This window comes from Telmatherina bonti, assembly GCF_933228915.1.
Source record: "Telmatherina bonti genome assembly, chromosome: 14".
NCBI classification, from domain to species: Eukaryota; Metazoa; Chordata; class Actinopteri; order Atheriniformes; family Telmatherinidae; genus Telmatherina; species Telmatherina bonti.
In genome coordinates, this window is record NC_136612.1 from 34,600,293 (window position 1) to 34,661,725 (window position 61,433).

The 61,433-nt window shown below is 42.2% G+C and overlaps 3 protein-coding genes across 3 annotated transcripts; all 3 read left to right on the forward strand.

Annotated features, from left to right (window-relative positions):
• The first annotated feature begins 15,140 nt into the window (after positions 1-15,140).
• LOC306765076 (heat shock 70 kDa protein 1-like) lies at positions 15,141-17,585 on the forward strand. Its single transcript, XM_079252424.1, has 2 exons — positions 15,141-15,279; positions 15,503-17,585. The coding sequence occupies exon 2, from the start codon at positions 15,757-15,759 to the stop codon at positions 17,443-17,445; it is 1,689 nt and encodes a 562-aa protein (XP_079108550.1). The 5' UTR covers positions 15,141-15,279; positions 15,503-15,756; the 3' UTR covers positions 17,446-17,585.
• Positions 17,586-29,283: 11,698 nt separating this feature from the next.
• On the forward strand, positions 29,284-44,535 carry LOC306765662 (trypsin I-P1-like; the record flags this gene model as incomplete). Its single annotated transcript, XM_079253146.1, has 6 exons — positions 29,284-29,350; positions 33,881-33,901; positions 36,447-36,621; positions 36,696-36,964; positions 37,694-37,833; positions 44,236-44,535. 6 exons carry the CDS (start codon positions 29,284-29,286, stop codon positions 44,533-44,535), a joined length of 972 nt encoding a protein of 323 aa, XP_079109272.1.
• A 4,270-nt stretch (positions 44,536-48,805) lies between these two features.
• katnal2 (katanin p60 subunit A-like 2) lies at positions 48,806-60,603 on the forward strand (the record flags this gene model as incomplete). Its single annotated transcript, XM_079253147.1, has 15 exons — positions 48,806-48,859; positions 51,523-51,593; positions 51,694-51,860; positions 51,941-51,977; positions 52,064-52,145; positions 52,221-52,310; positions 54,174-54,251; positions 54,328-54,426; positions 55,473-55,536; positions 55,621-55,739; positions 55,813-55,904; positions 55,980-56,090; positions 59,799-59,961; positions 60,032-60,134; positions 60,464-60,603. 15 exons carry the CDS (start codon positions 48,806-48,808, stop codon positions 60,601-60,603), a joined length of 1,470 nt encoding a protein of 489 aa, XP_079109273.1.
• Between the last annotated feature and the right edge of the window lie 830 nt (positions 60,604-61,433).

The following is a 61,433-nucleotide window of genomic DNA, read 5'->3' on the forward strand; positions in this document are numbered from 1 at the left end:
AAACAAGACGAAGGAGGTCTGACAACAGAATACATGAGCAAACGGTATCAAGCATTAATGAGCAGGAGTGGTATTAGGCATGAGACTTCAGCCCCATATTCACCACACCAAAATGGTACAGCTGAACGCAACTGTAGAGCCCTGGTTGATATGGCCCGTTGCATGCTCATCGAGAGCGGGTTGCCAAAGATGTTGTGGACCTACGCTGCTGTCCAGACAGCTGTAGTAGTGAGGAATAGGTGCTTTAACAATCGTACCAAACAAACTCCTTTCTATATGTTAACAGGTAGAAAAGCCAACATTGCCAGCATGCAGAAGTTCGGACAAGTGTGTTATGCATACAAGCATCATAGAGGCAAACTGGACTCTAGATGTGAAAAAAGGCATTTTTGTTGGATACGACAAAAACAGTCCAGCCTAGCTGGTTTACTATCCTAGTAACAGATAAATCCAAAAACACAGACTTGTAAAGTTTGGATGGAGAATAAATGACATCACTGAAGACATGTTGGATGCTGAGGAGGATGATTTTGTTATCCAAAGTAAAAGACACTCAGTAAAAAGCCCACCAGTCATTGACCCACAAAAAGCAGAAAACCAAAAGGTGGTCACTGAACACAGTACAGTGGAGTGGGATTCAGACCAAATAAAAACTGAGGTAGAAGAAAGAAGACAAAGACAAATCTGAAGTTAGGAGCTATCCTGTAAGAGGACCAAGCCGGATTATTATGGGGACTATACTTGTTGTTTTGAAGATGACATGGCTAATGTTGACTCCTGTTCTAGACTTCTATGTGATCTACCACAGACATACAAAGAAGCGACCACTTCAGTTGATGCTGATAATGGGTTAATGCTATGAATGAGGAAATGCAGTCACTGAAAGACAATGCAACATTCACCCTGACCACTCTTCCTGAGGGCAGAGATGTAGTGGGGGGGAAATGCCATGAAAAAGAACGATGATGGGACTGACTAATACAAAGCGAGATGTTGCTAAAGGTTATCGTCAAAAGAGAGGCGTGAACTATGATGAAACTTTCTCTCCATGACCAGCATTAGAGTTGTTGCACAAAAAGCAGCACAGGAAAGTCTGATTGTTCACCAAATGGATGTAAAAACAGCATATTTACATGCACCAATGGAGTGTGAGATTTATGTGGAAAACCTGAAGGTTAAGAAGTCAAACGTGAAGGAAGTGGTAAACTTGTGTAGAAATGGAAGAAATCTCTGTCTGGCCTAAAACAGTCAGAGTGAAATTGGAACAAGTTGTTGCATGACTGCTTGTGTGAGACGCAGTTTGTACAAAACCCAGATGATCATTGTGTTTATAGAAAGTTACTGGAAAAGTTCACATCGTCATACGGGGAGACGACCTGATTATTGCTGCCAGTGATGAAGACGTTTTGAAAGATGTTAAAGAAATGTTGAAATTCAAGTTTAGAATGAAAGATCTTGGTAAATGAACATATTTTCTAGGCATTGATTTGAACAAAGTGATGGATGCCTGAAGATGTCACAATGTAAATACATCCAGAAAATACTGGAGAGATTCTTTATGTTACACTGCAAGCCGAGAGCGCCCCCATGTGAGCAGAAGCTTTACTACAGCGATGATGCTGAACAAATGAGTGATGTGAGAAAATATAGAGAAGCAGTAGGAAGTTGAATCTATCATGCAACCTGTACAAGGCCAGACTTAAGCTTTGTAGTGAGTAAACTGTCCCAGTACTTCACTGAACCAACGACTGAACAACGGACAACTGTTCAGCATGTTTTAAGGTATGTTAAAGGAACTCAAAACAAAGAACTCTGTTTTGGGAAAAGCAAAGACGAGAGCCTAAAATATGCTTCCAGTGATGCCAGTTGGGCTGCTGATGTAGATGATCAGAAAAGGACCACAGGGTATTGTGTTAGCTTAAACAACAATGGCCCACTGGTATCATGGAGAACTAAAGGACAACCTCCAGTGGCATCGTCAACCTGTCAGGCTGAATATATGGCATCGGCTGCAACTATCCAAGAGTGCCTTTACCTAAAACAGCTTTTACATGCTTTTGATGGTCAGGACTACACATGTGTTGTTTATGAAGACAATCAAGGTGCTGTAGCTTTAGCCAGGAGTCCTGGAAACAGACAACGTTGGAAACATGTGGATGTGAAATATCATTTTGTGAGGTCAGATTACCTTGGAATACTGTCCAACAAATGATGTGGTCGCAGACATATTGACAAAGCCTTCAACTAAAGTCAAGCTGATGAAGCTTCAGATGTTTGTGTTTGGAGTCTGAAATGTTTTATTTTGCAACTGGGCTACATGATGTGTATGTTTATATCATAGATTCTGTTTGTATGTGAACAAGTGGGGGTGTTGAGATGTGCTCCCATCCTAACTTGTCACAAACCTTTTTCTAAGCAATGTTTGTTTGTTTTTGTTTTGACACCATGATCACGTGTCACACCTGATGAGATGATGAATGTCAGGTGGACTAAATAAAAGTGCTGCGTTCCCACAAACATGTTTGGTTGACAGAAAGAAAGAGTACTTGTGTGCTGTGCTGATGTTCACGTTGAACGCTGTGTGGATGAATTCTGCTAACAATGGTGACCTGAAAACTGTATATATCTTCTTCTATGTGCCTTTTTAAGGGTTCCTTATCCCAACGCTTCTCTAGCACCCATCACACACAGCAGGTTCTGCACTTTTACAGCTCAGAGGGTTCTCACTTCACACACTTTGTCCTTCCAGAGACACCGTAGTGAAACTGTGACATAAATGCGGTGGCTGCCATGTATGTGGACCCACAGCTAGTAGATATAAACAGATCATTGTAGAAGAAGATAAACAACGGTTTAAATACCAACAGAAACAGTTTCTTTTCTCTCATTGATCTTCTGTTTTGTTACATGCTGCTAAATTTGAAGCATCATGTTTTCTGGTTTGCTTCTCTTTATTCCTCACTGACATGTTTCTCCAAACATTCATCATTTTGACCAGTGACCTGGGATTTCTGCTTCTATTCAGGTTTAAACCTGCACATTTTTACTTTTCTCTGTGAAGAGATACAGATTGAAACATGGGCTGATATCAGTGGGTCCATTTAACTCCAACATGTTATAAAATCTTGGATTTACACTTCATTTCAGCTCTAATGAATTTGCATGTTAATATATGTGACAAAATGTCTGATTCTAATCCTGCATGGTGTTCTTTGTCAGTGCTTTCAGTTTGGATCCTTCATTACGAGCATCTTCCAACCTGATGCAACGGTTTCACGGTGAAATGAGAGAACCGGGAAAATCACTAATAAGACATTTCATCATGTTGTGTCCTCTTTCATTCAGCTAGATAAAAAATGAAGTATTAACAGTTTTGTTAAACCCTCCCGTTTTTGTGCTCGACGCTCATTTATCCAAAACAAAGTGATGCATCGAGTGCATCCCTGCAAACCCAAATCCGTCACACATCAGTCCAATATGGTGGATGAAAGAAAACTGAAGCCACTTTGATTCATGTTTTGTCTCGGTGCTTGATTGGAGGAACATTGGAGGTGATTTTTCCTACATTTGGTCCAGTTTTGTGGGTTAAAATGGATCAGAACCGTTTGGTGTGGATGTTTGGAAGAGTTCCAGAAGGGTTGCAGCGACCAGCAGGGGCTTTAAAATCACAGCTTTTAACACGCAGCATGATTCTTTAGAGGAGAAAAGTGTGTTGGATGACTCACTAATGTTCTCTGATATGATTCAGTATGAATATACCATCCTCATTCATGGATACATCAGAAAAAATCTTGTTAATGTGTCCACTGCAGTGATACTTTACATGAAAGACTTCATGAAGATAAAATTATTCATTTGTTTTCTTTTAAATCATTTCATCTTGTCAGTTTTTCCCTGATTTCAAGCTTTATAATAATTATTGATCTGCAATAATAAGACAAGTTTCCAATAAATCAGTGGCTTCTGTTCAGACTGCAGCTCAGAGAAACGCTGCCCTCTGCTGGTCACAGGAGGAAACGCACCTTCCAGCTTCCACCTGCAGCTTTCCACATGATGCAGGACTTCAGAGACCTGGACGGGTTTTCTATGTCCACCTTCTGCTCCTGGGACTCAGACCGGATCTGACAGTCCAGCTCTGGAGTCTCAGACTGGTAGCGGGTCCTGCAGGTCTGCAGGGACCATGTCCAGTTCTGTCCAGATCAACGCTGCAGCTGACGGTAACGTCATCAAATATTACTAAATATTTAAACATAAATTATTTTTCATTTTATTTTGATCTTTTTATGTAAAATAAAGTGAAAAATGTTTCTTTCCAGACTGTTTAAGATTCAGCTTCATTTGTATCAAAACAGAATCTGGAATAAAATGAGAAAAAAATTAACCAGAGTTTCACCTGAAAAACTCACAAGCAGCAGATTGTTATAAACAAGACACTTTCTATGTTTCATTATGGATCTAAACTGCTGGATTCTTATCAAAAACACCATTTTTAATAAATTTATTTTAAAAAATCCAAAAGAAAAGGAAAAAATTGGAAAACTGCAGAAATATTCAGGTGTAAAATTATGAACATATTTAAACAAAAGTTTCAATATTTTTTAGAGGGTGGGACTTAATAAACAAAATAATCAAAATACAGACTGTAATTAATTCATTTTAAATAATCACATTTTAATGGCAGAAAAAAAAATGGCCTAAAAAGAAACTTTTTTTTTATGTAAATGGATTTTAAGAATTTTAACTTCAATCATTTAGTAAAAAACAAAAAACAAAAGATAATATTGGAAACAGGCTTTGTAATGAATGAATCTGGATGAACAGGACAGGACTGGAACATTGACAGGAACCACAGTGAGCGTGATGGAAGTCACAGCAGGACTGTGGAAAACTCTGGAATGTCAGAGAGTCCATGTCAGACTGACGTGGCTGAACAGTTTGTGAACTGTGACGATGGTGGAAAAGTTTTTAGAAGATCTAAAATGATGAGACAGAAGAATCCACACAGGTGAGACGGCGTTTCCCTGTAAAATCTCTGCTAAACGTTCCACAGAACAGAACATGTGGGCCCACAGCAGAAGCCAGAAGACATATTCATGCAGAATATGTGGTGAAGGTTTGGCTCAGCGTAGCAAAGTGACTTGTCCCAGCAGAGTCCATGCAGGTAAAAAGCCTTTTAGCTGCACTACCTGTGGAAAACGGCTTTCTTCTACAAGTCATCTGACTGTTGATATGAGAAGCCACACAGGTGAGAGGCCTTCTTCCTGTCACACCTGTGGAAAATGTCTCAGTGGGAAGCGTCCACATGCCAAGCCACAGCGGCCAGAAGCCGTATTCCTGGAAAATATGCGCTAAAAGTTTCAGCCAAAGTTCCAGAGAAACAGGCCACATGGCGGGACGCCTCTCCCCAATGATGTGCAGGGAAACGCTGCAAAAGCCCAACTCCACGTTCACATGAGAGCTGGTGGCCCATCAATGCTTTGTACACTAAAGTGATTCTTTTCAGATGCTCACTATGATTGTTTCTATCAGCTGGAGGAGACGAGCCTCTCAGAAGGCTTTCCAGTCTTTTCCTCTTGTGGATGTTTTTCTGCTGGAAATACAAAGAGACGTCAGCAGAGAGGAGGCTCCTCAGCTTGTAGCGTCTGTGTCAGTGATGCTAGAAATGTTGGCCTTTGTTTTGTCTTCTTGTCCACATTCAACTCTCAGCTGTGTCATGTTGTTGGGAATTCCTCCCACACTTTACTGAGACATGACAAAACGTCAGCAGCAGTGTTCTGCAGCAGCGGTGTGTTCTAACCAGCGTGTCGCGTCTGGATCACCTTTTCTACAACATTAAACACAGCCATCAGACAAGCGGACGCTCTCCTGTCCTTCTCATTAAAACAAGACACTTTTCAATCAATAAAAGCCCTTTGAATGTTTCTGGCAGTTTGCTGATTTCATCTGGAAAGTATTGATAAGTGCGTGTGATCGGCCACTAAGTATGTGTACTGGAATAGTAAGACTTAAGATCTTCAGCTGGATCTTTCTGCTTTTACTGACAACACAACACTTGTAGTTTCATACTTTCATAGATTGTGGATCAGTTTGATCAGGTGGAACTGATCCACAATCAGTGTTAGGTCCTAACTGGACAGACGGACGTCCCAGAAGTGGGACGGACTTTGACTTGTTTGACTTCCAAGCTAATGACGACGTCTAACCTTTCTTTTCTTTCTTTAGGTAGAATTTGAGAAAAAGGAAGAAATGAAAGTGAAAGTAATTCCAGGAAGCATCAAACATTAGAATGAAATGCTCTGAAATCATTTCACTTTCTGATATTAAGAGCAAACTAGAAGAAATAAAGACTGAAATGATTGTGAGAGTTTTTATTGAGATAAAAGGAAACATTTGGAGAATGTGACACAAATCAATAATGCATCTTTAATTCAACATGTAACTGCAGCCGACATGAGCTGAACACAACATCCTGATACTCAGTGTGAAGCTTTGACTGGAAACAGACAGAAAAACAACATGTGGATCCTGGAAGAAGCTCAGCTTCCATCTTTAAAGGACTGAAGAGGAAGAAGTTTCCAAGAATCATTTAGAAGAGTTTCACACACAAACTGAATCTGAAAAGATGTTTCTGAGTGAAAGAGACAGACATGTACAGCCTGAAGCATCTGTTCATCAGCTTCTCTGCTGCCAGCAGAGTCTTTACACTCCACACAGAGACACCCAGGAACCAGACCTGGAACCAGACCTGGAACCAGACCAGGAACCAGACCAGGAACCAGACCAGGGCCAGACTCCAAATCCAGCATAGAGAGGATGAGTGAATGTGGTGATGAAGGTGTGGAGGTGGATCAGGGAGTCAGAGGAGACTCTGTAGAAGGACAGAGAGCCAGCAGGACAGTCCACATACACTGCTACTCTGTTAGAGACAGAGGAGGAGGAGGAGGAGGAGGAGGAGATGGGTGTGTATCTGTTATTGTGCCAGACAGAGTAGCCTCCATCATCAGAGCAGATCAGACTCCAGGACTGATCATTACATCCAAACCCAGACCTCCTGCTGATTTCTCTGTAACTCACTGCTATAGAAACGACTCCTCTCCACTCCACCTCCCAGTAGCAGCGACCAGTCAGAACATTTTCACACAGCAGCTGAGGATTAATAAATCTGTCTGGATGATCAGGATATGACTGAAACTCCTCCACAAACGTCACCTTCCTGTTGTTGTCAGACAGTTTGAGGCTTCTGCTCACTGTGTTGACGTCGATGGTGAGTGGACAGGAATCTGATGGAGAGAACAAACACAATCCAGCTGCACTTATTGATCTATTGACACTTTGATGTGACTGATGAATGAGTGATGGGACGGTGTGAAGATGGTTGAATGTGATGAATCCAGTGAAAAACACACTTACACTTCCTCAGACCTGGTCTCAACCATGCTTCTCCAGCAGGCTCCACCCTGAAAGGAGGAGGGGGGTCAGAGCATGCTAACATGGACATGACATGTCTCTCATTTAGACCCAACCACAGCACTGCTTCAGCCATCACCTTCATCACTACTGATAGAATCACAGCTTTAGATCAGAACAAACTATTGTGCTGCTTTATTTGTTGACTTATCAAAAGCATTGTGTGTGTCTGATCGGGAGGACCGGGATAATTCCTGGTGGGCCGGACTTATGTTTGGGCAGCAAGGGCCGCTGGTTTTCCTATTTATTTATTTATCATTTGTTTATCACCAAGCATCATTAGACTGTTAATAACAAACCTGCAGAGAACAGAGCAGTTTTTATTCTTTATTCATAAGGATTAGATCTCCATGGACACTAATTTGCTTGATATTTAATATTCAGAAAAGGAAATTCTGATGTAAAGAATAGAGTTGGAGATTTCCCCTTTAACTCTGCTTTTTATTTTTGTGAAGTTGTGATGAAACTGTTTACTTACAGTGAAAAAAGAGTTTATAGTGTTATTAGAAAGTAAAACTCTTTCTATTATCTTCTATTTAATGTTTAATATTTTATGTATGACTTTATCTTTAAGGTTTGGACATCTATGAACATTTATTGAACAGAATGTAGATTCTGATTTTGTTCTAAAAGATGTGTTGGAGATGTTCAACAACATCTGAGTTGAAATAAATCTGAATTATGAAACAATCCTTACTTGCACTAAATTGGAGATATTTTAGAAAACTAGACTGGATTAAAAGGGGTTGCAGAGCAGTGTGCAAGTGTAGACTTAACATGTAAGGTTATCATTGGTTGGTTTTAAAAGGTCATAGTGGGCTGGTCTGAGGCATAAAACTCCAGGGCTGAAAATGAGTCCCACTCCGGATCTGCAGTTGATCACAATATTCTGCTGAATAGATTACGCAATCTAGGTTTCCATACGAGTGGCTGTGATTGGTTCTCTGACTACTTATCATCGAGGCGTCAATGTGTAAAGTCTGGTTGTCACGCGGTTCTGTGCTCTTAACAAGGATGATGGTGCAGTCATCGCTCCGTTGAGGTGCTTTATTTACAACTCCTCCTAGGGCTGCTCCATTATGGTCAAAATAATCATCACAATTATTTGGACTGAAACTGAGATCTGGATTATTTAACACAATTCTCCATTATCTTTAACAAGATGAATTTATTTAACATTAAACAGGCTTTTAAACAATGTCTTTAGGATTCCACATCTTTTAGAAAACAAACAACATGAAGCTTTGTCTTGACAAAGTGCAAATACTGATGTAAACTCAATAGATAAATATAAACTATGTTGTAGTGAACTTCCACAACCTACTGCCATTATTCTACATTGCACCTGCAGCCGGAGGCGACTGGGAGACTGGCCGCCGGGTGCTTTAGGACGGGAGAGGCTCCCGCTGCTCCTTCCTTACAGTAACTGCAGAACAATATGAGCCTTCACGTCATTCGCCAAAACACCAGAAAAGTCTCCAATAACTCCAGTAAAAGTCGCTAGATTTGTCGCTTTGAACAAAAAAGTCACCAAGGGGGTTTGAAAGTCTCCAGATTTAGAGAGAAAGTCTCCAAGTTGGCAACAGTGTCTGAATGAAAGCAAAGCGGCTGTGGGAGGAGTTTACAGCACAGCGCTGCAACGCCAGAGACGCTCGATTAGCAGCTGAAGACAGCAGGAGAGGAAACTGCAGAGAGGAAAGAAATCACACCCTTTTATTTTTATCATCGTTGGAAACCCAGATCGTCACTGAGATTAAAATCTGATTAATCTTCCAGCCCTAACTCCTCCAAAGTGCAGCAATATATACAGTGTCCCGTCCCAGTATGTACAATATTTACAATATGTACAAGATCTCACCAATAGTTCTCTAGATGCCAGCTTCACAATACACATTCCAACCTACTCGCCACCCTGCCAGCTCAGAAATGAGCTCCTTATAAACATCAAGCTCCTCCCCTAACAGGAAGCTTCCCAGTTACCACAGATAGTAGGCTTTTTCTGAAACACCGTTTGTTCTCCATAACAAATATGCATACCAAAACATTCCACAAAGGAAACACATTTAAACATTCCCAACATCAGTAGAATCATCATAACACAGGTCAAAATAAACAGGATTATTCATGTGATACGGCGTTTCAGTGCATCACGTGACGGTGACGTCACTGCCGCATTGCGACAGGTTGACGTCTTAAACGCGGCCCGAGCGTTGCCTCGGTTTTCACAAACTACCAGCAGGCCTGGAGATGCACGGTAAGTAACTGTCCAGCAGCTTATTCCCAGTATTAGTAAGGAGACAACTGGGTGTGCTCCCCTAATGATCTGCTAACAGTAGGTGGAACGTCGGGAATGCGGCTGCTAACCGGTACCGTGGGTGTGTCTCTGGTGGCGTGATGGTCCTCAGGACCACCGTCAGGTAGGTACAGGTGTGTGTGTGTGTGTGTTTGGTGTCGGTCTGCAGGGTGTGTGACAAGGCTTCTTTGTCACACTACTAATTTTAAGTTCTGACATCGTACCTGTAACTAAAGGTGTACCACCAGGGTCTGTATCGGGTCCTTTTCACCGTTTCTGTCTCGGGCCGATAGGAGCTGCCTTTGTATTTTAGATGTTTGTGACCAACGCATGTTTTTATCTTTGTGTTCTTAATGCATGTTTTCCTAACAATTTGTGTGGTTGAAGTGTTTGTTTTTATGGACTTTTTGGCCATGGATTATGAACAATGGAGTGCAGCTCCGCCCTGTTACGTTTCCCCTTTCCCAATTATGGTGGATTGGTGGACAATAAAAAGGACTGATTCAGCAACAGCTGAGACCGATCAGCGGAACGTATATATGATGTCTATGCTTAGAAATCCGACATGTGGCGATCAAATCAAACTTTATTTATAAGTGCATTTTGTGCAAGAGGCAACGCAAAGTGCTTTTACACGATAAACCACAAGCAGATAATAGTAAAGCAAAACTGGATAACGTAGCATTTAATAATAATTTTAAAAACAGTCTCAACTTTTCATTCAGACAGACAAACACACACAAGGACACACAGCAACCCCACCACCAATAACATGACTCCGTTACTACTGTCTCTTTAACTGAATGGAGATTTTTTTTTTTTTTAAACATAAATTAGCAGAATAAAATATAAAAATATTTAATATTTAATCCCCGTAAGGAAAACATTGGAGTTAAAACAGCAGGTAAAAATCCTAAGAAATGACAAGAAAAAATAGGATCAACAATACATATAAAGGACTTCATAAAAAATGTTAAAAGATATCAAATTTAAATAGAAATAAATAAACAAAAAAATAAATAAATAAGCATAAAAATAAATAAAAACTAAGATCCAGTGAAAATTCAGTTAACATTGAAGCTAAAAAAGGTCTTGAGCCTCTTTCTAAAAGAACCAAGAGTCTCCCGGAGGCTCTCGGTCAGGCTGTTCCACAGTCAAGGACCATAATGGTGGAAAGCAGCCTCGCCGTGGGTTTTAGTTCTGACTTCAGGAACAACGAAAAGGCCGGTACCAGAGGACCTCAGGGTCCACGGAGACTCATAATGTGAAGGTAGGAAGATAAATAAGAAGGTCCAAGACCATGAAGACAATTATAAACAACTAAGGAAGCCAATGCAGAGATTTTAACACTGGTGTGATGTGTTCCCGCCCTCTGGTCCTCGTCAGAACTCGTGCCGCTGAGTTCTGAAGTAATTGTAGGCTGGAAACAGACTTTTTCGGAAGAGCAGAGAGCGAGCATTACAGTAATCTCAAAGAGAGAGAAATGGGCGACTCTGGCCATGTTTTTTAGATGATAGAAACATGTTTTTGTTCCATTTTTGATGTGGAATAAAATCCATCAGAGTCCAGAAGAACAGCCAGATTTCTCACACACCGAGAGGAATTCAGATGTTGTCATTCTGATTAAATAATCTCTCTCGTTGTTTTAAAACTTAAAAGTTCAGTTTTGTCCTGCTTAAGCTGTGAAAAGTTCTCTACCATCCATGTCTTTATATGTTGGAGTTGAAGTTGAACTGTTCAGGATTGCTGGAGGTTTCCACCAAGAAACAGAAAACTGACCCTGGAGCAGGAACTGGAGCTCTGGAAGCTTTTAGTTCTGGTTCAGGTCTCTCAGCTGGTTCAGAACCAATTCTTAGACTCTAGTTCATCATCTTTTTTTCTTTTTTTCTTTTCCCAACTTTATTGATTTTCAAAGCAGTACACAGTTAAGGCAGGAGAATAGACCTATATTGGTACTGTACCAGTAACTTTTACAAAGGCAGACTAGAACATAAACCCCCCCACCCCTCATTCAAAAAATAATAATAAAAAGGACACAGAAACAACAAAGACATACAGTAACAACTGTCATTGTAATGTAACACTGACAGCAGCGAATAAAGCAAAACATGAATGTCATACTACATTAAGAAAAACCTTGTACAAAGTTAAAAAAAGAGAAAGACATGTGTCAGGGGAAGTGCCAAAATGTCAGGTTCATTCGTACCAGAGCAGTAAAGCAGATACCAGCAACATATAAGGAACTCGTTAGCCTGGAATGCCAGGAAACTTGGTCTTTCCAAGGACTCTGAAGAGAGGGTCCCACAGTTCAGAAAATCTTTCAGAGGAGCCTCTCAAAGTAAAACGGATTTTCTCTAGCTTAATAAAATATCAAACATCTCGAAGCCAGTGCACATATGAGGGAGGTTGAGGGTATTTCCATTTCGTTACAATGACCCTTCGTACAAGAAGAGTCATAAAAGCTAGTGAGGAGAGAAAGGAGATAAGACAGGCTGAGGGGGTGCGGCTCCAAACAGGACAGTCAAGGGGTTAGGGTCAACTTTTCAAAAACATCTGATATAATGGCAAAGACTTTGACCAGTAACTAAAGAGTTGAGGGCAAAGCCAAACAGTGTGCTCAAGTCAAGTTGGCTGGGGATTGTTGGCATCTATCACAAGCAGGAGAAGTATTGGCGTAAAACTTAGCAGGCAAGCTTTGGTATAATAGGCACAGTGCACAAGTTTACATTGAATTAAGCTATGTCTGGCACAAATAGATGATTTATGAACTAGTGACAAAATTTGAGTCCAGAGATCCTCTGAAATAGTTTGTCCTATGTCCTCTTCCCAAAGTGAAATGATTGAGTCCATGGGTTGTGGCCGAAGTAGAGTGATTTGATTATAGTTGACAGAAAGAGCCCCTTTCAAACTGTGAATTGGCTTTAATAGTTCATCATCTTTGACCCTAAGTTGAGTTTATTGTGTGAAAGAGTCCGTTTCTGGCGAGAGCAGCAAGTTTATTCAACACGTTTCTACAAGGTGGAGGGGTGGATGTCACAAAGGGAGGGGATGGGAGAAGGACCAACGCCGTGGCTCCTGTCCACCCACCCACAGCCCGTGTTCCTGTCCCCACGAGGCCCAAAATGTATATTGATGTCTATGTGGCCATTAAAATCTAGTGAGATGGCAGTCGCAGGGGTCCGCCGAGAATCCCCCCACTGTGGTCTAAGCCAAGCCCACTGACCCCACCCACCCCACCGTGTCCTATGTGTGATGTGTATGATGTAGGCAGGGACACAGCCAGAGGAAGAAGGGTTATCTGTGTCTATTAAGGATTGAATTATTTTATTAAGTTAAATCTTATCAAGGGTTGCATCTGTATTATTTTGGAGAGCCAAACAGGAAGTGGTTTGTGGAGCTGCCTGTGAAACATCTGAAAACAACCAGACGTCCAGATATAAAGCAGAAAGTTTGAGAAAGAGATCAACGGCTGTGTTTCCCTCCAAAGGCTCAATACACCTTAAGAGTTTACTGAAGGAAGATTCTGTCTTATATAAAACCATGGATTAATAAATATTTGGAATAAATTATTGTTACCTTTTATTTTAATCTAAAATGTGCTTCTGGCTTTGAAATAAATAAACGTTCAGAATTATTTATTCAGACTGAAGATGATCAGCAAACGTTGCTTCCAGGACGTTACAGGACAGTTTGATGGAAACTATAAAGAAGGAAAGTAAGGAAGGAATACCAAGACATGGTTTTCTCTGTTCTGATTGATTAAATAAGCTGAAATATTGATCACATGCAGTCAGAAGTTTAGAAAAGATCCATTAAGTTCAAGAATATAGTAGATCTCTGCTTCATTCTGACTCATTAAAAAGTTAAATATCACAACTTTATTTGTAGTTTACAGGAGAAAACTTGCTCTAGTCAGTCTGGATCAGTATTTATAATCGGGATTTCTAGGATTGAGGGGATTTGTGGAAAGGTGTGTTTTCACTTCTTTCTTTGCTGCACTTCTAAAGTTTCCACAAAGCAGTGATACAAGGAGCCCAGAGAGCAGACACTGTAACTGCAACGCTGCATGTGGATGTGCAGTAATGAGCTGCAGGAGGAGCTTGTGGTTCATTCAGTTCAGCTGGGAAGGAGAATCAAAGTTAGATTCATTCCAGAGATGAGCCACAATAGTCTGAAAGCTGCAATACAGAACCCGTTCTGCTTGGATTATTAAGAACCCGACAGGCAGAAGACCATGCAGCCGACCGGCAGGTAAATGCAGGTGGTGAGAAGGCAGACAGATCCAGTCTGAAGCTTCGAGGCTTCAGGTCTGGCAGGGAAACTGCTGCAGCTACATACACCTGACTGCAGATTAGCAGATGCAGGGCAGGTGGAGAGGATCGCTGAAGCAGCTGAAGCTCCACCCATCAAGAACTGGTCGTAATATTTCTGTCTGACCACAAACAGACCATTTAAGTATCACTGTTTGATTTTTTTCTTTCTCTAATATCTATATTTTATTTTTATCAGCAGGGTACTGACGGCGTTTGCTAAGTTCTTAGTGGAATAAATGAAAACACGCCACCTACAGGCGAGATGCTGTTACTGCGCTCATTGAGAGGGGGTGTTTCTCACTACAAGGTAAATATTTGTTTATTTGTTTGTTTACATTTGGTCTTAATCTTTAAGAATGGATTAAAACCATCAGCTGATGTAAATGACTGGCGTGAGCGCAGCAGAAAGTTTGGTAACTTCAGAGGTGAATATGAGTTTTGTTTTCTTCTTTAAACTTTTTTCATGTTTTTATGAAACATGTTTGCTCCAAAAATCACATTTTACTGCCTTAAACATGACGTTATCTATAGGAAACGATTAAATAAACAATATCAGCAGCTGCTTTTCACTTTTGTAAAAAAAAAAAAAAAAAAAAAATTGTAACAAATCTAAAATTATTTAAATCAAACATTTTTCTCTTCTTTTCTTTCAGCTGAACATCAGAACCAGATTAAACTGGAAATCAAACCGTTTCTGTCCCGTTTTTTGCTCCGTTTCTCCAGAAAATTCTCCTCCAGTAACTGGAAAACTCACTAAAACAGAAGCTGCGCTCGCGCCTCTCATTGGCGGAAGTTTCCAGAAAAATCTGTCAAGTCATTCAAAGATACCAGAAATAATATTATGAGTCTTCAAAATAAAAGACAAGCACAACACTTTCCAACCAACTGCTGTTTAAAGTATCCCTGAATCTGTACTATTTTGAAGAGGCAAACCGGAAGTTGTATGTGGCGTTTTGGGTAACTTCACGGAGCTGTGAGTGAAACGTCTGGAAACAACCAGACGTTCAGTTTCCACAGATATAAAGCAGCGAGTCTGAGAGCAGAGACAGTTTGAGAAAGAGATCAGAGATCAGCGGCCGAAGAAGAACTAAAAACCAGAAGAAGAAGAAGTTAAAAAAAGAATCAACAGCAGAAGAAGAAGAAAAGAAACATCAGCAGAGGAAGAAGAATGATTCTCTATACAGCTCAGACCATCAACACTCAGCAGTAAGTACATTCTATTCTATTCTGTTCTATTCTACAGTCATTCATCAGACGCTTTAGCGTCCTTTGTGTCTCCTGGAAGAAGCAGTTGAGCCTGAATTTTTCCTGACGGTCCGAGATCAGAAGTAGTTTTTAGTGAGTCCAGAATGAGAGAAATGAACTGCAGATAAAGTCAGTCCTCTGATGATTGCTGTCTTCTGTCCTGCTTGTGTCTGTGCACGTTTAGAAGAGGACGTGGACGCAGCAAGATATGTGCAGCTAAAGGCGTGGCGGTCGGCATCGATCTGGGCACCACCTACTCCTGTGTCGGGGTTTTCCCAGCACGGAAAAGTAGAAATCATCGCCAACGACCAGGGCAACAGGACCACCCCCAGCTACGTGGCCTTCACCGACACGGAGAGGCTGATCGGGGACGCGGCCAAGAACCAGGTGGCTCTGAACCCCGGCAACACGGTGTTTGATGCCAAGAGGCTGATTGGAATGAAGTTTGACGATGCGGTGGTGCAGGCGGACATGAAGCACTGGCCCTTCAAGGTGCTTTCAGAAGGAGGGAGGCCCAAAATCCAGGTGGAGTACAAAGGGGAGGACAAAGCCTTCTACCCCGAGGAGATCTCCTCCATGGTCCTGGCCAAGATGAAGGAGGTGGCGGAGGCCTACCTGGGCCAGAAGGTGTCCAACGCTGTCATCACGGTCCCGGCCTACTTCAACGACTCCCAGCGACAGGCCACCAAAGACGCGGGCGTCATCGCGGGACTCAACGTGCTGAGGATCATCAACGAGCCCACGGCAGCCGCCATCGCGTACGGTCTGGACAAAGGCAGGTCCGGAGAACGCAACGTCCTGATCTTCGACCTGGGAGGAGGCACCTTCGACGTGTCCGTCCTGACCATCGACGACGGCATCTTTGAGGTGAAGGCCACGGCCGGAGACACTCACCTGGGCGGAGAGGACTTTGACAACCGCATGGTCAACCACTTTGTGGAGGAGTTCAAGAGGAAACACAGGAAGGACATCAGCCAGAACAAGAGAGCCTTGAGGAGGCTGCGCACAGCTTGCGAGCGGGCCAAGAGGACCCTGTCCTCCAGCTCCCAGGCCAGTCTGGAGATAGACTCTCTGTACGAGGGCGTGGACTTCTACACCTCCATCACCAGGGCTCGCTTTGAGGAGCTGTGCTCCAACCTGTTCAGGGGAACGTTGGAGCCGGTGGAGAAAGCCCTGAGGGACGCCAAGATGGACAAGGCTCAGATCCACGACGTGGTCCTGGTGGGAGGCTCCACCCGAATCCCCAAAATCCAGAAGCTCCTGCAGGACTTCTTCAACGGCCGGGAGCTGAACAAGAGCATCAACCCGGACGAGGCGGTGGCTTACGGCGCCGCCGTCCAGGCCGCCGTCCTGATGGGCGACACCTCGGGCAACGTCCAGGACCTGCTGCTGCTGGACGTGGCGCCTCTGTCGCTGGGCATCGAGACGGCCGGAGGAGTCATGACGCCCCTGATCAAACGCAACACCACCATCCCCACTAAGCAGACCCAGGTGTTCAGCACCTACTCTGACAACCAGCCCGGGGTCCTGATCCAGGTCTACGAAGGGGAGAGAGCCATGACCAAGGACAACAACCTGCTGGGCAGGTTCGAGCTGACGGGAATCCCGCCCGCTCCGCGAGGGGTCCCGCAGATCGAGGTCACCTTCGACGTGGACGCCAACGGCATCTTGAACGTGTCGGCGGTGGACAAAAGCACCGGCAAAGAGAAGAAGATCACCATCAACAACGATAAGGGACGGCTCAGCAAAGAGGACATCGACAGGATGGTGCAGGACGCCGAGAAATACAAAGCCGAGCACGACCTGCAGCGGGACAAGCTCGCCGCCAAGAACTCCCTGGAGTCCTTGGCTTTCAACGTGAAGAGCAGCGTGCAGGACGACAGCTTGAAGGGCAAAATCAGCGAGGAGGACAAGAAGAAGGTGATGGACAAGTGTCAGGAGACCATCAGCTGGCTGGAGAACAACCAGCTGGCTGACAAAGAAGAGTACCAACACAAGCAGGAAGAGATGGAGAAAGTCTGCAACCCCGTCATCAGCAAGTTGTATCAGGGAGGGACGCCCGCCGCTTCTTGTAGAGAGCAGGCAAGAGCCCACAGCCAGGGGCCCACTGTGGAGGAGGTGGACTAGAGTGGACCTGAACGTGGACTCTGCTCTCTGGACTCTGCAGGTTTTACCTCCAACTTCGGGCCTCTTCTTCCAAAATTAACATCTTTGTGATCAATGAGGTTTAATTTATACAGACATTTAAAATCCATCCCCCTTTTTTTTTATTGCTGCTGGAGTTTAAATGAAAAGTGTATTTAATATTGAGACGTTTGTTTCTGTGAAATAAGATGGTAAAGTTTAAGAGAAGTGCCATCTTCATCTTTCATCTCTGCCTTGCAGGACTTTGCAATAAAGATGAAAATAAACTGACTTTATTTTTTATCTTTGTCTCTTTTGTGCTTTATTCCTTTAAAATATCCTGGAAATATAAAATGTTTATTCTGAACTTAATGAAATGAACATTTCAGGTGTTAAATCAGATGAAAACTGGCTTTTTCCTGATAAAGTGATGTTAAATAAAAACGTGCTGCAGTGTGAACAGCTCTGCAGTTACTCACTGCCGTCACTAGATGGCGGGATTTAACCAGCTTTACATGAATGAAGCGTTTCATTAAGAAGAAAAAGAGTTTCAGATGCTTCATGTCAGAATAAATAAACCTGGTAGTTCAGCTCTGTGGACTAATCCAGATCCTCCGAAAGAAAACAAGCATCCTTCAACCATTTAACTCTTATTTATGAATCATTCAGGAATAAAGAAAAAATCTCCAAAGATGAACCAGAGTTGTGTCCACACATAACAGACAACTGGACCTGAACCTTACTGAATCAGTGTGGGATCATCTGGACAGAAACATCTGAAGAAGAGTTTTAGGAAAGTCCTTAGATGATCCTGGAGAACTGTTCCTGTAGACCACAGGTGTCAAACTGCAGCTCTCCAGGGCCGGTATCCTGCAGGTTTCTGTTGTCCCCATGCTCCAACACCATCCATCCTCCACTTGAGGCAGGACCTGACTCCCGACCCGGAGAGGGCAATCCACCCTATTCCGGCTGAGGACCATGGTCTCAGATTTGGAGGTGCTGATTCTCATCCCAGCCGCTTCACACTCGGCCACAAATTGCTCAAGCAAGAGCTGGAGATCACGACCAGATGAAGCCAACAGGACCACGTCATCCGCAAAAAGCAGGGACCCAATCCTGAGGCCACCAAGTCGGATCCCCTCAACACCTCGGCTGCGCCTAGAAATTCTGTCCATATAAGTTATGAACAGAATCGGTGATAAAGGGCAGCCTTGGCGGAGTCCAACCCTCACCAGAAAGGAATCCGACTTACTACCGGCAATGCGGACCAAGCTCTGACACCTGTCGTACAGGGACCGGACAGCTCATACAAGGGGGTCCGCTACCCCATACTCCCGGAGTACCCCCCACAGGAGCCCCCGGGGGACACGGTCGAATGCCTTCTCCAGGTCCACAAAGCACATGTAGACTGGTTGGGCAAACTCCCATGCCCCCTCCAGGACCCCAAAGAGGGTATAGAGCTGGTCCACTGTTCCGTGACCAGGACGAAACCACACTGCTCCTCCTCAATCCGGGATTCGACTATCCGGCGGACCCTCCTCTCCAGGACCCCTGAATAGACCTTACCAGGGAGGCTGAGGAGTGTGATTCCCCTGAAATTGGAACACACCCTCCGGTCCCCCTTCTTAAAAAGGGGGACCACCACCCCAGTCTGCCAATCCAGCGGTACTGCCCCCGATGTCCACGCGATGCTGCAGAGCCGTGTCAGCCAGACAGCCCCACAGCATCCAGAGCCTTAAGGAACTCCGGGCGAATCTCATCCACCCCCGGGGCCTTGCCGCCAAGGAGCTTTTTGACCACCTCAGCGACTTCAGCCCCAGAGATAGGAGAGTCCACCCCTGAGTCCACCAGCTCTGCTTCCTCATCGGAAGACGTGTTGGTAGGATTGAGGAGGTCTTCGAAGTATTCCTTCCACCGACCCACTACGTCCCGAGTTGAGGTCAGCAGCTCCCCACCTTCACTGTACACAGTATTGATGGAGCACTGCTTCCCCCTCCTGAGCCGCCGGATGGTGGACCAGAATCGCCTCGAAGCCGTCCGGAAGTCTTGCTCCATGGCCTCGCCGAACTCCTCCCATGCCCGGGTTTTTGCCTCGGCAACAGCCAAAGCCGCATGCCGCTTAGCCCGCCGGTACCCATCAGCTCTGAATGAAGACGACAAATAAAAAGTAAAACAAGCCACCAGATCAGGAAGAGAAGTAAAGATAAAGGTTTTCTACATGCAGTAAAACAGCTGCAGTCTGATGTGGATTCATGAGTTTATTAGCCTCTTGCTGATAGCTAAAAGTCTATCAGCCATGTTGTCACTTCTTATTCATTCATTTAATTATTAAGCCCTGACGGAAGCAGCGTGTGGCCAAAAATATTGTCTTTATTTTATTAGTTCCACTGTGAACTAGTTGTTCACATGGAAACATTTAATGATAAAAAAAGCTCCTTGATTTGTTGGTGCCGAAACAACCAAATACTGCCTCAGCGCTGAAGTGATGGATTACTTCTGTTCTGCTCTGAAACAAAGCAGGAAACATTTCCAGGGATTCACATTCAAACTAAAGGGAGTCTTAGAAGACGGGGAGGACAGCGGTGCAGAGCGGGAACACAGTGAGAGCTGGAAACCATGTTTACATAACACGTATGTCAGGAACAAGCAAAGAATCGTGTTGTAATGTTCAGACTCTTTGATCTGCTTGGTGACGTTTTAAGGTTTTATTAAAATGTTATATATGACTATATTGTATAATCAAACAAGCACAAAGGTAAGACTCTCATGAGTTCATGAATAAATAATGTTTAGTAACAAACTCACAATGCTGAATGAGATGAAAACAGAAGCTTTGAGTGGAAATGTATAAAAAGCAGAATCTGTTAGGACCTCTGTTCCCTCCGGTACATCTGTTAGGACCTCTGTTCCCTCCGGTACATCTGTTAGGACCTCTGTTCCCTCCGGTACATCTGTTAGGACCTCTGTTCCCTCCGGTACATCTGTTAGGACCTCTGTTCCCTCCGGTACATCTGTTAGGACCTCTGTTCCCTCCGGTACATCTGTTAGGACCTCTGTTCCCTCCAGTACATCTGTTAGGAACTCTGTTCCCTTCAGGACGATCTTTGCAAGTATTCCACCTCTTGTTGTGACAATCTTCATCACGTTGTCTGCAACCATTCTAGTCGGTTAGTAAAAATGTTCTGTTTGTTTGTAGTGACAAAATTCACCTAAAGACACACTTTTCTGCTTTCTCCTTCCACATAACAATATTAACATCGTCAATGGTGTTTTGTAAATTGTACTTGCTGCTGGAATGGCTGTTTAACAAGCCAAATACGTTCTCGGTCGCTTACAGTGGCCTGGCCGTGAAGCTAATGCTGCTCAAACCAACAACACCACAAAAATATTAAATTGATTTTAAAAGAAAAAATTTAAATTTCTGAAAACCAGTGCCTGTTGACACATAAAACAGATCTTAACAAACAGAGCAGCATTTAGTGTTGTGTAAAACGTTTTTTTTTTCCCGTCTTGTCATGCAGTTATTTCTGCTGTGAATAAAACAGTTAAACTCTTCCCTGACTCTGAGCTCTGCTCGTTCCTCCAACGACTTCAACAGGCATGCACAGTGGTGTGTTCACGCTAATCATGTCCGGGCATCAGCCTTGTAGTTTTTATCTACCATAGAAGCAGATTTTTAAGTTGTGCTAACTTATTAAATCTCTATGTTTAGTTTAAGCACAAATATCTGCTGAGAAAATTTCCTACATTTTTATTTAGACCAATTGACTAAACTAAATGATCAACTCATTGTAAAGTGTAAACAAAAATGATGCGGAAAAGGTTGTTAACTTAGTGTTTCTTCTGCTGTCCAAACACATGATGCTACGTTAGCGGGTCATGTACTCTCAACACAGAAGACAGATTCGTAGACAGTTTCAAGCTAAAACTGGTCTGTTTTTAAGGAGCTTAGTCACTTGAGGCAGAGAACCGGAGAATTCCACAGGAAACCACCGGGGGCAGTGTTGGGTTGTATAGCTGACACGCTACCAGAGAAGTGAACAAAACAGAGAAGAAGAAAAGGAACCGGAGGAAAATGACCGGAAGCCGCCAAATAAAAAACACCCGAAGAAGACGCATAAAATGTTGAAAACAGCAACCAAAGAAAAATAAAAAAATAAAAAAACAACTGTGGTTTTAAATGATAAATAAAGTAATAAATAAATAAATGTATCTCTGCTGAATCCGTAAAGATGAATGTAAGAACTGGAACTGGAATAACAGCGTCTGAAGCACAACCGGTACGGAAACGGAAGCTTAATAAAAGAAACATTGTTCATCAGGCTGTTTGTTCATGAGATGTGTGGAAAAGACATTTTAATCAGTTTAACATGAACTTCAGACTTGACAGCCTCTGGTTATTGATGTCTGTTGACTCGAGGCTTTAAATTCGGCACAGACTGAATCATCTGGCGGTGAAACAGTAGCGATGCAATGCAGCTCTGCAGGTTGGAGTAAAAAAAGGCTCTGATGACTCACTGCATCCTACCTACATAATTATTTGTGCTGCTTTGTGTTGTAAGGCGGTTGTTCTTCCTCCTGTTGTTTGTGCTGCATGACTGAACCTTTTCATGCGTTTTTCAGCTTTTAAAACTGTTGCGTCCTTCAGGTTGAAGAACTAAACTTCTTTACTGAATCATCATAAGTTTTCTTTTTAAGAAGTCTTCATTTTCAGTAAATGCAATTGATGCCTGTTAAAATGTTAAAAGGGTCTCTTTCAAATTAAAATAGTAAGCAATGATTTGTTCATGTAATTATTTTAAAATAAACCTCTCTAAAGAGCTTACATTAATTAAGAAAAAAAACATTACAGAAACAATTTATTTACTAAATTTATCATGTTAAATTAATATCTCATTGTTGGTGTTATTACCTGTTTTGCTTTAAGTAAGTTTCTTTCTTTCTATTTATTTGTTCATTTATTTCCCCCTTTTTACTCTCATATGTTTGATTTTTATACTATTTATTTTTCACACTTTCCATCTTTTACTTTTACATATTTTTTCATTCTTGGTTTTTTCATCATCCATCTACCTGAAATAAAAATTTTATATATCCTTTAGGTTTGCTGTCCCCCAGCGCACAGAGATTCCTCCTGATTCTCTGAATCTACAGATTATACTATACCCTGTAGAAGGTGGTATTTCCAAAGCCTATGGAACAATTTTCTGAGCTTTTATTTCTGGTTTGTCTCAGATTGGTGAAGCTCTGTCCATCTTTCCATCTGAGACTCTGCCTCTCTGAAATGCTCCTCATGTTACTGACCTGTTGCCATAAGCTCTTCTATTTGTTACTTTTTCTGCTCTTTGTTGCTCCTGTTCCAGCCGCTTACAGACATGTTGCTGCAATAATGTTTTCCTTTGATAAAAACCCTCAGTTTCATCATCCGACATGTTGTTTATCTTCTACTAGGAAAAAAACATCATCCGACATGTTGTTAATCTTCTACTAGGAAAAAAACATCATCCGACATGTTGTTAATCTTCTAATGGGAAAAAAACATCATCCGACATGTTGTTAATCTTCTACTGGGAATAAAACATCATCCGACATGTTGTTAATCTTCTACTGGGAATAAAACATCATCCGACATGTTGTTAATCTTCTAATGGGAAAAAAACATCATCCGACATGTTACTAATCTTCTACTGGGAATAAAACATCATCCGACATGTTGTTAATCTTCTACTGGGAATAAAACATCATCCGACATGTTGTTAATCTTCTACTGGGAATAAAACAATATCCGAAATGTTGTTAATCTTTTACTGGGAATAAAACATCATCCGACATGTTGTTTATCTTCTACTGGGAATAAAACATCATCCGACATGTTTATCTTCTACCGGGAAAAAAACATCATCCGACATGTTGTTAATCTTCTACCGGGAATAAAACATCATCCGACATGTTGTTAATCTTCTACCGGGAATAAAACATCATCCGACATGTTGTTTATCTTCTACTGGGAATAAAACATCATCCGACATGTTGTTAGTCTTCTACTGGGAATAAAACATCATCCGACATGTTGTTTATCTTCTACTGGGAATAAAACATCATCCGACATGTTGTTTATCTTCTACTGGGAATAAAACATCATCCGACATGTTTGTCTTCTACTGGGAATAAAACATCATCTGACAAGTTGTTTATCTTCTACCGGGAATAAAACATCATCCGACATGTTGTTAATCTTCTACCGGGAATAAAACATCATCCGACATGTTGTTTATCTTCTACTGGGAATAAAACATCATCCGACATGTTGTTTATCTTCTACTGGGAATAAAACATCATCCGACATGTTGTTTATCTTCTACTGGGAATAAAACATCATCTGACAAGTTGTTTATCTTCTACTGGGAATAAAACAATATCCAACATGTTGTTAATCTTCTACTGGGAATAAAACATCATCCGACATGTTGTTTATCTTCTACTGGGAATAAAACTTCATCCGACATGTTGTTTATCTTCTACTGGGAATAAAACATCATCCGACATGTTGTTTATCTTCTACTGGGAATAAAACATCATCCGACATGTTTATCTTCTACTGGGAATAAAACATCATCCGACATGTTGTTTATCTTCTACTGGGAATAAAACATCATCCGACATGTTTATCTTCTACTGGGAATAAAACATCATCTGACAAGTTGTTTATCTTCTACTGGGAATAAAACAATATCCAACATGTTGTTAATCTTCTACCGGGAATAAAACATCATCCGACATGTTGTTAATCTTTTACTGGGAATTAAACATCATCTGACATGTTGTTAATCTTCTACTGGGAATAAAACATCATCTGCCATGTTGTTAATCTTCTACTGGGAATAAAACATCATCCGACATGTTGTTCATCTTCTACTGGGAATAAAACATCATCCAACATGTTGTTAATCTTCTACTGGGAATAAAACAATATCCGACATGTTGTTAATCTTCTACTGGGAATAAAACAATATCCAACATGTTGTTAATCTTCTACTGGGAATAAAACATCATCCGACATGTTGTTAATCTTCTACTGGGAATAAAACAATATCCGACATGTTGTTAATCTCCTACTGGGAATAAAACAATATCCAACATGTTGTTAATCTTCTACTGGGAATAAAACATCATCCGACATGTTGTTAATCTTTTACTGGGAATTAAACATCATCCGACATGTTGTTTATCTTCTACAGGGAATAAAACATCATCCGACTGTAACCAACCTTATATGTAAGAGTGTAGAGACTATTGATCTGGGCAATTAAATCAGAAGTCTAGGTAACTGCTGGAGGAGGTGGGGATACAGTGAACAGCGACAAATGTTATAAGTTTGGATAACAGGTGGATTATTATTAACAGTGACATGGCACAATGTACAATATTTACAGCTGTTCAGATTATTCAAAAGGTTGCAACAAATAAGATTTCATTCAACCCAGCCAGTTTCGCTGTCTTCGCTCCCAGTTATCCAAGTCAAGGTTTGTGGTTCAAAGAGATGAGAATTGTCCATATGTATAAATATATCAGTTCTTTTTGAGTCCATGAGTGCTGAAAGTCCAAATGTGCATTGTGTGTTTGAATGGACAACGGTGGGAGCAGCTGGCTGCAACAATCTCCTACCAGACTGTAGAGGAGACAATCCGGGTAGCGGTTCAGGCTCTTGTTCTAGCTCACCATCCAATTCCTTGTACCCCACAGGGCACACCTGGCCTGCATCAAAACAGCAAAGCCAATCATCAGTCAAAATAATCATCAGGATTCATGAACCCTTGGTTATTTTCACTACTTCCATTAACTTGGTGCACACAGTTCAAATCACTTCAAAATCTGTTCAGGTTACTTAAGCAACACATACAATAATAGAAAACATATCAATGCAACACTCTATGCACTTACAGTATGTTGCTGAATTCAAAACACAAAATCAAACCATTCAACTGACAGCGTCAGCATCAGCAGTGGATGCACCAATGTAGGCACAGCCACAAACAGGCAGACTCACCAATCCAAGGTAGGAGTCCGCCTGCAATGACGTTCACAGCGCCCACGGTGGGCATAGACGTGTCTAAAATATATGACGACAGTCATAAGTCACAAGAAACACCTGATGGCGTTTGAATGAGTTTGTTCGGGACCAACCTGTTGCAGCCTCCTCTGACGTTTCTCACACACCTACTGGGAAAGACGCCAGCAGCGTGTAAGAAGAATTGCCGCAACTCGAATTGGCCGGACAGGCTCAGACGTCACCGTGCGTGCATACGTAAAGTGTCACGTGAACAAACGGTGCGTTCAAGTACAATCCGGCACTATAGCGACACATACTCGTAGCACTATGTGGGCTACACGACATTTTGTTAATCTTCTACTGGGAATAAAACATCATCCGACATGTTGTTCATCTTCTACTGGGAATAAAACAATATCCAACATGTTGTTAATCTTCTACTGGGAATAAAACATCATCCGACATGTTGTTAATCTTCTACTGGGAATAAAACAATATCCGACATGTTGTTAATCTTCTACTGGGAATAAAACATCATCCAACATGTTGTTAATCTTCTACTGGGAATAAAACAATATCCGACATGTTGTTAATCTTCTGCTGGGAATAAAACATCATCCAACATGTTGTTAATCTTCTACTGGGAATAAAACATCATCCAACATGTTGTTAATCTTCTGCTGGGAATAAAACATCATCCGACATGTTGTTAATCTTCTACTGGGAATAAAACATCATCTGACATGTTGTTAATCTTCTACTGGGAATAAAACAATATCCGACATGTTGTTAATCTTCTGCTGGGAATAAAACATCATCCAACATGTTGTTAATCTTCTACTGGGAATAAAACATCATCCGACATGTTGTTTATCTTCTACTGGGAATAAAACATCATCCGACATGTTGTTAATCTTCTACTGGGAATAAAACATCATCTGACATGTTGTTAATCTTCTACTGGGAATAAAACATCATCTGACATGTTGTTTATCTTCTACTGGGAATAAAACATCATCCAATATGTTGTTAATGTTCTACTGGGAATAAAACATCATCTGACATGTTGTTAATCTTCTACTGGGAATAAAACATCATCTGACATGTTGTTAATCTTCTACTGGGAATAAAACATCATCTGACATGTTGTTAATCTTCTACTGGGAATAAAACATCATCTGACATGTTGTTAATCTTCTACTGGGAATAAAACATCATCTGACATGTTGTTTATCTTCTACTGGGAATAAAACATCATCCAATATGTTGTTAATGTTCTACTGGGAATAAAACATCATCTGACATGTTGTTAATCTTCTACTGGGAATAAAACATCATCTGACATGTTGTTAATCTTCTACTGGGAATAAAACAATATCCGATATGTTGTTAATCTTCTACTGGGAATAAAACATCATCCAACATGTTGTTAATCTTCTGCTGGGAATAAAACATCATCCGACATGTTGTTAATCTTCTACTGGGAATAAAACATCATCTGACATGTTGTTAATCTTCTACTGGGAATAAAACATCATCCGACATGTTGTTAATCTTCTACTGGGAATAAAACATCATCTGACATGTTGTTCATCTTCTACTGGGAATAAAACATCATCCGACATGTTGTTTATCTTCTACTGGGAATAAAACATCATCCGACATGTTGTTTATCTTCTACTGGGAATAAAACAATATCCGACATGTTGTTAATCTTCTACCGGGAATAAAACATCATCTGACATGTTGTTTATCTTCTACTGGGAATAAAACATCATCCGACATGTTGTTAATCTTCTACTGGGAATAAAACATCATCTGACATGTTGTTAATCTTCTACTGGGAATAAAACATCATCCGACATGTTGTTTATCTTCTACTGGGAATAAAACATCATCCGACATGTTGTTTATCTTCTACTGGGAATAAAACAATATCCGACATGTTGTTAATCTTCTACCGGGAATAAAACATCATCTGACATGTTGTTTATCTTCTACTGGGAATAAAACATCATCCGACATGTTGTTAATCTTCTACTGGGAATAAAACATCATCTGACATGTTGTTTATCTTCTACTGGGAATAAAACATCATCTGACATGTTGTTTATCTTCTACTGGGAATAAAACATCATCTGACAAGTTGTTTATCTTCTACTGGGAATAAAACATCATCCGACATGTTGTTAATCTTCTACTGGGAATAAAACATCATCCGATATGTTGTTTATCTTCTACTGGGAATAAAACATCATCTGACATGTTGTTTATCTTCTACTGGGAATAAAACATCATCTGACAAGTTGTTTATCTTCTACTGGGAATAAAACAATATCCGACATGTTGTTAATCTTCTACTGGGAATAAAACATCATCTGACATGTTGTTTATCTTCTACTGGGAATAAAACATCATCTGACATGTTGTTTATCTTCTACTGGGAATAAAACATCATCTGACAAGTTGTTTATCTTCTACTGGGAATAAAACATCATCTGACAAGTTGTTTATCTTCTACTGGGAATAAAACATCATCCGACATGTTGTTTATCTTCTACTGGGAATAAAACATCATCCAACATGTTGTTAATCTTCTGCTGGGAATAAAACATCATCTGACATGTTGTTTATCTTCTGCTGGGAATAAAACATCATCTGACATGTTGTTTATCTTCTACTGGGAATAAAACATCATCTGACATGTTGTTAATCTTCTACTGGGAATAAAACATCATCTGACAAGTTGTTTATCTTCTACTGGGAATAAAACATCATCCGACATGTTGTTTATCTTCTACTGGGAATAAAACATCATCCAACATGTTGTTAATCTTCTGCTGGGAATAAAACATCATCTGACATGTTGTTTATCTTCTGCTGGGAATAAAACATCATCTGACATGTTGTTTATCTTCTACTGGGAATAAAACATCATCTGACATGTTGTTAATCTTCTACTGGGAATAAAACATCGTCTGACGGCATCTGCATATTTCGTTATACTCCTGACATTGATTTTGAATTGTGAGTCAACAGAAATCGTGCTTTTGCAGGACATGAACTGCAGCTTGGGAAGCTTGGGAAGTCAGAACCTCGGGTTCGATTCCCTTCTTCCTGTTCTCATACAAGGCCTTTAGCCATATGCTGATGACCACGGTGAGATGGGAGTTATGATATGTTACGATAACATGTTTCCTCATTGCTTTCCTCATCACTGATGAAGTTTGCTTTGCTCCTTTTAAATATGTGAGGTCATTTTCATCAGGATCTCCTCACCCTTTTCACCTGACTCATTAATTTCAGCTCTATTCAAACTAAATCTATTTAAAAACAATAATAAAATACAAATACCTTTAATGTCTTAAATGGGAAAACTTCCTGATCAGATAAGATGCCAGTTCTGCTCTTTGTCAGAGGATATCATCTTCAAAACATGGGACAGATAGATGAAAAAAGAATGAAGCTCTGTGAGACACACAGATGCAGGTGAAATGTTTGTTTTTTAGCTTCATCTACACACCAGCGACACAAGTCTTCATCAGGACACGGTTCCTTGTTGACTGAGGATACGAGTTTTTCATATCCAGCCATGACAGACGATAGACTCTAATAACTAAGTTAGGTTAACTTATCCATTAATCACACACACTTCCTGGGTAAATTGTGCACAAGATTAACAGCGGTGGTTTCAGAGGTGTGGCTTCATGACTAGCTGAGAGTCAGGCAGGTTAGTGCAGACTCTCAGACCAAACAGTAGCAGCTGGATTCCCTCACAAGCTCCAGACAAAATGGATCACATCATGAGCCTCACACTGCTGCTTTACGGAGTCCTGCTGGTGGCTTTCACGGCTCCAGGTGAGTCCCAACCAGTTCTTTATTCCACTTACTGAATAAACTTCCATACAAATTATGTGTTCTTGTTGCTGTAGGAGTGTGTGTGATCACACTCAGGCTTCTCTTTCAAACCCAAACAGACTCAAATTTTTTGTTTGAGCTGAATGTGATTTAGTTTCCTCACGTAAAACCTCATCGTTGTTGACTTTAAAGAGGATAATAGATGTTTGTATTTAACAAGATGCAGAAACTTCAGCAGCTTAGATAAGAAAAGCAGTTTGATGTAAAGAACCGACCTTATACTTTACATACTGAACACAACATGTAAAGTACAGGCGAGCCGAGGCGCCGTATAACGTACGGAGTGCGTTCTCATCAGCATATGGTTTAACTTGACTTTAAACTGGGAAGATTTTAGAGATGTTTGCGGCGTTTCCATGACATTTTATTATTAGTTATAAAGACTTTTTATGCTCATTTACGTTTCAGGGGCCAGTTGGACTGTGGCCATGTGGTGGGCCTGGTTTTGGCCCCTGAGCCATATGTTTACTACACTCGCTTCATAAAACAGTTTAAAATCTCATTTGCATTTAGAAAATATGGACGAATCTAGAACTTGATGCAGCCTGGAAGATTTTTTTTTTTTGGAAAGTAAAAAGACACGTCAGTTTTTACCAAAGGCAGGTAAAACGCCCACAAGACATGCCCACCATCTTTGTGTCCATCTGAGATGGACAGATCTGGTCTGTCTGGTGTCCAGATAACTCAGAGCTTTTCTGCTGAGTCATATCTGTCTCCCTCGTTGTGGAAACCAGTTTCAGGTTCTGGTCCTGGGGCCGCATGCCTGTATAGATCATGGTTTAATGACCGACATATAATGGTTTCTGTCCTTGGACTTTTCTCTCCAGACAAACAAAGTTCTTCTCAATTTGCCATGAAGACTTTTTTAACTAACTGATTTGGAGAGAAAAAGTTATCAATGATCCATCATTGCTTTGACAGACTAAGAATTTAAGGAATGCCTCTTTTATACCCAGTCGTGACACCCTGACCTCTCAGCGGTTCATTCTTTCTCCACATTTTTAACAACTTTTTCTGAGTGTTGCTGCTGCAAAATTAAAACTTTATTTTGGATTCTCTAAAAAAAAAAAAACTGCAGCTTCCATGTAGGAATTCTTTGCATGAAGACTGAGATTAAATCTTTGCCAACCCTTCAGAGGCTTTAGATCAGGGATCCCCAATCCTGGTCCTGGAGGGCCGGTGTCCTGCAGGTTTTATAGTCTCCCAGCTGCAACACACCCGATTTAAATCAATGTGTATTTAGCAGACATGATCAGAGCTTGTTTGGGTCTCAGACTTAGTCTTTTCCAGCAGGGTCACTTGGAAAACCGGCAGGACGCTAGCTCTCGTAGACCAGGGTTGGTGATCCTGATGTATATGAATGTAGAAAAAAAAAAACGAACTAAATCCTGGAAATGTTTTGTTCGGAGGAAGTTTCATCCTCCTCTGGTTGGACAGATCTGCCTCTCTGTTTACAAGCTGAAGTTCTTTAAAACAAAACATTTACATGATGTAATTCTAACAGTACAGAATATTTATAAAGATGAACTGGTTCGAGGTTTTTTTTCTACCTGCACCAACAGACCTAAAAGAGGAGGAAGACGTTCTTTCTCCAGTGAAAATGTCCTTTTCCAACAGGAATGTTGTTGTCTGCTCTAAATCTTTTCAGTCTGTTTCTGCTTTATGCATGAAAATCTGAGTCCCGTGTCTCAACAAGAAACGTGGCAATCCTGTCCGACTCGTTTCCCTGACTGAGCTGATTACACGTTCCTCATCAGCCGATACTAAACAGGCACAGTTAGTCAACCACACTGCCAGCATCTCCAGGAAGTGATGTGTTGTACTTCATGCTGTTTTCTCACCATGTTTTCACTGCTTGAGCTTTTTTAGAGCTTAGTTTTCTTCTTCTCTGGTGATGTGACACCTCCAGCTGTTGGTCATGTCCCAACCTGTTCTTATTGTGAAACATGTTTCCACAGAAATAAGTATGAACATCACCAGACTACAAACGAAAACAAAACTATTTGCCATCATGAGCACAACATTTTACAAGACTGAGGATTAAACGCCAAACACTGTTCAATGAAAACACCTGCAAATCACAGTTGTTGTTTATTGAAAATAACAAACACTGCCTTTGTTTTGCAAAAGCATGTCATGGAAACGAAGCTTCTGTTAGATGTATTTGCATCTGCAGCACGTTTGTGGAAAAAATACCAAAAAATATCTTTTAAGACAGTAAAGTTGTTAAATTGTCGACACTTTCCTCGACCCAAACAAGGCGTTTCAGTGCCTGCTAACCGATCCTGATAACTCTGGTATTGATCTGATAACAAGAAAATCCAGAGCTAATATTGTTTATTCTGATACCCATACAGATACTTTTTGCAATATATTTTATAATTATTTATTGCTTTATCTTTAAATATTGATCATAATTATGATGATAATCACATTTTTTTCTAATTAAAGATACTCTGTTTTCTTTTTTATCACACAGTTGTTTGAGAAAATAAAGTCAGAAGCAAAACTGGCTATAAGTTGGTTCTAATCCATGTTTTTGGCGTTTTGCTCCCAAAGCTGCTAGAAAGACATTGATGTCATCGTGATGGTTTTCAGAATGATCGATGCTAGCCTTGGTATTGATAATAATGATGTTTGACTGGATTTTCCCAATAAAATGTGAATCAACATCCGCAGCTCCACGTTTAAAATGTTGGATAAAACTGAGTTCCTTCAGCAAAACCATAAAAACAAGAATTAAATACAAAACACTTCTTTCAACCGAGAACGAGGGAGTTTTGAGCTTATTATTGGATTAAATAAACAATAAAAACCTGATAGACAAAACTACAAAAACCACTAAAAATCTGGGTTTTACTGAGATATCAATTAAACTTTATTTATAAAACACTTTTCAGCAACACAAAGTGCTTTAAATAATAAAAACACATTATGCACGTTTAAATATATACTTTACACACCAAAGTATATAATGCCGTGATTTAAAAGCACACACCGCATAATAATCTCTTTCACACACATTAAAAATAGAAAAATAAGGAAATCTGTAGCACAAAGTTTAATCTCGGCTGAACAACTGGGTGTCACGACTGGGTATAAAAAACACATTCATTAAATTCTTAAGCGTTTCCCTAATTATGGCTCATGAATCATATTTCCCCAAAGAGAATTATCAGTAATCTCAGTTTAATAAATTAAACTTTTAATATGTTGATTGATCAGTTTTTACTTCACAGAGAGATCTCAACAGGAATTTAACTTGTGAAACGATGACTTGGATAAAAAAAAAAAGGCTGATTAAAACATTTTAAAGACAGTTTTTTCTGTATGAATGTGGAAACTAGAAGGAAATGTAATAACTGGGACATGAATCATTCACCCTAACTTTTATCTATAAATACCATAAAAATGTTCATTTGTGATGCGCAAAATGTAGGCTGGATTCATAAACGTCAGATTTCTAGAAAGAGGTGCAAAAAGAAATGAAAAGTACTGATCCAAGCGTGTTCACATGGGAGATGACCTCCTCCATGTGAGCTCGTCACATCTCGTTCAGTTTCTGTCAGATCCCTCGATAAGATGGAAACCAATAACACAGATAGGAAAGGTCTAAACACGTCTTTTTAACCCTTTAATGTTGGCAGACAGACAGTAAAACAGATAACAGTTAATAGTTTAGTAACAACTCAGGCAGTTTATTTCCTCACATGTCTAATCAGATTCATTAAAGGCAGAAAACTCAGCTGTTAAAGGGTCACACTGTCTGGACACCATACAGTTGTTATACACACCTGACTGAACGGTGAAACGGAGAGGGAGCAACTGGTTTATATTTCAGAGTTTGATTTTTAAAAAAAAAAAAAAAAAAAAAACAGGTGTCAAAAATATTTTAAGAAATGATAAAATAAATAAAAAGTAAAAAAAAAACTAAATTAATTAAAGAATAAAATGAATAAATTAAATAAAAATAACAGAGGAAAAAATAAGGAAAAATGAAATAAAAAGATGAATTTAAAGAAAATATAAAGTTACAATTCAATATAAGAAAATAAAATTAAAATAAAACATTCATTATAAATTAAATATAAAAAAAGAATAAAATGAAAAAGATAAGCTGAAATATAAGATAAAAAGTGAAAACTGGTTGAAACTGGGTGAAAGGTAAAGATCCCTGTTCTACACACTGCTGTCAACACGTTTTCCTCCATTAAAGCATCGGTATATGTCAATAATGTAGAAATAAAAATAGGTAAACGTGTCATCAGGTAAAACGTCACCTCATTTCACATTCCTGCTGTTATAATGTCATCGCAAGTGTTTTTTCTTGGGTTTGGCATGACGGCATTCCTCCCCTGCTGCCTCGCCCTGAGACGTGACGCACTGGAAAGTCCGACTTGGAAGGAGAAACCAGTCGGATCGGTTCTGACATGCAGATGAAAATGTTTCTGTTTGTTTTTTCTCCCACAGGAAGTTACGCACAGCTGGATGGTGAGTTTCTGCTCTTTCTTTTGTAAAATCATTTCAGTCTTAACAAAACACAACTCATCCACTCAATTTTGTGACAAAACCACAAAACAAATCTGTTCAACTTTATTTATTTCCTGAACAGAGTTTCGATCCATCTCTCTGAAAAAAGGAACATTTGAATATTTAAATCCACATTGTTTTCTCTGAGTTTCTGTCTCACTCATCCTGTTTTTCATCCACTTGTTGACCCATACGTCTCATCTTCTCACATGTTGTTCCTTGTCTTTAGCTTATTTCGTCATAGGTGATGTTTTGCGGGTCGTTGCTTTGGCTTCTTGTCTAACTGGCATCATGTGACCCCAGATCTGCTACTTAACGCTGTTTCGGACTTTAATCTGCCTCCGTCGGGGTTTCTCTCTCTTTCATTCACCTCAGGACTCTTTTTCTTCTCTGTGTGACTCAATTTATAACTAAATAAATCCTCATTAATCTTTGATGTTGCTCCTGTAGATTATCTTCTTCATCCTCTTCATCACTAGGAGAGCTTGGCGGCATGCACGGTGACGTGCACGGTGACGTGCAAGGTGGTGTGGTGGTTAGCAGCGAAGTTTTAACGAAGCAGCGATGCCGTAACCAAGCAGCGATGCTGTAACGAAGCAGCGATGCTTTAACGAAGCAACGATGCTGTAACCAAGCAGCGATGCTGTAACCAAGCAGCGATGCTGTAACCAAGCAGCGATGCTTTAACGAAGCAGCGATGCTGTAACCAAGCAGCGACGCTGTAACCAAGCAGCGACGCTGTAACCAAGCAGCGACGCTGTAACGAAGCAGCGACGCCGTAACGAAGCAGCGATGCCGTAACGAAGCAGCGACGCTGTAATGAAGCAGCGATGCTGTAACCAAGCAGCGATGCTGTAACCAAGCAGCGATGCTGTAACCAAGCAGCGATGCTGTAAAGAAGCAGCGATGCTGTAACAAAGCAGCGATGCCGTAACAAAGCAGCGATGCCGTAACGAAGCAGCGACGCTGTAACCAAGCAGCGATGCTTTAACGAAGCAGCGATGCTGTAACCAAGCAGCGATGCTGTAACCAAGCAGCGATGCTGTAACCAAGCAGCGATGCTGTAACCAAGCAGCGATGCTGTAACCAAGCAGCGATGCTGTAACCAAGCAGCGATGCTTTAACGAAGCAGCGATGCTGTAACCAAGCAGCGATGCTGTAACGAAGCAGCGATGCTGTAACGAAGCAGCGACGCTGTAACGAAGCAGCGATGCTTTAACGAAGCAGCGATGCCGTAACAAAGCAGCGATGCTGTAACCAAGCAGCGATGCTTTAACGAAGCAGCGATGCTGTAACCAAGCAGCGATGCTGTAACCAAGCAGCGATGCTGTAACCAAGCAGCGATGCTTTAACGAAGCAGCGATGCTGTAACCAAGCAGCGATGCTGTAACCAAGCAGCGATGCTGTAAAGAAGCAGCGATGCCGTAACAAAGCAGCGATGCTGTAACGAAGCAGCGATGCTGTAACGAAGCAGCGATGCCGTAACGAAGCAGCGATGCTGTAACCAAGCAGCGATGCTGTAACGAAGCAGCGATGCTGTAACGAAGCAGCGATGCCGTAACGAAGCAGCGATGCTGTAACCAAGCAGCGATGCTGTAAAGAAGCAGCGATGCTGTAACAAAGCAGCGATGCCGTAACGAAGCAGCGATGCTGTAACCAAGCAGCGATGCTGTAAAGAAGCAGCGATGCTGTAACCAAGCAGCGATGCTGTAAAGAAGCAGCGATGCCGTAACAAAGCAGCGATGCCGTAACAAAGCAGCGATGCCGTAACGAAGCAGGGATGCCGTAACGAAGCAGCGATGCCGTAACGAAGCAGCGATGCCGTAACGAAGCAGGGATGCCGTAACGAAGCAGGGATGCCGTAACAAAGCAGCGATGCCGTAACGAAGCAGCGATGCCGTAACGAAGCAGGGATGCCGTAACGAAGCAGCGATGCCGTAACGAAGCAGCGATGCCGTAACGAAGCAGCGATGCCGTAACGAAGCAGGGATGCCGTAACGAAGCAGGGATGCCGTAACGAAGCAGCGATGCCGTAACGAAGCAGGGATGCCGTAACGAAGCAGGGATGCCGTAACGAAGCAGCGATGCCGTAACGAAGCAGGGATGCCGTAACGAAGCAGCGATGCCGTAACGAAGCAGGGATGCCGTAACGAAGCAGCGATGCCGTAACGAAGCAGGGATGCCGTAACGAAGCAGGGATGCTGTAACGAAGCAGCGATGCCGTAACGAAGCAGCGATGCCATAACGAAGCAGCGATGCCGTAAGGAAGCAGGGATGCTTTAACAAAATAGCGATGCCGTAACGAAGCACTTCCCTTCTGCAGCAGCAGCAGCGTCCAAGTCCGCTCAACGTTCACCAATCATAAAAGACTTTATTCCACCTGTCTGAGCGTACGTCACATCACCCCGTCTTTCTGCTGCTTTTAATAAACCAAACCACCTGAGCAGAAACCCGCCTAACATCCAAATGAGGCCGTCCCTGCTCATCTGGATGTGTTTGCCTGCAGTTTGCGGAACGGCTCCTCTCAACACAAAGAGCACGACAAAGATTGTGGGTGGTCAGAACGCTGTGCCGGGGGCGTGGCCGTGGCAGGCCAGTCTGCACCGCAGAGGCTCCCATTTCTGTGGAGGATCTCTGATCAACAACCAGTGGATCCTGACCGCCGCTCACTGCTTTTCTAGGTGAGTTCTGTCACTTCACCGCCTCCGGTCACGCCTTTAATGCAGATGTTAACCAGATGTTTGGTTTCTCTCAGCACCAGCACCTCAGGTCTGGTCGTCTACCTCGGACGTCAATCCCAGTTTGGCTCAAATCCGAATGAGGTGTCCCTGTCAGTGTCGCAGATCATCAATCACCCCAGCTACGACTCAGAGACCAACGACAACGACGTCAGCCTGCTGCAGCTGTCCTCAGCCGTGACCTTCAGCAACTACATCCGACCCGTGTGTCTGGCAGCTGCAGGCAGCAGCTTCCCGGATGGACAGACCAGCTGGGTCACCGGATGGGGGGCCATCAGATCCGATGGTACGAATGTCACACATCCTGTTGCCATAGCAACAAAGATGTTGATTGGTTGATGATTGTGGTGCATTTATGGTGTTTTAACATTTTCTTCATGCACTGGCATCTGCCATGTCTCTACTGTTTACATGTTGTCTAGTTGTCTTCGTGTTGTTTTTGTTTTGTGTTGTTTTCATGTTGTTTGTGATGTTTTTGTGTAGTTTAGTTAATTCATGCTGTGTTTGTGATGTTTTTGTGTAGTTTAGTTAATTCATGCTGTGTTCGTGATGTTTTTGTGTTGTTTTCGTGTAGTTTAGTTTTTTTCAGGTGTGTTTGTGATGTTTTTGTGTAGTTTTCATGCTGTGTTTGTGATGTTTTTGTTTTGTGTTGTGTTGTTGTTTCGTGTTGTTTACATGCTGTGTTTGTGATGTTTTTGTGTTGTTTTGTCTAGTTTTGTTGCTTTTATACTGTGTTTGTGATGTTTTTGTGTAGTTTTCATGCTGTGTTTGTGATGTTTTTGTTGTGTTGTTGTTTCGTGTTGTTTTCATGCTGTGTTTGTGATGTTTTTGTGTTGTTTTGTCTAGTTTTGTTGCTTTTATACTGTGTTTGTGATGTTTTTGTGTAGTTTTCATGCTGTGTTTGTGACGTCTTTGTGGTTTTTTCAGGCTGTTTCTTCCCTGATGTCAGTTTAATGTGATCACATTCTGCAGTTCTCTGTTCTCAGACTTCTTTCATGTCTCTTTGTTCCCCCAGTGTCGCTGCCTTTCCCTCAGACGCTGCAGGAGGTGAGCGTTCCCGTCATTTCCAACACTCAGTGCAACGCTGCTTATAATCCAATCACCAGCAACATGATTTGTGCTGGTTTGACTGAAGGAGGAAAGGACTCCTGTCAGGTGAGTCCTGTTGGATCTACTGTTGGGGAAAATTGTTATGAGTTTGGTTTGAATTAAGTATTAGACATATATGCATTGATTTGCTGTGATCCTGCTGTGTTTTGTGTCTATGCACAAAGCTTTCTTTAAGTCATATGATCCTTGTCTGGAATGTGCAGACAAAGTCTGAGACAGGAAGAGTTTCCTGCAGGGCATCTGTTTTTGTCAACTGCTTGGTTGACCAGTTGTCTAAAGGTTAGAGGTTAAAGGTAATAAAGTAATATAGTGAGTGATTGATGCTTAGTGAGTTCAGTTTAGTCTTAAATAAGAGATAATGATTGTTTCATATGGTGTGCTCAGCAACTAGGAGGAGTTAAGCATGGTTTATAATCGGGTGTTACTTCAGCATCTGGAGAGAGAGTTCTCTCTCCAAGCTCCAGCGTGTGCTTGTATTAGTTTATAATAAAATGTTCATTGTAAGAAGACAGTTGACTCATAAATGTATTACAACTTCTCAAGACCAGAGTATTTTCCACCACAGTTTTTGGGGGCTCGTCTCGGGATCCTGCGTCAGTCCGCCCAGGTTGGGGATAGACGGGTTGGCCACCTGAATCCACAGATTCATCCTAAGAACCTCAATTAGAGTATTTCAGAGGACAGGACGTCTTTCTCCCACCCGTGGTCGACTACGCCAGGACTCCTTCTGAACCAGTGTGAAAAGACAATGGTGAGAAGTGTTATTCTAAATTTATATTAATTTTCAGACTCAAACTGGAGTCAAACATTACTAGAAATTTATCACAAATTAATAATCAATATTTTAATTAATAATCACAATATTTTTCTGTTTTGTGGTCAATTGTCTTCATTATTCTCATTGTGACAGGGATTCTCCTCCTCACCTCCTCATCGAAAGAATAACTCAAGGGATAAGAGAATAACTTAAGACGAGATCAGGTTGACGTCATAAATAAAATCCTGTGAGTTTAAGTTAAGTTTAGGTTAAAGTTTAAGTTAAAAATCGTGAGTAACAAGACCAAGTCGTAAGTGCTGTGAGCTAGACGTAGCAAGACCAGACCAGTAAATCTTGTGAGTTACAAGACCGAGACCAGTAAATTAGTCAGTAAGTCCTGTGAGCTCGAGAAGCAAGACCAGGCCAACCTTGAGTTAGAAAACTGAGAGGAAAGCCATCTTGAGTGAGGAGGAACAGAGAAGAGACTGTGTGGGCTGGTTTCTGGAGACATTGAGAATTTTGCCTGATAATTCTACAAAGGTGTGGGATTGACCCTCTGTGTACATCCGCTGCAAACAGAACTAGTTCCTTTGCAGTAGGAGGTTGATGTACAGCACCATTAAGAAGTTGAAATCTCTGTCTTCATGTGAGGGGAAACTGGGGTGGTTGTGTAAAATTTCCTGTGTTAAACTTGATTGGACTGATTGTGTGGAGAATTAAAACCACGTCTTGTGAAGCCACACCGGACTCTCGCAGGAGAGCCTAGAAGCTTGTGTGGGGGTAGACAAACGTGGGGGCACGACCCATTCACATGCATTCATCCAACTGTTGAAGTGAATTGTTTGTGTAAAATCTAATTTACTGCAGTAAGAAAAAAAAAAAAGAAAAAAAACAAACAACAAAAAATGTATGAGAGAAGGAAGTGAGGAAAAGAGTGTGTTCATTAAATGCCTTCTGCTCACTGAAGGAGATGATGTCATAGCATGTTAGGCAGAAACAAACATATAAATCCTGTGTAAAATAGCTGCTTGTGCTTTTCTTCCTAAAGCTTTTATAAGAGCATAAAAGCCACTCCCTGTATGAATGTGGAACCTTTTCCTAAGGAAAAGCAATTCTTTATTATCACCTGAGAACATTTTAAAGAGCAACAACATATTAAGAATGAAAAATCAGAAATGTGAGAGATGTGATTTATAGTATTAGGAACTTACTATGTTAAATTACTATACATTGTGTGGGCAATAAGCTTAGGTTTCTGTCTGTTCCCTTTCAGACATTCATAAGGTGATTTTTATTCCTTTACTACTGCAATTATTAATTTATGCCTAGCATGTCTAAATAAATCTAGATAAACTGGAAATAAATAATGCAGCTGAAGGATGCTGAAACTAAGCATAATGTTAGGAAAAAGAGAAAATTCTTGACCTTAAAATAGGAATGGTGAACCAACGTGCTAGAGTAAATTTCCCTTGCAATAAGTTCACTTTAGCTAAATGTGAGCTAACGACAAGAAGAGAAGTTCTCAGAACAAGTGTATCTTCTTAGCAAGATCATGTTCAGCTTTCCCAGGAGAGAACTGAGTTATGAACCCACTGATAATATAGTCTCACACACACAATTACAATGTAATGTTCAAGTTACATGATGTTCACAGCACAGAACATGGTCCACATAATATGTTTGCCACAGGATTCAGAAGAAAACTATTATAATTATGAGGCTATGATCTTTATTTTCCCCTTACTGGAGAAGAAAATACACCACATGACCAAATGGTTCAGTCTCAAAAGCTCGTCTGCTGTATGGTGTTGGACGCATTGCAGCTTTCCTTTCTGAACCCTTGTCAGCATGCAGCTTGGTCCACAGGGACCTCAAATGTCTATCTTGCCTGAGGGGATTCAGAGGAGGGGCTGGGGGAGAGTGAGTTCTTGATCCGGGTCACCGTAGAGTTCTGGGTGTCACGCGTGGTCAGTCAGGAGACTGGAGCAGAAACGGTCCCTACAACCTAAAGCATCATTCCACCTCCCTTCTGTGTCAGCTCTGAGTCCTGGAGCAGAACCTGATATGCAGATGTGGCTGCATGGACCCGGCCGCTGCTGAGGGCCCGGAGATCCCAGAACCAGAGGGTCTGGCAGAGCCCTGTTGGTTGTGACTGTGAACAGTGTGGATATGGCTCCTATGGTGGACATGTGAGCTGGATTTTCACCTTTGACCTCTGGAGGTGATGGATCCTCCTTGTCCTCAGACTGTGTTTCAGTTGTGGAATTTTCTGGAAGTAAAAGACTAACGAATGTGGCCGGCAGGCAGCACAAATCCCACCCCGACTACAGAATCAGATGATGTTTTCTGGAATAAGCTGCACCCTGATTCTGTCAGAAAGACTGTTCGGTTCACTCAGTTCTCTGTGGAAAACCTGGATCTCCTTCCTTGAACTTTTGCCTACTTTCTGATCCTTTACATGTTACTCTTAATTAATTACACATATGAATCTGATTTATCTACCAGGAAGCTTTGATGAACATGTGTCGGGCACTTCCTGGCATGAATTTCTGATTGTATGCTGATTGGAGGAGAGCATGGTGGCTGTGGCGCGTCTGACTCCTGAGCAGATCGAGTGATACGAGCTGAATGATTATCCACAAGGCCAGGCCAAGGAATGAGGCCTACAACCAAACATTTACTCACTGTTTCTGCTTAGCTTTATACCACATTTATGAGCATGTATAAAATTTTGCACTCCTGCAGACTTCTGCAAGTGAACAATGACACAGACATCTCTGCTCTGCTGCAGGGAAGCTGAACAGTTCATACAGACTAGTCAACTTCTGGCACGCTGTGCCTTATAAAAAACAAAAAAAAGGTGTCAAATTCTGCCGCCTTTTCAAAAAAAAAAAAAAAAAAAAAAAAGTGATGAATACTAAGTTTTTAATGTTTGAGACAGAATAGATGTCAAAAGAGAAAAAATAAGCCGCTATATGACATTAAATAAGAAGGTAGTTTTGTAATTTCCCGACTTCAGTGAATGCAACACAAGTACAACAATCTCCGTGTTTTATTTGCTGACAGCTGGTGTTTTATCCCTAATCTGAATTCATTATTTTGAATTAAAGCAGATATGCTCAGTGGTTAAAATACACATCAGATGATTTTTGTTTAAAGAGTAGAACCAACTCTTGCGATGGCTGCCAGTAAACAGACCAGTCTCTTAGTTAACACGCTTAATATGTAAACAAACAAGTCATTTAAGCCCTGTATGTCCTCAAAATTAACATGAATATGAGGCAGATTATTTGAACAGTATTGATACTTCCAAAGTTAAGCTAACTATGCTAAACCGTTAGCCTTGGCCTTTTCTGTTACACACGTTTGCATTAAAATCATTAAGGAAGAAGTGCTGCTGTGAGTGTGTGCACGTACATGCGTGTGTCGTGTTGTTGTGGATGTGGACAGTTTTGCCATCAGTATTAGAAGTTTGTTTCTAAATGCTGCTTAAGTTCAAATGTAGATAGAAAACAAACAGCTTTATTATGACCTGAAGGTCTCTGGCTGTTCAGTACCTGAAGTCCAGCTGTTAAAGATGGGTTTACATCTTGTTGCTTTATGCTTATGCTTATGTTTACAATATATTTGGAATAGAAAGCCAGTCTTATTATGATCTCAGTTTTGTGTGTGTTGCTCCTGAATGGGTCTGTTGGAGTCTGAGAGACATGAGACTAAACTAGACTACATTACTGATTAAATCAACAGTTCTGAATGAGCTTTATTTAATATATGCAGAGATTCTTCAGTGTGGTTCTGCTTCTGTCATTTAGCAGACATGACATAAACAACACGAGCAGTAAATCAGAAAGGAGATTCCAGCATGGATAAGTGTTGGTCAGACTGCTGGGAGTCCAGTTTGACACATGTTCTGCTATGCAGTACTAGAGGATTTTTCTGGTTGTTGGTTAAGATGAGACTACCTGATAGGAACTTTGCAATAATTAATTAAATGAATTTGGTTACTTTGAATGATTACCTACCAGATAACTGAGTGGCCCTAACTGTTGCTTTGTATTGTTCATGTTTTACTCTTTGACTGTTTAGCTGAAACTGACTATCCTCTGCACCCCCCAGGCCTGGCCCCTGACCGACCTCTAGTTGACCCTGACTTGATTTTCCTTTTGATGCTGTTTGCTCTGACTGTGACACGGTGGAGGCTGCAGCTCTCCCGTCTCAGTTCTCGTTACTTGAGCTTACTCTTTAGCTGAAAACAAGTCCATGCTTTGGCGCTCTCTTATGAATGACTTTCTGGATGCCATTTTCCTGAATGTTTTCCTCCCACAGGTTGCAGACAGGGAAATTTCCTTCTGGCTCTCTTTTCAGGTCTTCCTTGGACCAAAAGTACTTTTTCTGGTTCTGATGTATATGCGCATGCGTAACATGGAAACATGGGCTTTTTTGTGATTCTTTTTGCAGGACCCTCACCCAAGTGGGCATGGTTCCTTCCAAGACTGCCTGTTCAGACACAGCTCTGTGTGAAAGTAATGTTTTAACATATTGTCCTAACCTCATAAGAACCCTTTTCAGGCATTTGCACACAGGTGAAAGCTGCCCTTCATGAATCAGCATCTACGCAGCTCTATTCACTTCAGCCTCGAGATTTTGTCCTGATAAGAAGCTTTAAACATCAGCGCTGGAACCAACATCGATGGTTTAGGCCATTTCAGGTTTTCCTGACGACCCAGACAGCGGTAAAGGTCGCAGAGTGAGCTGCTTGGCACTACAGATTGCTTGAACCTCCTGAAGCTCTTCAGTCTGAAATTACAGAAGAATAACGCACCACCCAACAAAGGGCAGAATAATCCCTGTGGTTGCGTGGGTAAGTGAGATAGTCTACTCTCACACCTGAAGACCAGCCTTCGCTCTCAAGCAAGATCAGTGTGAAGCTGAAGTGAATGGCTCCTCACTATTGTAATTTCTGAAAGATTCTTTTAAAACCCGACAGGCATGAGGCTCCTGATGTTTTGAGAATGTTGTCTTCTGTATGTACTTTTGCGTTCTGATAACAATTTCTCTTCTTATTGTTGGTCCTGTAGGACCAAGAGGAGGGAGAGTGTTGGGGAAAATTGTTATGAGTTTGGTTTGAATTAAGTATTAGACATATATGCATTGATTTGCTGTGATCCTGCTGTGTTTTGTGTCTATGCACAAAGCTTTCTTTAAGTCATATGATCCTTGTCTGGAATGTGCAGACAAAGTCTGAGACAGGAAGAGTTTCCTGCAGGGCATCTGTTTTTGTCAACTGCTTGGTTGACCAGTTGTCTAAAGGTTAGAGGTTAAAGGTAATAAAGTAATATAGTGAGTGATTGATGCTTAGTGAGTTCAGTTTAGTCTTAAATAAGAGATAATGATTGTTTCATATGGTGTGCTCAGCAACTAGGAGGAGTTAAGCATGGTTTATAATCGGGTGTTACTTCAGCATCTGGAGAGAGAGTTCTCTCTCCAAGCTCCAGCGTGTGCTTGTATTAGTTTATAATAAAATGTTCATTGTAAGAAGACAGTTGACTCATAAATGTATTACAACTTCTCAAGACCAGAGTATTTTCCACCACACTACCTCCGTGTCTTCAGAGTCCAAAGCTGTGTTTGTGTTCCTGGGTTCTTCCTCCACCGCCGACCTGACTGGTTTCCATGTCTGCTGTGTGCAGGGAGACTCCGGTGGCCCGTTGGTGAGTCAAATTGACACCAGATGGGTCCAGTCTGGAGTGGTGAGTTTTGGAAACGGCTGCGCTCTGGCCAACTTCCCAGGAGTCTACGCCCGGGTGTCCCAGTACCAGTCCTGGATCAGCAGCCAGATAAGAAGCAACCTGCCCGGATTCATCAACTTTGGGACTTCCTCCAGTTCAGGAGGTTCAGGAAGCACAGGAGGAGGCCAGACCGTCTCCCTGTCCGTCCCTCTGCTGCTGTCCATCGCGCCCGTCCTCTTCTCGCTCTTCGTCCTCTCCTGATGACAAGAATGGGTTCACCAGATAGGAAAATAAACAGCTTTTAGTTAAAATCTTTCTGTCATACGGTTATTGAAATAGATAAAACTTAATATTCCTCAATTCTCTCATCAATTAACTGATTGAATTTCTGGTTCTACTGAAAATAATAACTAATAATGATCAATAAATGATATATTTAACAGAACTGTCGCTTTCAAGCTTGATCAGGAAATAAAAAAGAAAAACACAATTAAATATTAATAAATGCACCAAGATTATTATTGATAAAAAAAAAAACTATTAATTTCTGCAACAACACGTGATGTTTTGTCATCCAATTTTCTTTTTAACCCTTAATTATAATTCTACCATATCAGAAAATGTTATTATGAACATTAACAGACTAGAATTAAAACAAATTCTATTAAAACAAATTCAATTAAAACAAATTCAATTAAAACAAATTAGACAAAATTTTAAAATATAATTTCAAATTTATTAGATTTTAAGTAATTTATTATCCTCGGTTTAGATTTAAATAAATGTGAAAAAACACTGAATTTCTCCAAATTTAACTAGTTTTTTCAGGATGAAAACATTTTCTTCATTTAGATTTTATTAAATAATTGAGAATAATTTGGCTCGTTAATGTTTAAATGTTTTTGCACAACTGTTTGTCAATGGTCACACAATATAAAGAAATATAATAACATGCTGATATAAGGAATGTACAGGTGTTTTTATCACAGATTTTTACACAGAAATGTTGTAGTGGGAAAAGTTTAGAATAAATAAAAGGGATTATTGTCATTGTGTGGATATCTGGCCTGAAGCCAATCAAACAAGAAGTTTTTGTTCATTTTTTTGTTTTTTAAAACTTTATTTTGGTGAAAAACCTGGAGGAGAGCTCTGTTCTGCACTAACGACAGAAATAATAACATTTGCACTGATGCTGAGTTTTACAAACTTGTAAACTTGAATGTGTGAAGCAGCAGAGTTTAACTTTAGTGGACCTTATTACCTCTTTAATCTGATTTTGTGCTCAAACTTTTACCTTAAGCACCTGTATGTCGTTCACGTGAACGTCTGGAACTGTGATTTACTGTTTAAACATGAAGAATCTGATTTTATTTACGTTTTCTCTGCAGTCTAACAAGCTTTGTTCCCGTTTGTGTGTCTTGATGTTTGTTTGTGTGATGGCTAACCAGTAAACAGTGATGTGGGAAATGTTTTCTGGCCTGTTTATAATATAAAGTAAAATAAATTTTTGTACTACTCAGAGCAGCGATGGTGTCGTGGAAAGTGCTCTTCTTCCTCACTAAGAAACGACTGGGAGGAAAATCAGGAACATGGAAGATGAAGGAACATTTTCCGCCATTTGTCTCGTGTTCAGTGCAGAAATACAGACTGACCAGCATCCGCTCAGATTCTTCCACATGTTCCTCATTCTGCCACAAGGTGGCAGCAAAACGCTCAACATGGACGAGACGGAAGTGGGACGCTGGTTCGATTCCCGCAAAACATGCAGGAGATGTTCCAGTTGATCTCTGATCCTTCAGACGGACCGGGATCCAGAACCATCATCATCGTCAGCTGAAAAAAAACACATGCACAGGCGTTTCCATGGAAACAGTCACATTCACTGCAGACTTTACTGGGCAACATGGAAGCTCAATGTCAGACTGGTCCAGATCTGAGTTCTGATATGGTACTGGGACCGGTTCTGGATTAGGATTATGACAGGGTAAGGGTCTGTAGCGGGCCAGGACCTGGATCAGGATTTTGACTGAGTATGAGACCGGTTCTGGATCAGGGTCCTAACAGGGTATGGGACCGGTTATGGATCAGGGTCCTAACGGGCTATGGGACCGGTTCTGGATCAGGGTCCTAACAGGGTATGGGACCGGTTATGGATCAGGGTCCTAACAGGGCATGGGACCGGTTCTGGATCAGGGTTCTAACGGGGTATGGGACCGGTTATGGATCAGGGTTCTAACGGGGTCTGCGACCAGTTCTGGATCAGGGTGCTAACAGGGTATGGGACCGGTTATGGATCAGGGTTCTAACGGGGTATGGGACCGGTTCTGGATCAGGGTCCTAACGGGGCATGGGACGGGTTCTGGATCAGGGTCCTAACGGGGCATGGGACCAGTTCTGGATTAGGGTTCTAACAGGGTCTGCGACCAGTTCTGGATCAGGGTCCTAACGGGGCATGGGACCGGTTCTGGATCAGGGTTCTAACGGGGTATGGGACCGGTTATGGATCAGGGTTCTAACGGGGTATGGGACCGGTTCTGGATCAGGGTCCTCACGGGGCATGGGACCGGTTCTGGATCAGGGTCCTAACAGGGTCTGCGACCGGTTCTGGATCAGGGTCCTAACGGGGCATGGGACCAGTTCTGGATTAGGGTTCTAACAGGGTCTGCGACCAGTTCTGGATCAGGGTCCTAACAGGGTATGGGACCGGTTATGGATCAGGGTTCTAACGGGGTATGGGACCGGTTCTGGATCAGGGTCCTCACGGGGCATGGGACCGGTTCTGGATCAGAGTCCTAACAGGGTCTGCGACCAGTTCTGGATCAGGGTCCTAACGGGGCATGGGACGGGTTCTGGATCAGGGTCCTAACGGGGCATGGGACCAGTTCTGGATTAGGGTTCTAACAGGGTCTGCGACCAGTTCTGGATCAGGGTCATAACGGGGCATGGGACCGGTTCTGGATCAGGGTCCTAACGGGGCATGGGACCGGTTCTGGATCAGGGTCCTAACAGGGTATGGGACCGGTTCTGGATCAGGGTTCTAACGGGGCATGGGACCGGTTCTGGATCAGGGTCCTCACGGGGCATGGGACCGGTTCTGGATCAGGGTCCTAACGGGGAATGGGACCGGTTCTGGATCAGGGTTCTAACGGGGCATGGGACCGGTTCTGGATCAGGGTTCTAACGGGGCATGGGACCGGTTCTGGATCAGGGTTCTAACGGGGCATGGGACCGGTTCTGGATCAGGGTCCTAACGGGGCATGGGCCCGGTTCTGGATCAGGGTTCTGTGAAGACTCAGAAATGTTCAGCATTTCCTCCTCGACGAGGACATTGCAGCGTTCAGAGACGTCCAGGACTGCTGGACACCTGAGGACATGTTTTCAGGAAGAACGGGATAAAATGACCAGAAGTTCTGTATCTCTGCATCCTCACGGAGCGTCCGGATGTTGGAAAGTCCGTTTCACGTGTTGCAGAGTGAACGTTAAAACCTGGAAAAGGTGAAACATGCTGCAGGTCTGATGTGTAAAACTGCCAAACATCTGCAGTCTTCTGGAAAACTGTCAACAAAAGAGCTACAAACAACATCAGCATCTCTACACAAACACACACAACACCACTATGCAGTCACCATGACAACCAGGTCTAATGTGCGCTGAACACCAAAAAACTTTTACAAAAATTTTTTTTTCTTTGTACATTTTCTTTGAGGGAATAAAGTTTTTACAAACCGAAAGTGTTTTCATGAAAATATATCATCTGTACAATAATTCAGTCCGAGTTTTAACAGTTTTTAGTATTTTTTTTTTTTAACAGGATCTGGTCTGATGCGGTTTACAAGCAAAAAAAACTAACAACAATCCTAAAACAACGCCATTTTTGTAGTTTTGCAGTGAATTATTGTTTTACAGATGTGGTAATGAAGTGTTCTGCCAAATGATTCAGTCTAGATTTGAAGACTTTAGGTCACATGGCCCTCTAAGAGGACATGGTCTGATGTGATCTGGATCAGAGGTCTGTAAACCCTTGATCCTAAACCAGGACTGTAAATGTATACTTCAGTTTAGGTTTCACATGCAGAACAATGTTTTACATTTACATGATTTTATTCATACATATTATTTTTATTTTATATAATGTCTTTATTATATATTTTATTTATAGTATGTACGATTAATATATTTTTATATTTGAATTAATTTTATTTATAAACTATTTTGTATTGTTTAAAAAGTAATAATTAAGCAATATAATATTTCTAAAATAAATCGGATTAACTTTAGAAATATTATATTTATTCTGTAACAAATATTCTAAACAAAATGACATTATATATATATATATATATATATATATATATATATATATATATATATATATATATATAATAAAAATAAAATAAGACGGAGTACCAATCTCTCGGTAAGATGTGATGACGTAGCATCCAGCAGGAAGCTGGACCCGTTCCGTTCCGGACCATTCTGGACTCCGAGGAGGATTCGGTCTGAGGAAAACCCTGGACACCTTTCCGGCATCATGATGGAACTGTCTTTTCAGTCTCTGAAAATCGCCCATCAAGCCCGAGAGGCGGTGAGTGAACGGAGCTTTATTTAGTTTTAGTTTCAGACTGATGTGTCTGAAAACTTAGCTAACAACTTTCAGCTAACTGTCTGGGAAATTAACGACGGGGTCTTTATGACCGGATTAACAGCTCCAAGCCGCAGCCATTCCTACTCAGGATGATTTATTTTACCCATTTACTTCATGTTAAACGGCCACTAAAACGCCTCCAACACAAGTTAACCAGATATCCTTTAAGATAATAATGCTAGAATTTAATACATGCAAAGCTTCACTGAAATAGCGTCTGCTGGTTGCCTAGATACGGCGTCACGTGTTTTAACGCCCCCTGCTGGCAGCTGTTGTCTGTCAGTCTGAGCATCGTCTGGTTATCCATCATTCACTGGTTATTCATCATCCACTAGTTATCCATCATTTATTCGTTTAAGAGAGGGGTGCCCAAGTCCAGTCCTGGAGATCGACCATCCTGCAACCTTCAGATGCAACCCCTGTCCAGCACAGCTGAGTCAAATAGCTGAACTCCTCTTCTGCATGTCAGTCAGCTCTGCAGAGGCATGCTAACGAGCTACTTATTTGATTCAGGTGTGTTGGAGAAGGGTAGCACCTTAAAACAGCAGGATGGTAAATCTCCAGGACCGGACTTGGGCCCCCCTGGTTTAAGCTGACAATCTTTAATCTACTCTGTTGTTGACAGGACCGTTTCTAGCTTTATGGGGGCCCTAGGCAAGTTGCTGTTTGGGGGCCTCTATTTTGTGTAACTGTGATGAAGAGATTCCTAACCCTTTAGATGGTCTACTAAGTGTCGTGGAATTTATCTGATGAGAAATAAATCTGTCAATCCACTGTTTTCTGTTCAATTTATTGACCATGTACAGATGTTGCGAGCGAGAGGTCTCGAGAGCTCGGCCCCCGCTCAGGGTGTTACAGCGATCTTTAGGCATACACAAACAACCTTCGCCTGGCAGCACTGGTCAAAACAACAGCTTGAGGATAACAGTCAAAGCTGAAACATGAACAGAACATTCAGTTTTTGCATGAACCTACTAAAGCAAGCTTTCTGAACTACTCTAAACTATGCAGAATAAATATCTTGTACGACATAAAAGAAGATTAATAACACATTAAAACTACACAATGTGCATAATTTCCACCACACTAAGATGTCACCATTTACTCCACTTCTTGAGCAAAACAGGCTGCAGGTAAAAGTAAAGATCTTTTAGTTGAGCCACTCAGCAAGTTAAACTGTTTAATAAAACACAATGATACAAGGAAAAGAATAGTCTATATATCAATAAATAGAAAATATTAGGTATTTCTAAAAAAAAACTTTAAATGACTTTACTTTAAATGAGAAAATCCAACAGACCAACACTGAAGTGTAAGACTAAGGTAATGTAGAATTACATTATCAGCATACACCTAATAATACAACACATTATGTATCGTCCTAAAAAATCCACTTCCTGGCTTTTTGTATTTGCAAAGTCATCAGTGATGTCCTCATATGACAGCTGTTTGCCCGTTTCATGGTTGTGCCTCCGATGCATTTATTTGTAAGGTGTAGGCCCATCCATAACAATAAATTCACCAATTTTTACCTAATATGTCTCACAGTTTGGTTTGTCACAAAGAGCAGAGATACTGTTATGATACAGGTCACTGTCAAACATTTAATATGACGTGCTTTATGCTAAAATATTTTTATAACGCTATTTACCAAAGACATAAGTTAGCCATAATATAAATAAATGTATGAATTTGATACTAACATGTTTTATTGTTTGATGCGTATGGATTTATCTATTTTTATCTGTTCCAATAACAAATTATTATTCCACCTTACTTGTGAAATAGAATTCAACACAGTCTGCTTTCAATTCGGTTATTGCAACCATATGCTGAACAAAATATGGGAATAGTTTCTGGCTTTCTCTTGATTACGGTTGACTCTTTCTTTTTTACATTTTTTATTCTATCAATAAAGATAGAGTTGTACAAAGTCTGAAAATAAAGTTTTGTACAATGGTACAAATCAAAAGTTAACAAAGGAACAAAACAAAAAAGGAAAAAAAGGGGGGAAAAAAACAAAAAGAGACCGACATAAAACACGAAAACTCGCAAAAATCATAACTCATGATTTGGCAGTGTAGGGAGCTGGATGTAAACCAGCTACCATCAGGTAGCATGGCAAGCAGCTCTACCATCAAAGCCAACTTCCAACCTGTATGCAGAGACATCATGCCATAAAACAGCCACTGCTTCCTGTTGCAGGTTATTTTATTTAGGCCAGTGTTTATTTTTAAGCCTATAAGGGGAGTCATGAACACACAAGGTAGCTACAGATAAAAACAGACATTTTAATTCTCCTCTGAAGAGGCTGAAGATGCAGCTTGGGGGCCCCCTGGTGGCTTCAGGGCCCTAGGCATTCGTCTAGTTCGCTTATAGCAAGAAACGGCTGTGGTTCTAGATCAATAAAAACTCAAACTAATTTAATCTGCTAAACAACAGCTATAAATGATCAAATACTGATTATTGTCGGCTTAATGGAGACAGATGACATGAGGAATGTCCATGAGTTGTTAACACATTGGTCATGGCTGCTGGTGGTGGTGCAGCGTTAGGTTTCTGCTGTTTCTTTGCTAACTGTGTTCTGGATCACCACCCTGCAGGACGAACAGAGGACCGAGATGAGGAGGAAGAAGCTCCTGGTGCTGATCCACCACCATCTGCTGGGGCAAGGGTCAGAATCAGAAAACACAGTCCTGCTGAAGGTCATAAATGTGTGTCTGTATGAACACAGTAGAGGCGTAGCCGACCTGGGTAATAATGCATGTCTACAGCTTCGTATCAGCAGCAGCAGCGTTGGACCAGGAGACAAATGGAGGACTGAGGAGTTTTGAGGTTTGTGATAACGTCGATCTGGAGATGGTGCTGATGGAATATGAGAGTTATCAATACGTCAAGTTCCAGAAGTATCCCAAACTGATCAGGAGAGCAGCAGAATCAGGTAGAGAGCTGAGAACAGCAGCATTTCAGTGGCTTTCATTGTTGTTCAGAATTGATAGTTTTTCTTCTGTTTCTGTCCAGGAGACAGCAGACATGGCAAAAATAACTCCATCAAGCGGTCAGTCTGTTACATCTGCCACGTTATTTTTGATCAGTTTTCCACATGTACTCTCAGGTTGATGTCTTCTGTCCTTTTGCCTTCAGGACATCCTGTTCAGCTGCGAAACTTCTTCCTAAAATCACCTCGTCCTCCAGTGGAACCGCAGCCAAGACGACGACCGCCGGCGTACGTGCAAAGCTCAGACAAACTATCCAAACATGCTGAAACAGAAAGTCAGGATCCAGACTATTTATTTTCCAGGAAAATGGAGCCGCCGAGTCATCAGACTTTGGTCTCAACATTTCCTCCGTCAAGAACGGACCAGCTGAGGAGGCTGCTGGGATCAGGAAGGTACAGCAGACCTGCTAGGAATGTCACCTGACATTTGTGGTTTTTAACTAAATGTTGCATCATTTTCATTGCTGCTGCGCTTTCTGAAGGTTTGTTTTATGTTTTATTACCAAGGAAGTGGCGGAGGTTGTGTTTTTACCAGTATTCGTCTGTGTGTCTGTCTGTAACTTTACACAAAAACTCCAGAAGGGATTTTCATTATATTTACTGATAATGGGTCCTAGTCTAACTTAGACTCTGATCCGGATCAGCATCTGGATGCAGGGATGATGTTAAGGATTCGTCCTCATTGTGAGATAGAACCAGTTTCAGTAAATCTGGATAAAACTCCACAATAAATGGTGAGAAAATCCAGAAGTTCCCAACAGGTTTTACCAGATGTCAACGATAGACGTGGATCCTGGAAACATTTTGGATACTACCATCCAGAACAGGAACAACAATCTGGATACTACCATCCAGAACAGGAACAACATTCTGGATACTACCATCCAGAACAGGAACAACATTCTGGATACTACCATCCAGAACAGGAACAACATTCTGGATACTACCATCCAGAACAGGAACAACATTCTGGATACTACCATCCAGAACAGGAACAACGTTCTGGGTACTACCATCCAGAACAGGAACAACGTTCTGGATACTACCATCCAGAACAGGAACAACATTCTGGATACTACCATCCAGACCAGGAACAACATTCTGGATACTACCATCCAGAACAGGAACAACGTTCTGGATACTACCATCCAGAACAGGAACAACGTTCTGGATACTACCATCCAGAACAGGAACGATATTTAATCACTGCAAGAGAACAAATCCACTTCAGCTTTATTTGTACAGCACCACTTCACAACAGTTTCATCTCAGGGAACTTTACAGACACATCGTTTATGAAGATAATAATCCAGGAATCTGGTTGTGGATCCAGATAAAACAAATGTCCAACTTGAACATCGGCTGGAATTCCTTGAATAAGCCGTGTCCTCAAGGTCTGACACCTCACTGTGGTTTTCTTCTGTTTGGATGAATGAAGAGACGTGGTAAAGGTCCCGTTCAGCAACAGGGGTCCTGAAGATGTTCACTCTGCAGGTTGCAATCTACAAACCAAACCAGATGAATGAGAGTCGCACTGAACAGCAGCACTCGGTCTGTAGCTTGAAGAGGATCAGATCGTCTAGAGACTCCTTTAACGTCTCAGGAAGGACGGCTGTGACGCAGAAAAGAATTTCTGTGAAATGTGTTACCAGGAACAGTTGTTGCGACTCCTGAGCGGATAACTTTTACAGCCGTGTTTCCTAAAAAAGTTGGGACACAATAAAAAATAATAATAATTTTTTATTAATTTAATAAAATGTCTGTTTTTTTATCTGATATGTTGTTTATGTTCTGTTAGGAAGGAAATATGACTTAACAAGATGTGGAAATCTGGTTTTATTTACATTTTATACAAGCAGAACCTTTATGGAGCTGGGTTGTAAAAAGCATAATGATTAAACTTTGAGTGGACAGAAAGGTTTTAGTTTTCACAACATTACATGTAGAAAACCTGATCATCCCATCTGGAGTTATCAGGTAATTCATGTGGTCATTTACCTGTAAAACCTCCATCCAGCTGCATAACGTCTGATTATTCCAGTAATCTGATTATTCTGTTTTCAGATTGTTATTGTCATGTAAACACTTCTTTTCTTTTCATGGCATTGCTGAACACTCCTCGCTGGTCTGGGTCCAGATGACGGACAGGAGAGGAACTGGGACAATCTCAGACCACATGGTACCACAGCGAAGCCTCTGGGCAGAAAAAGCTTCTCCTGAGTGATGCTTCGAGCTTCAGCAGTTTCTTTCTTCCAGGAGCGGCTGCTGAAGCCTCTCAGCGGCTTTTCTGTGACGAGCGATGAGATGAGGGAGCTGGCTCAAGTCATCAGCAGGGTACTGGTGACAAACTGGTTTGGTTATCAACCAACTGGTCTGGACAGGTGTAATGTGTGTGTTTTCTCCCCGACAGGACATCTACCTGCAGAGTCCGAACGTGCGGTGGGAGGACATCATCGGTCTGGAGGATGCCAAACGACTGGTGAAAGAGGCCGTCGTCTATCCCATCAAGGTGCAGCTCAGCACCAGTTCTTCATCTTAGATTCTGACGCATCTCCTCTCAAAGTCCCGTATCCTGTTGTCAGAGGACAGTTTTCAAAGTGTAAAACCCCAAATTCAGCCTTCGTCTTTAATTTCAGCCATTCCAACGTTTCCATCGCCCCGAGAGCTTCATAAAGATGGCGCAGTATGTATGGACGGAGGAGGAGCCGCGTCTTTTACCCACAGAACACAAAACGAAATGCAGAGTTCAATTCAACTTTATTTATATAGCGTCAAATCACGGCAATAACATCTCAAGATGCTTTACAGACAGGAAAAAAAAAACATAATGAAAACCATTTCATAACAGCCTATATAAGGAAACCAAGGCGGTTTCTGTCCACTCCACCGTGGCGTTCGCTGGCGCCGGTACAGGGACTGTAGAGAGCAGGGTCAGCGAGCAGGGCGGCGGTCAGTGGCAGCATCCACTGCTGGGGGGAGTGGCTCACAAAGGGAAACGTCTCAGACTCACGTTTGAGCAAATTTTCCCTAAGATGAGGAGAAAGTCAGACAGGCGATAGAATTGTCATTGTTGACACACATGACGGTTAGAAAACCTTTAAAAGGGCAATTTTGCATAAAATGTGACATTTAATGGACTAACATCATAAAACACTGCAATTATGAATCAGAAACTTCCCTGACTTTCCATATGAGATAATGTCTGGACCATGACGGATCAGAGCAACTTCCACACGCAGCAAACATGCATGTTCTCCGTCTTTGTTCCGTGTTTTCATGGGAAAAGTTATTCCGTCCACATAAACAGATGAAATGTTAATGTCTATGTTGTTTTTATTGTTTTATTGCCTGTTTTTATTGTATAGTGTACTTGAGTGACTTGAAAGGCGCTTTTAAACAAAATACATGATTAATATTAATAACCCATCCTGATTCGGGTTTATGGTAAAAACTGAGGCGTCTCTGTGGAGGAAACATGTTTATCTCCATCAGGTTTGGACGAAACGTTAAATGTGCTGAAAACGTACTAAAGTTCCTCATGCTGCTCCTCTGCAGTATCCCCAGATGTTTACAGGCATCCTGTCTCCATGGAAGGGCTTGCTGCTCTACGGCCCCCCAGGTAAGGCCTGCAGGACACCACCAACCTCCAGCATGGTACAGAACTCCGCCTCACAACTTCCTCCTGTCTTCATGTGACCAACAGGGACAGGAAAGACGCTGCTGGCCAAAGCCGTGGCCACAGAGTGTAGGACCACCTTCTTCAACATCTCTGCCTCCAGCATCGTCAGCAAGTGGAGGGGTCACTCAGAGAAACTGGTCAGGGTGGGTGGCCACTCCCCTCGCGCTGTGGAAATAACTTTACAAGCATCTTTATTCATCGAATGTGAATGTGCAGGTTCTGTTTGAGCTGGCCAGGTACCACGCCCCGTCCACCATCTTCCTGGACGAGCTGGAGTCGGTGATGGGCCAGAGGGGGGCCAGCTTGGGGTAGGAGCCCAGAACACGAACCTGAGTCCCTCAAGTGGACACCAGTGTTAACAGAAGAATGGTGTCTGGTTTCAGTGGGGAGCACGAAGGGAGCCGCAGGATGAAGGCAGAACTGCTGGTTCAACTGGACGGACTCTCCAGATCAGAAGACCTGGTGTTCGTACTCGCTGCCTCCAACCTGCCCTGGTGACCATTTTAACCTACTGGTTACAGAGACCCTGCTGGTTACAGAGAGACTACTGGTTACACAGACCCTGCTGGTTCCACAGACCCTACTGGTTCCACAGACCCTACTGGTTACAGAGAGACTACTGGTTACACAGACCCTGCTGGTTACAGAGAGACTACTGGTTACAGAGAGACTACTGGTTACACAGACCCTGCTGGTTACAGAGAGACTACTGGTTACACAGACCCTGCTGGTTACAGAGAGACTACTGGTTACAGAGAAACTACTGGTTACACAGACCCTACTGGTTCCACAGACCCTACTGGTTACAGAGAGACTACTGGTTACACAGACCCTACTGGTTACAGAGAGACTACTGGTTCCACAGACCCTACTGGTTACAGAGAGACTACTGGTTACACAGACCCTGCTGGTTACAGAGAGACTACTGGTTACACAGAACCTACTGGTTCCACAGACCCTACTGGTTACAGAGAGACTACTGGTTCCACAGACCCTACTGGTTACAGAGAAACTACTGGTTACACAGACCCTGATGGTTACAGAGAAACTACTGGTTACACAGACCCTACTGGTTCCACAGACCCTACTGGTTACAGAGAGACTACTGGTTACACAGAACCTACTGGTTCCACAGACCCTACTGGTTACACAGAACCTACTGGTTCCACAGACCCTACTGGTTACAGAGAGACTACTGGTTACACAGACCCTACTGGTTCCACAGTCCCTACTGGTTACACATACACTGCTGGTTACAGAGAGACTGCTGGTTACAGAGAGACTACTGGTTCCACAGACCCTACTGGTTACAGAGAAACTACTGGTTACACAGACCCTACTGGTTCCACAGACCCTACTGGTTACAGAGACCCTACTGGTTCCACAGACCCTACTGGTTACAGAGAGACTACTGGTTACACAGACCCTACTGGTTACAGAGAGACTACTGGTTCCACAGACCCTACTGGTTACAGAGAGACTACTGGTTACACAGACCCTGCTGGTTACAGAGAGACTACTGGTTACACAGACCCTACTGGTTCCACAGACCCTACTGGTTACAGAGAGACTACTGGTTACACAGAACCTACTGGTTCCACAGACCCTACTGGTTACACAGAACCTACTGGTTCCACAGACCCTACTGGTTACAGAGAGACTACTGGTTACACAGACCCTACTGGTTCCACAGTCCCTACTGGTTACACATACACTGCTGGTTACAGAGAGACTGCTGGTTACAGAGAGACTACTGGTTCCACAGACCCTACTGGTTACAGAGAAACTACTGGTTACACAGACCCTACTGGTTCCACAGACCCTACTGGTTACAGAGACCCTACTGGTTCCACAGACCCTACTGGTTACAGAGAGACTACTGGTTACACAGACCCTACTGGTTACAGAGAGACTACTGGTTACACAGAACCTACTGGTTCCACAGACCCTACTGGTTACAGAGAGACTACTGGTTCCACAGACCCTACTGGTTACAGAGAGACTACTGGTTACACAGACCCTACTGGTTCCACAGACCCTACTGGTTACAGAGAGACTACTGGTTCCACAGACCCTACTGGTTACAGAGAGACTACTGGTTACACAGACCCTACTGGTTCCACAGTCCCTACTGGTTACACATACACTGCTGGTTACAGAGAGACTGCTGGTTACAGAGAGACTACTGGTTCCACAGACCCTACTGGTTACAGAGAGACTACTGGTTACACAGACCCTACTGGTTCCACAGACCCTACTGGTTACAGAGACCCTACTGGTTCCACAGACCCTACTGGTTACAGAGAGACTACTGGTTACAGAGAGACTACTGGTTCCACAGACCCTACTGGTTACAGAGAGACTACTGGTTCCACAGACCCTACTGGTTCCACAGACCCTACTGGTTACAGAGAGACTACTGGTTACACAGAACCTACTGGTTCCACAGACCCTACTGGTTACAGAGAGACTACTGGTTACACAGACCCTACTGGTTACAGAGAGACTACTGGTTACACAGAACCTACTGGTTCCACAGACCCTACTGGTTACAGAGAGACTACTGGTTACACAGACCCTACTGGTTACAGAGAGACTACTGGTTACACAGACCCTACTGGTTACACAGACCCTACTGGTTACAGAGAGACTACTGGTTACACAGAACCTACTGGTTCCACAGACCCTACTGGTTACAGAGAGACTACTGGTTACACAGACCCTACTGGTTCCACAGTCCCTACTGGTTACAGAGAAACTACTGGTTACACAGACCCTACTGGTTCCACAGACCCTACTGGTTACAGAGAGACTACTGGTTACAGAGAGACTACTGGTTACACAGACCCTACTGGTTACAGAGAGACTACTGGTTCCACAGACCCTACTGGTTACAGAGAGACTACTGGTTACACAGACCCTACTGGTTACAGAGAGACTACTGGTTACAGAGACCCTACTGGTTCCAGAGAAACTACTGGTTACAGAGAGACTACTGGTTCCACAGACCCTACTGGTTACAGAGAAACTACTGGTTACACAGACCCTACTGGTTCCACAGACCCTACTGGTTACAGAGAGACTACTGGTTACACAGACCCTACTGGTTCCAGAGAAACTACTGGTTCCACAGACCCTACTGGTTCCACAGACCCTACTGGTAACAGAGAGACTACTGGTTCCACAGACCCTACTGGTTACACAGACCCTACTGGTTACAGAGAGACTACTGGTTACACAGACCCTACTGGTTACAGAGAGACTACTGGTTACAGAGAGACTACTGGTTACACAGACCCTACTGGTTACAGAGAGACTACTGGTTACACAGACCCTACTGGTTACAGAGAAACTACTGGTTACACAGACCCTACTGGTTCCACAGACCCTACTGGTTACAGAGAGACTACTGGTTACAGAGAGACTACTGGTTACACAGACCCTACTGGTTCCACAGACCCTACTGGTTACAGAGAGACTACTGGTTACAGAGAGACTACTGGTTCCACAGACCCTACTGGTTACAGAGAAACTACTGGTTCCACAGTCCCTACTGGTTACACATACACTGCTGGTTACAGAGAGACTACTGGTTATACAGAACCTACTGGTTACAGAGACCCTACTGGTTCCACAGACCCTACTGGTTACAGAGAGACTACTGGTTACACAGAACCTACTGGTTACAGAGAGACTACTGGTTATACAGAACCTACTGGTTACAGAGACCCTACTGGTTCCACAGACCCTACTGGTAACAGAGAGACTACTGGTTACACAGAACCTACTGGTTCCACAGACCCTACTGGTTACACAGACCCTGATGGTTGCAGACGCTCTACTGGTTGCAGAGACCTTGCTGGTTTTCTGCAGGTTACAGAGACTCCACTGGTTTTCTGCTGGTTACAGAGACTCTACTGGTTTTCTGCAGGTTACAGAGACTCCACTGGTTTTCTGCTGGTTACAGAGACTCTACTGGTTTTCTGCTGGTTATAGAGACGTCTGTCTCGTCATGCTGGGACAGAAACTGGCCCATAGCAACAATCACATGTCCAGTTTAGAAAAACTCGACTGCCTTCAGCTTTCTGTAGAGACCATGTTTCTCCCTGCAGTCCTTGCAGTTGTGGAGATTTACTTCATTTTTTGGGGTTTCCTTCCAGAGAGGAGGCAGACGGATGTGGTGAATGTGGTTTTCCTTGCAGGGAACTGGACCACGCCATGCTGAGGAGGTTAGAGAAGAGGATCCTGGTGAGCCTCCCCTCCTCACCTGCTCGGCAGGTAATGATCTCCCATTGGCTGCCTCCTCTCAGCTGCATAGGAAGGGTGGAGCTACGGACTGTGTTGGACTACAAAACGCTGGCAGAGGTTTGTTCCGGCTCATTTCATCTTTCATTGAACTAAAATCAGATTTTCACATCGTCTTATTCCTGGACAGAAGCTGGAGGGATACTCCGGCTCTGATATCAGGTTGGTGTGTAAGGAGGCGGCCATGAGACCAGTTCGCAAGATCTTCGATGTGCTGGAGTCGCATCAGGACGGTAGGACGGCGTCCATACAGTCCAGTGGACAGAGACTTCTACGGAGCTCAGACAAGGACATAAGTTTAGTAAAATGTATCACCATGAAACTAACAAGTATAAATCATATTTACATGGATTTATTCTCCAAGTCTGATGATACTGGTGACACCGAGTGGTGGAATTTACTTTTATCTTCTGACCTGCTGCAGATGCAGCGGCACATATACAGTTTTAAACATGGAGATACAAGTTACAGCACCTGTGTCCTTTCCCCAGCTCCCAGCTCCCAGCTCCCAGCTCCGTCATCTCCTACAACACTTGAACCTCCCTCTGATTGTCCTCCACAGCAGACGGCGTCATGCCGGCCATCCAGCTGGAAACTGTTAGAACGGATGATTTCTTAGAGGCAATAACACACACCAAACCCTCAGCCCGAAGCCTGATAGAGGAATACACAGCCTGGGAGAGAGAGTACAAGTCCGTCTGACAGACAGACTCACAGCGACTACAAAACCTTCTATATAAAGAAACTGTGAAAACATTTCCCAAGATTTGCGCTGAAACTTCGAAGAATGGGATGATAATCCTGGTCTTCGCAGGCCAGGTTTCTGTTTCATAAGATGTCTGCACAAAAATGTTAATAAAACTAGAACAAACAAGTTTAAGATTTATTTTGAACCGAACCAAGGAAAAACTGGTTGCCATGGCAACTGCAAATTATCTTTCGGGTTAGTCAAACTTTACCGGTGGGACGACCAACATACTGACGATGACGAGGAGGATGATGATTGAGTCCGTTAGTGGACGGCGGCATTGATCAGTTTTACAGTTTTTACTGGGGAAATGAAAAATATCTGCGGTTAACAGTGAAGCTTGAACATGCAGTTCCCCCCTCATCCACTAGAGGCTCCAGAAGGGACTCAACCCCTGAACACTCCCATGATTAGGGGCGTGTCCTTTTGATTTACAGGTGTCTGATATCCAGCAGCAAGGAGTAAGCGTGGAAATGAACGGGTCATGACCGCCCATGTCACATCTGAGGACACGCAGAAAAAGTTTTCATTACACTTTTGCAATATATTTTGATATTGAAACATCTGAAAAACCGCCTCAAGCGTAAAAACTTAATAGCAATATTTTAGACTTTTTCTGAATGTATGCGTTTCCTTTATTTTTTCTTACAATATTTAGTTTTTGGGCTATTTTATGTGTAATGGAAACACAGCTAGTTTGATGGATGTCAATCATCCACACCAAGCAGCAACCTCCGGCAGTTAAAAGGGAAGCCTATGTGGAAGTGCATAAAACTGCAGTTCC

Excerpts from the sequence above, each read along its gene's own strand:
- LOC306765076 (XM_079252424.1), top strand. The coding sequence starts at position 15,757 with ATGAAGTTTGACGATGCGGTGGTGCAGGCGGACATGAAGCACTGGCCC.